General features: G+C 39.7%; 1 protein-coding gene across 1 annotated transcript; it reads right to left on the minus strand.

Moving 5' to 3' along the window:
- Positions 1–8,734: 8,734 nt before the first annotated feature.
- On the minus strand, positions 8,735–60,595 carry LOC113982525 (follicle-stimulating hormone receptor; the record flags this gene model as incomplete). Its single annotated transcript, XM_039378702.1, has 10 exons — positions 8,735–8,762; positions 8,921–9,605; positions 15,608–15,793; positions 20,606–20,680; positions 20,796–20,864; positions 24,591–24,668; positions 27,122–27,193; positions 34,781–34,855; positions 35,244–35,318; positions 60,524–60,595. Coding segments are annotated over 10 exons (1,390 nt in total), but the record flags the coding sequence as incomplete, so codon positions are not given.
- Between the last annotated feature and the right edge of the window lie 8,026 nt (positions 60,596–68,621).

A 68,621-nucleotide genomic window follows, 5' to 3' on the forward strand; every position in this document is an offset into this window, starting at 1 on the left:
GACTAGCAAGTGATTCTTCCCCTGTACTCAGCGCTGGTGAGGCCGCACTTGGAGTACTGTGTCCAGTTCTGGGCCCCTCAGTTCAGGAAGGACTTTGAGGTGCTGGAGCAGGTCCAGAGAAGAGCAACAAGGCTGGTGAAGGGACTTGAACACAAGTCCTATGAGTAGAGGCTGAGGGAGCTGGGGTTGTTCAGCCTGGAGAAGAGGAGGCTCAGGGGAGACCTCATCACTCTCTACAACTCCCTGAAAGGAGGTTGTAACCAGGTGGAGGTTGGTCTCTTCTCCCAGGCAACCAGCAGTAGGACAAGAGGGCATAGTTTTAAGCTGTGCCAGGGGAGGTTTAGGTTGAATATTAGGAAAACATTTTTTACAAAGAGAGTAATCAGACATTGGAATGGGCTGGCCAGGGAAGTAGTGGATTCACCGTCCCTGGAGATTTTTAAGATGAGACTGGATGTGGCACTTAGTGCCATGGTCTAGTAACCATGGCAGTGTTGGATCAAGGGTTGGATTGATGATCTCGGAGGTTTTTTCCGACCTGGTCGATTCTGTGATTCTGCGATCTCCCTCCCTCCCTCCCTCCCTCCTTCCCTCAACTGTAATTCTCCTCACTCTGCTAGAAGTGAGTGTTTCTTCAGGTTTACCCTTCAGAAGCCTTTTTAGGTTTTTGGGAGGGGGAGAAAACCATGAGGGTAAGAAGAGCACTGCTGAGGACCAGCCTTTGTGTCAGCAAGTATTAATTAAAATAGGGTAGATGATCATCTTGTCTCATACAAAACCAAAACCTCTTCCCTCAGTTCCCTTTAGTTTTCCAAGACTAAAGGGTTGCTAAAACATCAAGCCTTCAAAGGAGTTCTCCCCATGAATGTCCATTAATCCTGGACACCTAATTCCTAACACCTATAGTTCTCTGCTTGCATTGTTCACTCTTGTCTACATGCAGCTGTTAACCTGAGCTTTGCAGGAGTGGGGAAAGCATGGAGATTGCATTATGCAAACAGCCTCAGCTCGCTCGAAGCCTCAGGCATCACCATCTGTGTCTGATAGGCAAGAGGACATCAGACACCACTGGAACTGTTTCTCACCTTTTGAAAAAAGGGACACAGGGTCTTTAATTAGGAAAAAAAGTAACCAGAAGCCACTTGGGCTACAACTCACATGGGACCTTTGCAGAAAGAAAACAAATGTATTTGCTGATGAATTATTCTGAGAGAGGAAACAAACAAAAGGATTCCTGGATAGTTATTTTCCAGAAATTAGGTCAGACCTAATTAGTTGCATAATTAATCGCCTGATTACCCAGCTAGTTAACTCTTAGTGATCTTTTTTGGCTCATGAATCAAATGCATGCATGCATTGTTTACAGGAGAGGTGCCACGGTGCTTTACAAACTGCAACTCCAACGTCCTGAGTTCTGGGGCAGCTTAGCCCTGGTGGTGCTGCCCCCTAATGCCGTGTGATACATGCAGGTTTACCTATAGCAACAAGGAGAGATGCCAAATTACAATTACATATATTGTGATTTGGCTGCCCTTCAACTGCTCTTTGAGGTCTTTGGGTGATGACAAGGCTGTTGTGAATGCAGGTCACCTGTTTCCTCCCTGATTTCTTATGACTTCACAGGTGGCCCTCCTCACGGAGGAAAGCAGATCTCTTAAAACAGGACTAGCACCTATAGTCAGGGCAGTCAAACTGGGAGGTCTCTTTGAGAGTCTGAGAATGATGGCACTTGTCTACACAGGTGCACAAGGGACATTGGAATCGAGACCAAAGGCACCATCAAGCCTGTGCCTCCGTTAATGGTATATTGTAGGACAGACGCTGAAGCTGAGAAATAGTAAGGATGGTGTTAAATGTGTGGAAAAATATTCTGAGTGTTACCATGAGGTAAACAACACCTCCAAGTGAAAAAATAGAATACTGATGCCTTGAAAGCTTTTTCAGTGACTAATGAGTTGTGACTTTGGTGTAAAAAGATGCCACCATCCATGAAAGGAAGGGAAACTGATACTAAAAGTGGTGATTGTGGACAGCAATGGCTGTTGAAGGAAGGAAGGAAGAACAAATAGTCTAGGAGAAAGGTAATGATGGGTAGCAGGAGAAACTGAAGTTGCTGGAAAAAAACCCCAAATCTTAGTTAATTTAACATGGTTGAAAACACTTTGCCGTGCCTATGCCTCTCCTAGAAAAAAAGGCTAATTCAACTCAATTTTTCACCTAGTCCAGGCAACTTGGCTCTGCTGAGAAACAGTATTTCAGCACAGGTACAGCATTGAGGAAAACCTCTGTTTCTGGTGCCCTTGTTAAACTTGGTATTTGCGCAACCTACTGCCATATAGACCTATGCAGAGACCCCAAGGCAGAGTGAATCCTGTATAAGTGCAGACTGTAGTGCAGAAATGAAAAAAAGAGAATGGCTTTGGGCTTTTCCTCGACATGGGTTCTGACAGTCCTTGGAGCATGTTGGGATCCTTTAAAAACTGCTCTAATCTGGCTGTGCTTTTCTAGCTTTTGATGGGTCCACTTTATTGAGACTGATTCCTCCCTCCTCCTTCCCCAGTTTCTCCCGCTGTACTTTGGGATGCCTTATGCCACCATGACAAGGCTAAAATGCAGATGACAATGTGGGAAAGGAAAACTGTATATATGCTATGTAAAAATAAGATTCCCTCCCCCCCCAATAAAATCCAGGGAATGTGTAGAGTCAGGGAGAGGGATCTATTTTCATCATCCTGATTTATGGAAGTCAGCTGGCTCAAACAGTGACTATTTCAAAGCAGAATGTCTTAAGCTTGGGAAAGGGCCAGTTATCCTTGCCACAGTCACTCAAACAACCAAAAATGGGAGAGGGAAACTGGAAGGCAGCATAAGAATACATGTGCACGCTGGTACAGAGAGCTATGAGCAGGCTTCTGATCTTCCAACTGCTGATTTCTGAAGAAATATTTCTAAGGGGTGTGGATTCTGTTCCTACATGATTGTAGGTAAAACAGAGCACACTTCTAAGCACAGACAGCATAAAACATCATTTTGAAAAGGACCAAGATGGGGTGAAGTTGAGGCAACGAAAAGTGAAGAGTACAGATGTTCAAGAGATACATGCCTATCTTTTCTATCAAGAAAAGAAGAAACTGGGATTATCTAAAGCTAATCAGGCATTTGTAGCTCACAAGCAATACAAATAATTGCAATGCAAAGGTGACTGGTGATGGTCCAGTGTGGTGCCTAGATGGTCCCTAAAGGAGCTGTTATCCTTTTTTTCAGAGACAGTGTATACATGCTGTTTTTTATCAATCTTTTGCTTTTTTCCTAGCACAATTCTTCAACAATGAAATGAAATATCCTGACTTGAACTTCCTTTAAACTTTATCTCTCCATTGGATTTTCCCATGCAAATTTCTATTAGTTCTTGGGAACAATACTGCAGCCAAAACATCCCCTTTAATGCAAAATTTTAGCACTGGATGTTCAGATAACTCAACAGAAATGTCCATATTACTCAATCTTGCCCTGCAGTCTTCAACCTACTCATAAATACAGTGCTCTGTGCTCTGCTCTCATTGTGAATTTGCTAATTTTCCCTGTTCTTTTATTGATGGGGGTACAACTTGATACAAATGTCCAGATTGGGATAACAAAGACCCAGGTAACACATGGCAAAGTCTGTATAAGACAGAAAAAAGAAAATACAATATTTTAGTTACAACAAGGTTAAGGGAAGCATACATCTGATGAGTTGGGCCTGGAAACATATTTTTGTCTCACACAGCATCATTTCTCTTGGAAAACCAGTGCTTTATGAAAGATTTTCAATGGACTTGGGAAAGTGGGGGGCAAAGGGCTCCTCTGCAGCTTCTTAATGCTTGAAATCCATTCCTGAGTACTTTCATCCCTAATTAAAGGTCACCCACTGGTTCGAGAACAACTGTTAATGAAGAGTTTAATTATCCAGATGACAGCTATAAAATCCTACTCCTGTGCTTGAATATTTTAAAGCAACAAGGCCCACATTTTCAAATATGTGCTTGTAACCAAGTACTTAGACAAAAAAACACTCACTGAAGAAGAGTGTGTATGAGCCATTCACATTTGCATACACAATGGGAGATTGCATATGCCCACATTAAAGATGCAAATCTGTGAGGAGGTTTGTATGTGCTTACTTGACCGTTTGAACCAGACCCACCTTTCTTTTCTGTTCTTTCATTCAGGGAGGGGGAGGGATGTTTAAATTATTCCTTGAGGATAAATCATTTCACGTTATTAACTCTTCTTAACAACAAAGCTGCATAAATTAAATGTAAGATTATCTGCTGTGTTCTCGGTGGAATGATTAGGAGGGAATCTACAGGAAAGAAATGTGGTCAAATGATTTGAAAACTTGCTAAATGGGATGCAAATCTCATCTTGCATTCTTAACAAGCTCAAATGTAGACCTGCCTTCTAATGAGCAAACTCTGCTTGGCATATCTGTGCAACCCCCAGAGCAAAGTTATAAAGAAAATGGATCATGGTTCATTTTCTCTACTGAGTCAGGTTTTTGCTTTTATTGACGCCTTTGACCAGCTGCTTCTATTACGTTTACCCATGGTGACAATTTCTGTGATGCTGCCCTTAGTCTGCCAAGCTGAAATGGTCCCATTTCTCATTTCCCATCACAAGATGAGTGTTTCTCAGGGAGGTCAGGTTTGGGTTCCCCACAAGGTACATGCCTGAAAGAATGATGCTTCTATCAAACAGATGAAGAAGTTGCTTATCATGTTCTCACTGCCAGCACAGTCTCTTTGTATCACTGGTGGTGGCACCATAGGGGCAAAGAGAGTCATAATTCTTTAACTGGGCATTTTTGGGGGCTTGGTGAAGTCTAAAATGCAATGGATGGCCACATAAGGGCAGTGAAGAAAACCAGAAGGTATTACAATATTGTCTACTGTCAAGTGGTCTTTGGAGCAAACTAGCAATGGGCTCCAAAACAAAACAACTCCAAGGTTTTTTCTGTGAGTTGGAGTTAGGCTTTGACTCAGTTTTCTTGTTACCTGTGGCCTCTCTCTCCTACATGTGTGCACACATAGACACATGCTTATGTGTTGAAGCAGAATACTCCACAAAATAGAATTTCAAGCCCTGGGTGTAAAAAGGAGGGGAAAAAAATTAGAATGTATCACATAACAAGAACCATCTATATATATTGAAAAGGAGGAAAATACCTTTCTGAGCTCTATCAACGGATAATATCTTATTTCATAAGAAATATGAATTAATAGAAGAGATTTGTTAAAAAAAACCAAAACAGGTCAGTCTTAGTATGTTATTTGTTGAAGAGGTTTCAAACATACCTTTCTGTGCTTTGTTAACTCTCCAGGACTCTACAGGAGGGTTTTCTGTGCAGAGTCTCTCATCAGCTGAGCTTCATCTGTAGGTCACAGTGACCTGATTATGGAGGCTGTGCTGCAAAAATGGAGCTCTCCAGATAAGCAGTAACATTTATTGCATACTTTGTCAGCATATCTCTGGCCATACAGTTGTTCTCAAGGCACTTTGTTGTGATATCGGTTTTATTAAAATGGATTTCAAAAAGGGAAATGTAAAACAGTTTAAAGATTACAACAAAAACATGTTGCTCAGTGCTGAGAAAATCCACACCAGACACCAGCAGGCTTTTTGTACATTGCAAATGTATCTTGAATTTTTTTATTATACTGCTTTCTTCAAACAAAAAACACCGTTTAAAAAATTGCTACAAGCAGACCAATGTCCCATACAGGGACATCGACACAGGTCACACAATGTGTCTCAAAATCTGGAAAATTAAGAATACTAAAATCCAAAGAAAAGTTAAAGCCAAGGGGTTCTAGGGACTAGAAGAAGGAGGTTTTTGTCTTGGCAACTGCACGGTTAGTCTCCCAGCTTTGGAGGTGCTGCCACAGCCTGAGTTGCCACCAGAGCTCCTGAGCAGTGTGGGCAGGATGACATGTCCTCTTGCCTGGGACAAGGCAAGGTGTTCAATTATGTAGGTTCTACTTGCTCTTCAAGTATCAAATCTAGCTTCCTCTGGAGGAAGAGCTGTGGGCTAAGGTGGCTTCATCGCTTTGGTGCTGATCTGACTCTGTACACAAGATACAGTCCTGCAAGGTCTCTTTTTAGGGATGCTAATTTGTAAAGCATATTTAACTGCATCCTAATTCTGCAAATGTCTGGGCAATGGGTTTGCATGAAGTAGATCGGATGTATCAAGCCCATGTGCCTGACAAGACTGCTTACAAAACTGGCTTCTAGACTATGATGCCTGTGCTTTCCTGAACTGCCAGGTCTCATCCTTGGCAAATGGACAGCGCCCAGGCAAAAAAGCGTGATGTGATGCACTACAAGAATTTTCCCTTTTTATCAACAAAAATGGGGTAGTATTTGTCAAATAACACCCCTCATTTTTGGCCCAAGAATAGAATCAGGAGCCTTTTTTTAAATGTAACTGTATGTTACATTTAAATGTAACAGAGTATCTGTCATTTTGGAACATCATCATTCAGTCATTTCCATCAGAATGGGTTTTAATGGCTGCACACCATTACACTATATATGATATAAAGTATTTGTGAAAAAAATCATTCCTTTGAATAATCATAAGATCTTCCCAGAGATGAACTGTCTTTCCTGCTCTTCTCTTTCGTTCTTCCTTCCCCTGGATCTTGGATGGAGTGTTACTTGTGTAATCCCAAAACAACCCCCAAAACACACTCTTTTTGATCTCCCCTGCTTTATGCACTAGGGAGCTGACAGTTCCTTCCCCGGCTAGGACTGAATGAATAATCGCCTCCTGTAGTTATTCACATCAGGTTCAGATGCTGATATGTGAAGCTGATGATGGGAGATTATGGATAGAAGCATCGAGATTTGCTACTGAAATTTTATGACTTGTAGGTAGGAAATATTTAAAGCACATCACATTTAACCATGAAGACTCCAAAGATTTATAACCTCATGGGGCAGAACTGTGAACTGTTTGCGAGGGGGAAATGAAGCCCAGAATCCTCTCTTGGTGTTTTCTTTATGCCCACATATCCACACATATCCACACAATCAGCATGAGAAAATCCTACCCATTCCTAAATCTTTGATGCAGTTTGGAATGATTAACCCTCAAAAGGTTTGATATGTAAATCATGTGAAAAGTCTGTACATTCATTGAGATCTCAGTAAAAAATCGTCTAAAATCAGGAAATCTGGATGAACAGTTTTTTTTCTTTTTTTTTTTGTTAATTCAACATACACATCTTATGGTTTATTTCAGATCTTCCAATCTGGACCATCATCTAATAATGTGCACACAAAGCTGTTCTTTTTTTTCCTGAAGGGAAGGGGAAATCCTACAAATATTTTACAAAAAATTAGGATTTCCCATAAACTTTTATACTTTTATTCAGGGTTTCAAAAGCCATACCTAGGTCCACTGTCCTTTACACAGGCCAGGCAGGTTAATGCACTAATATCATTGTATTGTAAACCTGCCTCTTGTATCATCTTACGGCAGCCTATTGGCCCATCTTGCCATATCCAAGGGGCCCAGACACACAAAAGTGAATTCAACCCAACTCTATGAGAACTACTTGAGAGAACATCCTCCTTATTATAAGGGGTTTCTCCTGCCTTTGTTCTTGCGCTTTCTTACCGTGAAAACAAACTCCAAACCAAACCAACTTCTAGAGACAAACTTAGATGAAATATGTTTCTCTGAGCCTGCTGATCTACATCAACACAAAACCCACCCAAAGTGACACTTCTGTGCAGAGTAAGGCAGGTCCATGCAGTGTGGAACAGAAAACATCAGCATAGCTGGAGATGTCTTCCACCCTTCTGCAGTGGTCAACAGAAATGGAAACACAGGATATTCTCGTTCCTAGTAAGTCTCTGCTCAAGGAGGGCTTAAGTAGGCCTTCTGTCTCCTGCAAGCCCAGGAAGTACAATTAATGAAAAAACCCTAATTATTTGTCATTATTATAACACAGTTCACATGAAAAGAAATCATTTCTACATATTTTTTTCTTTCAATTATATATAAACACTACTTAATTCTCAATAAGCAGCTAATATCTTCCTAGAATGAAGGGAATCTCTGTCTACATGGTGGGAGATACTGGTTTATGATCAAATTTCTTTCTTAAGGTAATTCTATGAGAAGACTTTGGCATTTTGGTCTTCAAGAGCTGATGAAGATGATGTGCCATCTCTGATGGTTGTTCATTGAACAAAAATAGCAAATGGAATTAATTTTTTCTTTCCTCATAAAACATAAATTTACATGCTATGCTGAAGTCATTATTCAAATGCACTGTTGGAAGTGATTATCACACTGCCTCAGACACAAATCCATGCAAGTGTTTCAGTTCAAGTGATTCAGAGGAACCAATGAATAAATAGGGCCATCACTGTTTTTTGACGCAGCAGGGCAATGACCATTTCTTGTGTGGAAATTAGGAGCAGATGAGGAGGTCTCTGTTCTGTAAATCTGGGCTTGCATTTCACAGCAACCAAACTTGCTCAACAGAATGAAGAAATCCCTGCGGAAAGTCTTGGTGAAAATGGCGTAGAGGAAAGGGTTAGCACAGGAGTTGATGGGGTAAAACAAAACCAGAAGGATCTTGGATTTGGACACTGTGATGAGAGGAACCTTGAGTGAGGCTGATATTGCAAAAAAGGATATGGGTGCCATGCAGAGGAAGTCTGTGAAGATGAGTATGGCCATGCGTTTGGCAATCTTGGTGTCACTGTTGGAAGAGATCACATTGGGGTTCCTCACAGTGGAGTAGATGCAGATGTAGCACACGCATATAATCACAAATGCGAGCACATTCAACACTAAAAGACATACAACATAAGCCTGAGAAAATGGTGTTTCTATATCCATGGGCAAACAGATACTGACCTTCATGTAGCTGCTGACTCCAAATATGGGAAGAAGTGCTACTGTGAAAGCAAACAGCCAGCCAAAAACCATTATAATCACAGCGTGACGCAATCGAACCTTGCGGTGCAGCTGCATGGCATAGGTGATGGTGTGCCACCTCTCCAGGGTGATCACAGTCAGTGTGTAGACAGAGAGTTCACTCGCAAACACAGTGAAAAATCCTGCAGTATTGCATCCTGCCCCAGTTTGCCAGTCTATGGCGTAGTTGTAATACTGGCTTTTGGTCTGGATATCCACAGATGCAATAAACAACAGATAGATGCCTATGCACAGGTCTGCAAATGCAAGATTGCACATCAGGAAGCGAGGTACAGTGAGCTTGTATTGGCTGCTTATTAAAATAATGAGAACAACAATGTTCCCAGTGACAGCTAAAATGCTGATAAACCATATCAGGACTCTTAGAATGTTGTATCCCATGATATCTTCACATGGATTGAAAGCATCAGGTTTTGGTGAGCAAGCTACGTTAACTACTTCGTTGCATAAACCGTAGTCAAAGTCATGCTCTGCTGGATCAAATCCTATGCCATAGCTTGAAATATAATCTTCAGATGCAGATTGTATCTGTAGCTTTTCGCCAGGCTGCTCCTTAAGGTCTTTCTTGGCCTGAGACATGATACATATCGGATGTAATTCGGTGCTGAAATTGTAAAAAGAGTGGAGTTGGAAGCTAAGAGACACAGTGTGAGGCATACAACACAAAATCATCCAGTTTCCATTAACAGCTCAGTTTTTCTGTTTAGCTGATTGTATAGATTACCTGGAGCTTGAAATCAATAGTCTGGCTGGTCCTTATTTATAAAATATTACAAGAACAGGTAAGTGATTTGGAAACATCATAAAATGTAAGGGAAACAAAAGCCTAATGTTTGCCTAACACCCACCTGGATAACAGCCTCTCTAAGAAGCCTCCCTTATTTGAACTGAATTTCTCACATAGCCTGTCATTGATAAGCTGATTTGTGCGTGGGGGAAATACATGATGATGAATAGCAATGTAAGACTGAGTTTTGAAGAATTAGTCAATTCATCTGTGTTCATAAGGACTCTGTTGAACCACAATAATGCTATGATCCCTTAATATTATTCTCAAATTCCCTTTTTCCTAGAGGTTTTGACCATCACTGTGGTATAGTTCTGTAACTCCATCAGGGCATAGAACACCTCCAGTTTGTGCTGTTTATTTCTAAGTATCTCATAACATTACTGGCCAGTAACATAAATAAATAACACAAATAAGCTCATGTAGGCTTCCAGATAATACCTAGAAGCCAGATGCCAACATGAACACAAGATATGGTAGACCATTTTGTTAAAAACTGTTCTTCAAAGAAAATGGATTAGAAAACAAGCGAAGCAAACCCAAGCCAAGCCACGTCAAACCAAATCAAACCAACATTTTAATGGAAGAAGTAGTTGCTTTTGTTTCTGCCAGAAAGTATTTTTAAACACTCCAAGAATTTTTAGCAGCACAGGTAAATAAAGGAAAAGAGTTTCAAGGAAAAAAAAAAAGCCTTTGAAGGTTAAACTAGTATTTTTGATAGTTTTGTGTTTGGTTTTATTTCATAGAGTATTAGCTCTATGCCCTTCTCCATCCCTAGACAAACAAAAGAAAAAATATTTTGGCTGAGATGATAGAAAGATGACTAGGTCCATCAAGTTAAGAAATATCAAGATATATTCCTGTAGAGACATGAAATGAAGGGTCAGACTTTACAACAGCTTCTTCTAGGCTTTGAAGTTTGCTGTCCCATAAACTTGCATTTAATAACTATGGATTTTATAATCCATAGTTTTGGATGCAGACCTAATCCGAGTTAGGAAATAAAGCAGGGGAAAATGTGTTGCAAAACCAACACAGTTCAGCTCTGCCTACATTCAGCTACAACCCAGACTGCAATTTAGGTGTAAAATTTCTAGGACAGGACCCCAGCTTATCTTCCACCCTGACTTTCAGTACAGTCAAGACAAGAACTTTCTAGACAAGTTAGGTTGAAAATTTTGAACAACTGGTAGTGGCTTAAAAGGGAGAATTCTTCTTTGTAACCTAATTTTACCCTTTGACTTTGTGCACTCACTATATCTTCCAAAAATTGAGTTTAAAAGGTCTGCAAGAAAGGAAAACTAATGAAGGCCCAGCACCAGAAGGTGAGAGACATTTCCTATGAGGTTCTGAACATCCTCTACCATTATCAATATTTTTTATCTTGCCTGTCAACTGAGGCAGAAAACTGATTTTCCGTGAGGTCAAATATGCACTATGAAGGTCACAATAGCAATAACAAGGCATTACATTTTGCTCCCCTGTGTTCTACTCGCATAAGGATGAGTGAGGGGTCCACTGTATTGATCAATATATCAACAGTTCTCTAGCTGAAAGGGAATATAGGCTTCCAAGGAGCAATAACGGGACAGAAAGTCCCTCATTTTTAGTGCAACACTCACCCAGGGGTACTGCAATTGGTGGTTCTTCGTAAATGAACTGAATGAAATGTTTGTATCCAATAATTTCTCAGCATTAGTTAAAAGTAAACCTTTTCCCAAATTATGAAGGCACTGCCTGGACCTAAGTCTATTCCCTGGCAAGACTGCTATGTAAGGCCAATTAAATATTTCTAATTATTACAATTTATTAATTCTTGAATTATTTTACAGCCAGTGGTCCCACGTAGAACCAGGGTCCCATGGAGTTAGCTGCTGTGTTGGCTCCGAGGAGGGTGACGAGGCTGGTTATCTGTACTGTGAGCAGGTAAGAGGGGCAGCTGCGAAATCCCATGCCAAGGAAGAGGCATCCTCCGATACTGACTCCTTACCATATCTTTGCCCTGTGATGTTTACTCCTTGGGCTGTGCAGTGCATTCAGAGCAACAAGTTAAAACCTTGTTTGCCAAGGGATGGGTGGGTCCTTGCCTCCTTTTGAGGCTGTGGGTATTCTAATACACTCCACTTATTCACTCTGTAAAACTCTGTTACTGTTTAGCATTATTTTGCTCAAGTAAACTAGAAAATTAAACTAGAGAAAGGACAACTTAGAGAATAAAATTGAAATTGACAGAGTGCTCTGACAAAAATAAACAAAAATTACTACCTTTGTACAAGTTGTTATTTTATGCGCTTTGTCTGGAACTGGTGACAGCAGGATTTTGTGTGCTGAGAAACATGCTCAGCAGAACAAATAGTCTTAACCTAGGTTCTGTATTAAGCCCTATCTCAAACCAATCATTCTCACCAAAAGGTGACATCAGGTGAGTTGTGAGCAACTGATAGTATGTTCTCATGAGACAAGGCCCAAACATGACTCCTGATTCTGCCACATTTTTTGAAAAAGTAGGATTTCAAGTGACAGGTCTTCTGAAGAATAACGATCAAGTGTAAGGACAGAGTCATATCAATGTCATTCTTTTTGGTAGAAGGTGATCTTTATGTCAAAGAAAGCCAAAAGCTTACTGAAGTTCATAATGGTATATGTCAAGTTGAGAGTTTTAACATCCAACCTCTGCCCTATCCACACTTCAAGGATATTATTTTCCAGTCACAGAAAAATGTGAGGGAGTTCAACACACTGTACCAGACTTAAGAATGCAGCTTACCTTCTGTTAGGCCAGCATCACAACATTCAAGTGTGATCAATTCACAGATCAATATTTAGCATATAGTCCTTACGAGAATGGGAAAAACATCAAAATTATCTTAAAATTTGTGTCTCAGACTGGCAGAGCTTGATTCGACCTTCTCCAAAATTTGGAAAGCACCGTCGCTGTAACAGGTTTAAGCTTCCCATTATCACGACAGCACCTGTTCTCTGGCACAGACAGATTTGGGAGAGGTGACCAACCAGGATTTGCTATGGCAATTTATTTTTTCTAAGAGTTTGAGTGCTGCAAAAGTGTCAAAGAGGGAAAATCTAACATAAACTGGCAACCGGAAAGGGGCCACACATCCCTGTTTTAATTTCTTCCCAGAGTTCCCATGTGAACAGCAGCTGCTGCTGTGATCCTTAGAAATGCACTTCTGGGGGTGATAAGGCATCCTTTTTATACTCCCTGGACTACCTGGAAGTACTCTGAGAGCCAGATAGTCACAGAATAATGATTGTCTCCTGTGAAGGTGCATGACAAGTCAGGACACATCATGGTTCCCACCACCACAAGTGATGTGCAGCACTGAACCAAGTACAGCTCTTGCCAAAAAAATATTACCTGTTGTGTGATCAAGCACTATACAAACTATTAATAACTTTTAAACAGCCTGAGCAGCCTTCAATGCACTCACAACTTGTGCCAGCTGTCAAGAAAATTGCTTTGAAATGAAAGCTGGTGTAGCTACTCTATGTGTGACTCATCTCTTTTGAAGTGTATTGTAATATCTTCAGTATTCAAACTGAACACATGTATCCATTTTCTCTCTTTAAGGTGGAGAAAGGATGGTAGTTTCCCACCAATTTCAGTACAAGACACATGACTGTATGAAAGAAATTACCATTTTTAATTATGTTAAAAAGCAGCTAACAGAAAAATTCTAGTAAATTTCTATTTATACTTAATATTTAGTAAAAAACACACCTGGTAACTATTAAAGACATATATAAATACATTCAATTTTGTTCTGTTGACCAGGGTTGTACAGTTCACGGCCACATTCATTCAAGTAGTCCTATATCATGTGTCATAAACAAGAGCATCTCCAACTTACATATTATTTCTCCCCATTGCATCACATCTGATATTATAGGAGACTGAAGTTGTGACCAAACTTCTCCAGAAGCAGCCCCACCACTGCGTGGTACTCCAGCCCAGCTTGTTAACCATCCTTACCTGGATTGTGTGAGCTCTGCACAGGTTTGTTGGCATTTCTTTGCAAAATTACGCTTACCCGAGCTGTGGAAAGCGCAATGTTTTATGTTCTCCTTGGTTTCTTGCCTGCCAGGGCAAAGGCCTCCAAAAGAGGGGCTATACAGGGCGAAAAGTGAGTGTTGTGGTCTTCAACTCCCTGGGATGAGTGTGTGACAAGGAAGTTATTTTAAAGCCCAAGTGAGGGGACTAGATACTGGCAGCTTACCACACGATCAGGACTGTTTCCTCCTGTAGCCTTCTTTCAATAGCAACTCTTACTCTGTTTTTTAAAAGTCCAGTTGCCTAATTTAAGGAGGGGATTCTGTGATTTGGGTCCTGTTTAGGCCCAAGCAGCCCAGAAGCCAAGTACCTTCAAAAATATGAATCGTAGTGACATCAACGTTCCTTTGCAGATTCAGGATTAAAAATGCTTTCATTGGACTCATTGGAATACACCACTTTGTCATCAGGGCTGGAAGGACTGGACTCATTCCCACATATAAGTTACCGAGCACTGTGTCTGCATAAGACTGCACAAGTATGTGAAAACATCTCCTGCTGATAAATTGTTCTAGTGAACAGTTTAGCATTTTGGAACAAAAATGGACAATGGGAGATGGATTCTGTCAGATACTTCCCTTATCCCCGCAGTCTCCGGCATCGCACTTGCATTCTTTACGCAGATAGTTTTACAAACACATGTAGGTGATATTTATTAGCTATCAGCACAAGCAAACTCAGTTATCTTCCATTGTTTGGTGACAATACAATGCTAAAAGTAAAATAAATGGCTATTTTAAGTGTTAAAATAGAAGCTACTAACAGTTTATGCTTTTTCTGCATGGTTTTACTGTTCTTTGAAGTTTTATGCAACTTCTGAAGATGATGTCTTGATTTATAACAATGGTTCATGACTTTTTTTTTCTGCCATGGCAAAGTTCAAGTCTTTCAGGACATCCAGTAAAGGAAGAACTTCAAACAATAACAGGGGTTTCCATAGGTATCAGCTCCTCATGTTTTCCAGTGGCACGAATTCAGGAGGCTCATTAACTACTTGAAGCGTACGTTTCAAGACTGCCTGAGCAGGTGAAAATACTCAAAAAGAGTCATTGATACCTGAAGTCTCACTGCAACTCACTAATGGAAAATTAAGATAAGCATGGAGAATTACAACTGGAGTCTAAAAAAACACCATACCCTCCCACAGTCCCTCTGTTGATTTGGGTAAAATGGATCTGCTCTAGGTTAACCATTTCAGAAGTCACGTCCAAAAACATTGTCGATGTCAACTCAACAGATAAGGTATCTCTGATGCTTGGCTTGACAGTGTTCCAATATCAGTGAGGCTTTCTGAGAGAACAGTATTTTGCATCACTCAGTGGTCCTGTTACCCTCCTGAATCGATGGGCAAGTATTGACCAGCTTCTCTGCAAACACGGCTTTCTCTCCAGCTACCTCCTGAAAAGTTATCAAACTTTTTCTGTTTAATGTTTTCAGCATGGCTCCAGGCTGATCCAGGACAGCAGATCCAGTGAAACATGGACCTACAATAGGTGGGGACAGAGCTGCAGCTGGGGAAAATACCGATGGTAAGCTAACACAGCTATTAGAATTTAACAATTCCCTGTAATGTGGAGGCAGTACACTGTGTAGCATGCAAAAACCTGTATGTATTGTGTATTTATTTATTTCTATCCATTTACTTACCTGCTCTAAAGAGACCTTTTCTATCCAGACTTTGAAGAAATTTATTTAATTTACTATCAAATGCTGAAAAGCGCCAAGAAGAAAAACAGATTAAATCACTTACTTTTGTCTTTTCCAGTTTGTAAATGCACAGCAATGGCTAGGATATGTGAAGTTTGCTTCAATCAAAGATCTAAATTTGCTTAGATCAGGAAGCTTTTTTAAATTGTATGTAGATCTTGCTCTTAGCTTCTTAATGTGTTCTAATCCATGACTTGGCAGGAAACTGATTTTCGTGCTTGAAATATCCCTTTAAGAAAACAGATAAAAATCTTGGTAAAAAGCAAATTTACTTCTGCTCAACAACAGATATGTGTTTTAGACTGTCCTACTCATTCTCAGAGTAGTGGTTGGAAACAGATCACCTGGAAATCTACACTAAAAAGAGGATCCGGTGAAAAATTAGGTGTTCCTCCAGCAAACTGAACTAATATGCATTGCAAACAACAATCAAACGATGTTAGTCTGTGAGAAATAAAGAAAAAAGTCCCATAATGTTCTGGGTAAGAATTAACAGGGACATAAACCGTTAGCGCCATATGATACTGGGTTTAGTAAATACCCAGTAAATGCAACAATCATCCCAAAATACTCTTACAGGATAAAAAAGGCTGATGAAATCGCAGTAGAAGTTTGCTGTGTGATCATCACATCATGGGAAGGCTGTTGTGGAAAAAGCAATAAACACAAAGAAAGAAGCTCACATGGGGGTACAGATGTGAGGACAGGTTGGGTATATCAGGTTTTGTGCTCATTAGAAAGAAAAGGAGATAAAAGACAGACAGGGGTGACATTGTTCAGACTGTTAGGAACAAAAAAACCAAACCAACAAAACATTACCAGAGGTTTAAAAAACAAACACAGCACAGACTGAAGCAAAGAATGGGACGAGATTACAGGAGGCTAGGAGAGGTGTATTTATGTGGAAGGCAATTACTATGTTGGACAGGCTATCAGAGGCAGCGATGAAACCAGCACTCATGAATGTATTAAAGAGACCATTAGAGGGGCTTTTAAAAGGAAACACATTCTGCAAACACTAAATCTTGACTTGTGCCATGCAGGGAAGAAGGACCAAGTGTGCTCCATCTCCTGGCTGAGATATTTGGGAATCCTTCCCCATAGCTTCAGGGTATAACAGCTGGGGCAAAACGTCTCCAGCTTTCCCTCACTGGGGCACAAACTGTGTCCCTTGGATCATGACAGCATGAGAACACACTTCTTTCTCTTAAAAGGTAAAAATGAACTGCACAAAATCACCCTGTCCTCCTCCCTTAGTCCTTTGTGCTCTTATGGGCTGAGACTGATCCAGGCTACAGTGTTTGCTGAGGCTGCTCTGCTCTTAATTCTCCAAGAAAAGACAGAATTTTTCCTTAATTGGGGAATTAAACTGACAATATTTGTAGTTTTCTCCATGTCCCCTTGAAGATATGGTTTTCAATTCATCTGTAACAGTATGATGTCAGGACAATATGTTATTTGATCTCTATTACCCAACAGCACAAATTGTTTTTATTATCATTTTAATACAGTAGAGTGGTGTCTTGTGAGGGGGAGACCAGGTTTTAGCAGCATGTAACAAAGTTTAGGCAGTTGCTATGTACCATACACACATTTGCATCTCTGTTCTCTGGTTTAAGAAACAAAATTAATGCCAGGGAAGGGCTCTGTTTGAACTCCAGCCAAACCTAACAAATTCACAGGCAGCTGATAAAGTGGTTTGTAAAATTGGTGTTGGGTAAAGATGATGTGTTCATGCTGTGCCTACATCCAGGCTCTAAAGGAATGTACCACCTTCAACAACTGGACCATGAACTGTGATAGCAGAGGAGCAAACACAGACTCCCCTTCACTGCCTTGACCTAGGGCCATAATTTCTACTGGAAGGGAAAATAGACCAGTGTATTCAAAAATACCATGAACTTCTGCAGGGCAGAATGAGAGAAGCCACACTTCTCACAGAGAGGGTTCTGAGGTCCTGGGTCTGTTTCTTACAGGAGCTGAAAACAGCAACCAATGAGAAATTTTAGGCTATCCATTTCTGACTTGGACACTTGAAGAGGTAATTAGGTTGCAATGAGCAGTCTCGATTTTCACATGGGCTGACTATTGCCCTTAATGCACTGCCTAATGAAAACTGTCACCCAGAGTATATGCTCACAAGCCAGCAACAAAACAGCAGTTTTCTGCCTAAATCCACAAACAGCATCACTCATGGCATCATTAAGAGCATGTGAAACTTCATAATTCTGAAAAAGAACATGGAAAATATTTTCTGTGGCTTGTTAGCTAAAAATCATTACCAAATCCAAACTGTTATTACAATGAGTGGAAATAATGAGCAAATATGAATAGGAATACCACTTGGACTTAAAAATAGCAAAAAGGTTACTGTGTCTCTCATAATCTTTAAATAATTTCATAAATATTAGATTTTTTTCCCACAAAAAAATTTTATTCTTATTTTAAAAAATTTTCTTTTTATGTTAATTATTGCACATAAATAGAATTGAGTTAGGGAATTTGATTTGCAAACTCCTGCAGGGTTTTTTTGGTATGTCTGTGAGGGACAGTTATCAATAGACCACTGGCATGCCCCCAAACAGCAAACATAGACGTTGTGAGGGTGGTTTAGTAACTTACTCCACTGAGTTACCACACACAGACCTCAGTGTAGAAGTTCTTTGGGATGTTGCTCTCTAGTTAGAGGCTTGATAAGTTAAATAATCATGATGAACAAGATCATAAACTGGCAATAGGAAATCAAACCACAAGGCATCACCGATTGGAATATGTGTTCCTGTATTATTTCTGCTTGGCTGCTAGTCATCAGCCTTGACAGCAGCTGGTGCAGGAACAGGAAAATGAATCTGACTTCTCTTCCAATCACTTCCCTTTCCCACTGGGAGTCTTTGTTGGATTAGCAAAAATACTGACCAGCTGATGAGGTTTGAAAGGCACATACAGAAATGGTGGGAAATAGCTGCTGGAGCAGAAAGCAGAGGGCGGTAAAGCGGTTGGTGAGAATTTTCTCCGTGTATCTAAACTGATCTCTGGCTGCGCTTCAGGGACTCAGCTGTTGAGCTGGGGATCTACTGGAACTCTCCAGTAGCCCCCATAGGTGGGTTTCCCATAGGACATAGTCAGAGAACTAAGGACACCAGCAAAAGCTGGTGTAAGCCACTACAGGTCTGAGAGCAGCAGAAAACAATTAAATGAAACAATATGGCTGAAAACTGAAGCTATGAAACTCCAGGCTGGAAATACAGTGTATTTCTGTATAGAAGCAATATGTATAGGTGTGGGATTTATTAGCTGCTGGATTTACTTGCCTACTGTCAGCATCGAAATCTTTTAATTCAAAACTTGATGTCTATCCAAAAGAGATATTCTAATTCAGCTAAGAGCAGTAAGTCTGAGAGAGGAATTGATTTGTGAAACTCTGTAGTCTGTACAAGGGCTAAGATTGGTGCTTTCTGGTTATTTGTGTTCCTTTCACATTATTTTAATACGCTGAATTATAAAATAGAAGTTGAAACTAATTGACTGTAGAACACTGGTTTAAGAAGGTCAAGAGTTAAACCTCCTGATGTTCATTCTAATAAAACACTGCAGTCTGCAACATGGATTTGATTGCAGCAAAACTATTTCTCCCAGCAAAGATATGATTATGGGTCAATCATTCCACAAGTGAAAGTGCATCCCTGGTGTACACTACGTTGATGGATGAGCAAGAAGGCTCTTCTTTCATGATCTCATCCAGGATAAAAAAGTAATTTCCCATCCATGGAATAGTGGATGTATTGGTAATGGAACAGAAAACTTTTTATGCAAATAACTCAGTGTTAGAAATTGAACTATCAAATGAATCTCAACCACAGGCAAATCAATTTGATAAACATCCAGAATATGACTGTATCAGTTATAGCTTGCAAAGAAAATCCAGTTACTTTTTGCTACAGGAAACAATGATTTTCCTAAGAAACATCTCTGACATTACTGATGAAGAGATGCTCCACTGGCAGTCTTTTCCAAGGAATGAAGACGCTTTTAGGAAGTGAGGGAAGTGAAACAGAATGCAGTAACCCATACCATAGCTCTTTATATCATAGGTGCACTGGCCATCACAATGTGGAAACAAAATGCCTTCAGAAGAGCTCTGGACTGAACTCAGGGTTAATCGGACATTTTTCTCCTTCCATTTTAGATTTTTAACCACTCTAACATCTGTGTAAAATTTTGCAAGAGCTCCAATGACCCCTTTCACTCTTTCTGGGTGACTTTTAGTCCTCTCTGGATAAGCGGGATAGATGGGAAGTAAGAAATGTTCTGACAAATGGATGAGACAAAAAAAGAGCTCTGTTGCAGCTCTTACATGTTGTGGCTTGAGCTCAGGAAAACAAGCAGTTCTGCACAATCACAGGCATTTTCAGACCCCATGGCAAACCATGGTTTGAAATAATGGTTACTGAGATTCCTGAGCATCCTTCTGCTGAATTCTCTACTGCTGAGATCTCAATTTCCATTTCATCACCCACCAAAGAGATCCTGTTGTAACTGTGTGGGATGTGTCTCATACCTATCTCTACAGGAGATGGGACATCCCAGTAGAGATGCCCTAACACCGTAGGATAGGAATTTTTCTTTAGAATTAAGCTTCACAGATACAGGGGCAGATCTTCAGTGGCAAGTAATCCAGATTTAAGCGCTGAGAACCACTCACCTATTCTTCATTTTGCTCAAACAAAAAACCAAAAGCATTTTTCTCTGGAAAAATAACCAAAAGCAAAAGTACTACTCTCTTACACAGTTTAATCATCCATGGAGTGGAATCTTAATCTAAATCTCTCACTTGAAATACTTCAAAAACTTGAGGACAAAGTGAAAATAAGGATCTAGACTGATTTTTTTTTTTTTTTTTTTAGTATATTCAGAACTACATGTCTGGTTTTGAAGCTCAAGGTTTGTGAGATGTTGAAATCCATACTCGCATTCGTATGTTCTTCTCTGATCTTTTCTAGGTAGTCAGTAATGAGAAAAGTATTGTCCAAATATTACTTACAAAACAACAGGTCCATTGGCTCCCTGGAAGACCTCATTTGGCAATTTTTCTAGGTTGTGATTATCACTTAGATTTCTGAAAAACACAATATTTATTCTGAAACAATCTGAGATAAAAAAAAATAAATCTTGCAGCAGTTAGTATCTTCTAATTATCACTTTTCAGAATAGTAAACAACAGAAATAGTTACAGCTCATCCAGATATGTTCCGTTAAATGCATGATTCTCAATTTCCCGAATTCCATTTTTATTTAGCCATCTGCAATAGAGAAAAGAGAACTGTGTTCTTATTCATGCTTCATGACTAAAATGTATGTAATTCAAAGCAGTGAAAGGAATCTCAAGCAAATAAAATTGTTAAATGGATATTAAAATGGTGAAATGTCTATGAATACTAGCTGGTAAGATCCCAATATTTGGACAAAGACTTAGGGGAGCACAGACACAAATAGGGCAGATGAGTGCTACCATCAGAGATGACAGCTAAAGTAAGTTTCTGAAGTAAGGACAGAGCTGGTGAAGATGCTGGCACTGCTCATGGCTCCACTGGGAAGGCTACAGAGGAGCTGGTGTGGCTGTTCCAGGTTAATCCCAAGAGGGGTGAGACCAGGATCTTTCCTGTTGGCGCTGTCAGTGCCGCTTAGTTTTACTGTTTAGCAAGACACTTCTGAAACTCTGAGCCATGGCTTAATCTTTGCCAGCTATTAGAGAAAAAAGACTGCTGTTTGCCATGGTCTCATATGCTCGGCCAGGCAGGTGGAGGAGGGAGACTGACTGTACTGAGCCAGGCAGGAGGGCAGAAGAGGGGTGGCAGTGGTGCCAAACTGCTGTGGAAAGTGGGTGATTCCTGATGTGTCTGCTTCCTTGACAAATTGCACTCCCTACCTGCTCTGTTGCCCCAGTCCTACCTCCCCAGGCTTCTTCTCCCAGAAGGAGACACAGGTAATGAAATTGGGAATTGATGCTCCTGGGGCTTTCTGCCAAGTTTTCACTCCAGTGCATTACCTAATTAACGTTTAACTTCCTTCCCTCTGTCCCTTCACGGTCCTAAAAATTTACATTTGGGTCAGTTATATTTATCATCTTTATGGTGCAATCTTTCATCTCACTTTAAACGTCACTTTGCAGCTCACGCCCTCTCCAACAGGCAATGACAGGTCTGATTGATGGCAGAAATGGCCTGATTTAATTAAACTGTCAGCAAACTTGGACATTTTTTTCCTAACTCACTTTGAAAGTTGAGCATGCAAGTGACCCACTTATCTAAGGTCTGAGGTGGTGAACTAAGGTCAGCATGAAAATCAGTTAAGGGTCTGGCCGAAAGGATTACTCTTTTGACCATGACAGGCAGATGTACACAGCTCTGTGTCTATAATGTCTGTCAGGTCGGATCAGGAGAACCGTCACCGTCCCCTTCACTTGCAAGCACTATTAGACATGAGTGAGCAGGCACAGAGGAGAGACGTGTCCCTGCTTACAGCATTTAAACATTTATTATATTAAATTGATCCTATCCATTTGTAGCTGCCAGGCTGATATATATGTTTTTAATCACAGTATTAGCACTTAGCTGCATTCTCTTACTGAACATGATGCTAATGCAATGAGATACTAAGGTCGTAAAAAAGAGTCACTGTTGCCATACAGGGTGGACTATACACTCCTGTCACCTGTCTAATAGCACTGGAATAGTAAAAAGGGCAAAAAAAAATTTACCTAAATCCCAAGACCTCATTATAGTACTTATAGACAAGTTTTTCTTGAGACAAATTCTCTCCTCACTTCAACCAGCATTCTTACTGACTCCAGTAAATCTTATACTAGCAACAGGTGACAATGGAGGAAAAGATCCAGAGCTTGGATATAGGGGCCTTTACTTACCATTTCACGGCTATAGCAGGTTTTTAAAACATGCTTTAAAATTCTCCCAGTTCAGGAGGTCACTGCCCCTGAGGTACCATTTACACACTATTTCAGGGCAGGAAAGACCTATCCTAGAGCCTACGCAGACCTGGTAACAAGGCGAATTTCTTCCATAAATTTCTAGCACTTTATTATCATATGTATCCTCAGTTCCCATCTGTGCTGATCCCATGCATAGCATAAGTTCAGATGCAATCTGAATTACTGGCTTAAATAAGTTCAGAGCCCGCCACAGCTAAACCTGTTAAAATTGTTTCTCTGTAGAATCTGGGGGTTCAATGGATTCTGGGTAGTTTTAATCATCTTGACATGTCAGGTTTCACTAAATGATGCTTAACCAAAAGTTCCTGTTGCGTTGCTGTGACTTCAGTTTTGAATAGAAAATCAGCAAATATGGGTCTAAAATGAGCTAAGTTCACCACAGCACAAGGAAAACCTAATCAGGGACTCTCAAAGGGCACATGCAGGGCCTCTGTCCCAGAGCAGAACCACAGCAAAGTCAGGACATCACCTGACCGGGGTAGTGGTGGCCAGGTCTGCTTGCACAGCTCTTGTTGCTCTTGCACACACTGGTGGGTGCTGGGAGCCCATGGCAATGGGGCTGTTGAGGAGGCAGGGCAAAGCAGCTGGAAGTGGACATGATACATCACCAGGCCAATTTTGCTAACAAACCAGCAGCCTTAAGTCCTCAGAAAGGACTATCCTTCAATACCCAGTCAGTAATTCTATCATAGTATCATAGAATAGTTTGGATCGGAAGGGACCTTAAAGATCACGTAGTTCCAAACTCCCTACTGTGGACAGGGACACCTTCTACTAGACCAGGTTACTCAAAGTCCCATCCAACCAGGCCTTGAACACTTCCAGAGATGGGGCACACACAACTTTTTTGGGCAACCTGTTCCAGTGCCTCACCACCCTCACAGTAAAGAATTTCTTCCTGATATAGGCAATGAGACATTCTGGGGAGAAAAGAGAAGTCAATTCCATCTGCTCAAGTGGCAAAGAGAGGTCAAAGCACAGCAAAAATCTGGCATATGTATCTCATCCCTTAGTGGTATTATGGAAATACACAGTACTTGTTGGGCAGTGCTCTGAAAATACAAAGTCCCACCTGAGTAGCTAATATTATCATTACAGGAGAGAAGATGAACCAGTGCACTTGCAATGTCATTACTTGAATATATATTTGGGAAACCTTTGTGTGTATAGGTCTGTATGTCTGTATTTAAAACTTCAGAACTTGAAGCAGACAGAGGTTGTGCATAACTGATGGGGGAAAAGGAGAGATAAAGCTAAGTGACCTGCTACTGGCCTTTCTTCAATTATTGATGGTCTGACCTTGCTCCCACCAAAATCAACGTGAGCCCAATCAGTCAATTCAAATCTTGTTTGTCTGCTTCAGTATGTGAGGTAAACCACACACGCAGAGGGGGAAATTTTTCCAGTCTGACCACTGCGTAGGTGAAATGAAGGCAGCTTGTTAGCAAGGAAACAGTATGTTTTGATATACAGACAGAAAGGATCAAAGAAGCCAGCTAGTTCATTAAAATACATGACTGTTCAAGTCAAATGTAGTCATCTAACCATGCAGCTTGAAACTGCATTATGAACCAGCCTGTATCAATGCATTAACATTGCATACAAATATACCATATTTTCACAACATCTACATATGTTTTGTCCAAGTAATAAATGTCTTTGAATGGTATGTCTGACTGTAAATATTTATGAGTCATGCCATCCTCTTGAACACAATTTGTATCACATGGACTGTTGCTGTAGATGTTTAACCTTGGCATCAGTAATTACTAAATTTGCTCTCTGTTGTGCTTTTAAAATAAAGAGTAGGACTAGAACACAACAAAAAAAACCCCAAAACATTAATTTTTTCACGTCAGGAAAACAGAATACAGAGATCTCAGGGGCAGGGGAGAAATCTAAAACATCAAATTGAATTTGGAAGTGTATGAAATAGTGCTCAACTCCTGGTTTTGTTGACCCTGCTCTGGAAAAGAAATGAGGTAACAAGGAGAATAATGAATTTTCTATGTCTACTCACAGAATCACGCTTTCAGAACTCAGGCCCATGAATGAGTTTCTTTCAATTACTCGTATATTGATATTGTCTTGAATATCTCTGAAAAATAAAATACATTAGAAACTACACCTTTTTGTACTTCTGTGAGCCTTTCAATACAATATGCTGTTTCAAACAAAGTATTTTCCCTTATATTCAATCTGAGGAAGTACTATAGGCTGAGGGTAATGATGTAAGTTTTCAAGACTTTTTTTTTTTTTGCAGAGCACAAATCTTCCTGATAAAAAAGGATGGAACAAAACCTTTCCAACACCCCCATACTTTCCTCCCAAATAGACTGAAGTCATTAAAATGCATAAAAGTGCAGGTCTATAACCCTGAGGTGGATGAAATAGTTCCTCCAGCAAACATACTATCCAGAAAATGCAATCTGAGGGGCTGTGAGGCCACCCCTTCTCACAGCCTCCCAGCCAGAAGAAGGAAAACCATTAGCCTTTTTGGCCTGACTCAGCAGGGCACCTACCAGCCCATGAATCATTCCCCTGCTGATGTCAACAGGGTTGCTTATAAGCTTTGTATATGCTTAAGAACTTAAGACACAGAGCCCTGCCAGTGCAGTTGGTTGAACTGACAAGTAGGAATTTCCGTCTTTCGTCAGTTGTGGCTGATACGAAAAAAGGAACGTTCTGTTGCTGGCTCAAAATAGGCCTCAAAGAAGTTAAATAGTGTTACTCATAATTTAGACTGGGGATATGGCTGTTTCCATGCTGTTTCTGTTGGAAAGCACAGAACGAAATTAATTGTCTGCAAAGCTTGAAATTAAGCGTGGTTCCAAAATTATCTCATGCAGCCACAACTCTTTATTAAGTGACACTTACAGAGAGGCTTCATTCTGCAAACTGAGGTCAGCAGAGGCAGGAATAAGGAGGGAGCAAGGTACCCATACAAGAAAACTGTATCACTCTGCTAAGGATCTGCACGAGCCCTTTATAAATATCAATGCCCCATCCAAACCTATTGTTGGGACTTAAATATTGGCACAACTGAAGCCAATGGTAATTTTCTTATTGACTCCAATGGGACCAGGGTTTGAACCAAGGCCTAGTTTGGGACTCAAATGGTATCAAGGTCTTCTTATTCTTACAGGAAAGTGAGGAGTTTCACCTGAAAAACCCCACCAAATAACTCCTGCTCTGCAGGACACAGTAATTCCACTCTAGTTAAGACTAGGGATACCAAAGGATACAGGTGGAAGGCTCTGATGCATTTGCTTGATGGTTTTGAGGAGCGAAGTTCTCAGAATTACCTATATCAAGTGTATTACAGAAATAGATTTCTTGTCTTATATGTAATATAATGGCCAGTCTTCGCAAGCGAAGATTTGGGAAAGGTCATTAACCCTTCCAGCCTGCGCAGTGGATTTTTAGGTGAGACACAGCGTGCGCTGAACTGAGCCCACCCTTTAGTCCTGAGGTTCATCTGCCGGGGCCGAGCAAAGCTTGGACAGTGGCAGTGAGGTCCCCAGGATGTAGGTTTGTTTAGAGTGACCTTCTCTTAGGTGGATTGCCTTCCACGGCTGACGAGCTCCACCTGCCCAGGGGGCCGGGAATCGAACCCGGGTCGCAGCAGTGAGAGTCAGACACTCTAACCACTAGACCACCAGAGGCCCCATATGTATGTATACTATATTCAGACATCTCTCTTTATGTTTTATATGCATTTTTATTTATATTAATGGCTACAACTAAGACAATTGTAGGATTAATGTGTCTGAAGATGCAGAACTTTGCATGTGAATTAACAATAAATCTTGTCCAAAAGAATGCTTTGAATTATACTAAGAACTGATTGAAAAATGTATGTCAAAATTTTTTTTGGTGAAAAAAAAAATCAGTCTTTTTCTGATACACATTTTTTTAACAGAATAAAAGGTGCTTTAACAGAAAAATAGCTTGTTTTCACACAGAGTTTTACACAAATATTTTTGTTCCCTGTTGGCTCTTGAATTTTGTATAGAAAAAAATTTTCATCCTCTGGACAGTTTTACTGAAAGGGGAGAAAAAGGCATGGTAAAGATAATTCCCTGAGTTTAGAGTTTTTTCCTTTTTTTCTTTTTTTTCTTTCTTCTGTGATGTGGTCACCTTTCATGGAACATGGCTCTGAGATCAGTGACTCTTCCCATGCTGGCCAGAAAACTGTCACCAGGTGGCAATAAATTTCCACTGCCACCATCCTGATTTGGTTTACAACTTGTGAAAGAGTAGTAAAAGGCTGTTACTGTCCCCTGGGCCATCCAGAACATGCTCATAGTGTAGTTTAAGGAAGAGTGATCTGTAAAGTGCAAGTTACAAGGCTTTGTAGAAGTGAGACCTAGAGAGAACTGAGACCCTTGGAGCCACATTATCATCAATGCCTGCAAAATTACAGCCCAAAACGATACCGTGAAGCCAATAAATGAACGCAAGGGGAATCACGTCTTGAAAGGCTTTGTTGGAGCAGAAGAACTTTCAAAGGGAGCTTTTGAAAACTAAAAAGCAAACGTTCAAACTTACAGCAAAACTTTCTGGAAAGACTGAACCTTATGGACAGCAGGTAAAAACCGAAGGCCAGTATTTGATATTAACCTAAGGGGGAGAGAACAGACGAAGATTATTTGCTCTGCCACAGGAAAAAACTGATAACTTAAAAAGACGAAAGAACACTCGACTTTTAAAATGGCAGCCACAAAAGACAGAGGTTAGCCAAAAAGTTGGGTTTGCCAATAGGAAACTTCACACTGTAATTTAAAAAGGTTTTTCTCCAAACTGCAAGCTGAATTCTGCCCCACTGAAGTAAAAAGAGAAACCCTACCTTAGATAATTACACAGTCCCTCCTGATGACCTCAGGAAACTTTCCATATTAATTTCCCAACTGTATTCTAAGAAATCAACTGCACTGACACAGGATAATTATTTTCATAGTAGCTGTTTTAAGACAAAAGTATCAACTCAATTACCACAATTTTAACCTTCTACTCTAATAGAGGATACATTAGTTCCATGGGAAATGCCATTAATTCATGAAATTAGGAAAGAATTATGTCACTTTATTCCCCAGCACCTCTGACAGTGAGGAACCAAACACATGGCAACATTTCAGCAGTTTGTGCAAGTGGAAATGGACCTGAGACTCTGTTCTTGACTACCTCCACCCTCCCACTGCACTGAGCATCACGACCTCTGCATTGCAATTCCTGTCAGTGAAACACCATCCCAGAAATGCTGACTTTGAAGGATAACCCTCTGCCCACAGACAGTGAGGACACATGGTCACAGGTATTCACAGAGCTGTACCATGTCTAATTTAAGCAAATTTTGTTATCCAGAGCAGTAACAAGGGCAGGACCAACATGATATTGCCATGCAGCAGGAGATGACTGGTGACTGCTGATGGCTGGAAGGAGGGCTGAGTTCAGGAGGGAGGAGCTGGACCAGGCTGGACTCTGACCATCTGGGAGTTTTTCACAGACACCAAACAGTCTCATGTTTACTCCACTAAACAAAGAAAAAAATTGGATTCTTGAAAGTTTAATTATATCTTTGTGGTTTTAATATATGAGATGGTAGAGAAGGTGACCTTCCACTGAGAATATTGGTTCTTTAAGGAATATATTGATAGTATATAGAAGGTATTTTTTATCCTGGCACTTAAAAAAAATATTTTTTCATTAATAGATTTGACTGTTTTTTTTTTTTTTTTTTTTTTTTTTTTTTTTCAGAATCGTTCCTGAAATAGTTGAATTGTAACAGAAAGGACTGGCTGAGACTGGAAAAATGTAACATCATTCATCTGATGGTTTTTATGAACCTAGATTATTTCAGGAGAGTTGCAGTCTTTCAGGTTTCATAATCTGAACTGAAACTGAACGCCTGCATGTGACAACCAAATCCTACATTTGGGAACTCAGGATGACACATAGGTCCATAAAATAGTCATTCACTGGCATAAGTACTGCTCCGAGCTCCCTGAGATGGTATCTGGGTATCTTCAGATGCTGAAAAGCCAACTTTGATCTGTCTCATCTTATAACAGAAAGCAATACTTTACATGCAGGGAAAAATTAAAGTAGTATAGTGAATATTCAAGAAGCCAATTTGGGAAAGTTGCTGAAATGTCATGACTATTTCGTCTCAGGAGTCAGGATGGTCTGACATTGCATTAGCTTAAAAATAACAGCTGTCATATGTGACCAAGAAAGCTCTACAAAAATGCCTTTGAAAAACTATTACATACAGTTAAATAGAAAGCATGATTAATGAAGCAGGTGCATTACACAAGGCCCTTATTACTTAAAGCACTTCTGCACTTACACTTTATAAAAGGAGTTCACAAAAAAAAAATAGAAGCAATAGAAGAAGAATCTCTAACTCCTCCTTACAGTACTTTAAAATACATTCTTTAAATTACTGGAGATATACAAGATTTTAGTTGAAAGCTGCCTTTAATTTTAAATGAGTCATACATTAAAAATTGATGCAATTCTTTTAAAAGGCCCTTTTAAATACAAATCACGGCATGCATTTCCTTTAGTAGGTAAATGAAGAAGGAAACTGCCATCAAGTAGTGTGTGGCTATTGCAGGACAGAGGAAAAGACATCAGAAGCTTTCCCAAGAAAATGTCAGTCCTCATGGTGCAGCAATGAAAGGTGACAGTATTCTAACATATGCTATTCAAACACTGCTCCCAATGGCAACTTCCTCCCAGCATATCAAAATTCTAAATTGGTTAGCAGGGCTTTCACCATACATGTGTGAAAAAAATATCCTCAATGCCTTGGGTTAGTTCTGATCTTTCCAGTATTTCCAAAGTGTTCAGGGCTCAATTTTCACTGGTGTCAACTGAGCAGCATGAGATGAAGAAGAAAGCATCTTTGTCAAATCATTACATATTGAAGTAAATCTACAGGTGGCACAAGGCACTTGATTGCACAGAAGTGCGGAATGGTGATTAGGAGCAGGAGAGGATGTTCTTTTAATTAAATGCAGTGGAAGAACTAAAAAAATATTTAGCTAGACTGCAGCCTAGATCTTCCCTGTCTTTTTTTTCAACCAGCAAATCTCCAGAGGCCTTTAAGTGGATAATCTTTTTAGAATGCAGATAATACAATTTACTGAATATCTTTCCTGCAGGACAGCTTTGTCAATATATTTACCATATAATGTATACCTCCTTAGTAGCCTCACTTTAAACAAGTGTCCTCTTTAATCTGTGTTACAACTGAGTCCCCCCTTGCCATGCATAAACAGCTTTGTAAGAACCTATTTTTTTTCAGGCGGCTGATGGCTGCTTTCCAAAGCATTAATTGTCTTTCTGAAAAGGCTTACCGGAGTCAGCACTTAAGAAAACACAGCACCACGATCAGCAGAGGAAAAAAAACTTTCCGAAACTAATTCCTGGAAGATTCTGGCTGCTTATCTCCAGATATAGCAACACGTCTGCTCTTTTTTATGCCAAATTGTAGGAGCTGTTCTGACAAATCTGGGAACACAGTTTACCTCATCAATTTACTGTGGGTATTTGCTAAATTGCAAACTCAAGGTAGGCAGAGATAAATACAACATCACTCAGGAAGCATTATTTTTGTGTCTCTTAATCACACTGCTTACTTCATGCTGCATATGAGCCTGATTCCAGCAAGACATTCCTCTGACTCTCTTACCCCAGGGTCCTTAAATCTGCAACATCCACTTCTGGTGGAAGGTCTTTAACCATGAAGCTGCCATGCAAAAGGGAGGAATGGAGCTTCATTTCTCTTTATTGAAGAGTCAACTCCATGCAAAGGATCAGTAATTATGTGGACTTTGTTGCATCTGCAGCAAGCACAGGTTTGGGTTTAGGATGCGTGTCAGATACACGTGTCATATCCTCCATGAAATAAGACCAGGCAGGTACAAGCAGCTGCAAGACTTTGGAGGGTTCTGCAAAAGGGCTCTGCTCCTTTTGCAGACAAAACACATGCCTTGGCGACCTACATTTCCTCTCCACCCCAACAACTCAGCTGTATGGTCTCAAAATTCACCTGAAAGGAGTGTTGCATTTAAGTCTTTCTATTGTAAACTGAGATTGCTTAATACAGAATGTCAACGTCTCTCTAAAAAAGAACCAAAGGACACAGATTACATATGAGAACTAATTTTGGAAAGAAAATGGGTTTGAAAAGCCATCACTACATTATTAAACAGACAATACTACAGGTCTCCTTAATGAGAGCCAGATAAATAATCTTGTACCAATGAAAAGGTCAGTAAGTTACCATTTTGAAGCAGTCTGTCCCTCTGGCATATACCCTAGAAGACCAATTAGCAATTCTCTTCACTCCTTCTAAAAGACTGGTGAGAAAGTTAAAGTTGTGTGTTTCTAGAAGGTTTAGGCTATTCAGCATGGCATTTTTTCAGTATTTTTCTCTCCTTAGTGTTTTTGCCATACTAGTAATGATGAGGTGCAGGAGACAAAGGGAGTGGGGTGAGCAGGAAATGTATTTGTACCCAAGGTGACAGAGATAAAAACATATTAATGTTCAACAGCTGGTGGCTGTAACAAGCCCATGAAGCTGATGAGAAGATGCCAATGCTATCCTGAGCTTCTTGCCTGTCCATAAATAAGGCCTAGTGGCTATACAATTATTTTAGAAGAAGCACAGAGAAAGCCTTGCAAGCAACACAAGGAACTGATGGGCTGTGGTACTTGGGCTCAGTCTTGGTACTAAGACTGATTAGTTTTAGTCTCTGTGTTTTTATATGAAAACTGTCAGTAAATATACACTTTTCTGGAAGATTTTTCCCAGTTGTGTTTTGACAGTTCTCTCACAGTCGCAGCACTGTGTAAGGAATCAGACCATGTGTCTTGTACCCTGCCAGACTGCCATCACAGCTGGGCACTTCAGAAGAATCACAATGATCCAACAATGGGCAGGTATTCAAGTCTTTGTGCTTTGTCATGCTGGTTGCAACTGGGTCTGACTATACCTCCTTACGTGGTCAGACAGAATCTCCTAATCTGTTTTGTGACAAGATATTGATGAAACCATGTCCTACTCCTAACTTCCAGCAATTAATGTGAAAATTAGGCTGTAACATACAAGGGTTTACAAGTTTTCTTTCATGGCCTTAAAATTTTTATCATTTCTGCTGTTGATGGCTTTTCTATCCACGTAGATGCTTAACTCGTTTCTGAATTATTTTAAATTATAGTCCCACACGTTTACAATCTTTTACTTCTGTATTGTATAAAAAACCCCAGCCAACCACCACAAAAAAACCCAACTCAAACCAAAACAAAAACTAACTGAACTGAAAAATCATCAATCCATTTACTCCCTCAGCATCTTGCCTTATATTTTCACTAACTGACCCTTCCTTGCATGTCATAGGAAGGTGACCACAAGGACTGAGTTACCTTTACCAGATGCTGTTTTACATCAAGGTTTCTACTTTGTCATTAAATTAACTATCCTATTCTTTCAAACAGTAAAGCTTTCTGCCTTTTCAGTTTCTAAAAGGGCAAGCACTAGTGAGTGAAACCAGGGGATGGAGAAAATGGCAGTCTTTCCTACAGAAATGTGCCAAGAGAGAACATGAAGGTGTAGCTGTAGAAAGAGAGAGTGATCTGAGCATGATGTAACTCGGCATCACACCTGGGCCCACCGCTACCTAGAAGGCTCCAAAAGGGACTTTGTGTCCTGCTCCTGGTCCCTGTGGTGAGAAATGATGTAGCTCCACCAAAGCCAGCAGTGTTGCACTGATTTGTATGCCCAGAACAGCTTCCACAAATTAGCACAACACCTACATTCATCTGCTCAGAAGCTCTGGGCCATGAAGCCTGCACCTTTTGTACTGTTTATAGTCATACAAGACTGGGGGGTTTTGCCTCCTAAAAGGTAGGTACAGCAGGAATGCAGCATAAATACATTAGTGGAGTAAACACCAAAGATGAATTTTCTGAGTATAAATTAGAGAAAAGCTTTGGCATGAGAATGAATGTGAATTAAGTGGTCATGTATAAAATTAAAGGAAATGTTTAAGTCACCAAATCATTGAGTTTCTGGAAAAGCCTCTTCCAGAAAAAAGAAGAAAGCAGGGAACAGTGAAGAGCATCAAGAATGTCAATAAATAGCACTTAATTATTGGGATATATGAAGTGGATCCAGGACAAAATAGAATACAGTAGTGTGGAGAGTCTCTTCCAGCCCTGTATGCCCACAAGAGAAAAAAGCTTAAAACCTACTCAAAATACATTTCCCTCTGATAACAGCTAGCAAGTAAAGCTAGATAAAGAGGAGAGGGGAACGATCAGGTAGACAAGCAATCTTCTGTATTTTTAATCTGTTGCTTCTGTAGGTCATATTATTGCTGCTGCAGCTGAATTTTTATACAGGTAGAATCTCTGAATATTTGAGTCAACGTGTATGGGAGTGTGGAATAACAAATGTTCAAAAGAGGCAACATCCACTAAAGTCAACATAAAAACTTTCACTACTTCAGGTATTTAAAGAGGGAATTTACCTTCTCCTCACAAGCTATGATTTCTGTGTCCCACTTTTAAACAATCACTGGAATTAGTGTGTTCATTAGTGCATTCACATTTTTTCTTCTTCAATTTTGTATGAGAGAAATGTATTCTCATTCTTTCTACTCATCTGTACATCCAACAACTGTACTACCCATAGCAGCTTGCTCTGGGCATTTTACACGGGATAAACAAATGCTGTGGTTTCGTTCATAGGGAGGCAGAGCTACTCAAAGACAGTGGTCAGTGCTAAATGACTCAGGTTTGAAATGAGATGAAATAGGCATATGATTTCTCCTCATGAAAATGCAAACTTAAAGCTTTATTTCCCTACTGTCAAGAGAAAAATCTGTGTTTCAGTTATGCACATAGAAAAGTTAATCAAGGTGCCTGATGAATTTGGTAAAACAGAAATCAGTCAAAATTCTGGGGAGAGCAACAATCCTAGTACAACTCTAATCACATATTCCGGTTCAATGAGGGTTTAAACTATAATGGTTCGTGTAGTGCTAAATACACCTTATCTCCCAAAGTCCAAATCTTAAATCTCAAATCTTATAGTACAAATTCAAAGCAATGCCTCTTGGCATTTTTGAGCCCAGAACCCGTCAGATACTAGTGATTTTCAAAGACTTTATATACTCATTAACTTACTGGGAGCTATGCTTATTAGACCACTGACCTGATTTCATACTTCTAAGCAGACAATTAAACACTTATTTTTATGTACTGAAATGTAGAAGTCATGACCAGGCTTCTTAGATGAGTAAGGAAAATAAAGCTTCTTGTATGAGTGAAGTTTCTTGTGTGAGTCAGGAAAATATGAAGGGGTGTACGTGGTCAGGTGGACAGCCATACAAAAGTTAAGTTGATATCCTGCTGGGTGCATATGCCTTTGGTCACCAAACAGCACCACTTAAGCTGTTTAAGCTATGACCATTAAAAACCATTACTACTAAATAGAGTTCATTGGACTTCACTGGGGTTTCAATGCAGAGGAGAGATTATTAGTCATGTTAAAAACATGCACCAAAAGCTGTGAAAATATATTTGAATAACAGTTTATTTTAAGGATGCATTCAATTAGCACTGAATTTTGATGGCAACCCCATGGAAGCAGATGTGGCAACCACAGTTGTGCAAATGACTCAGTGAGGCTGGTTGATGAAATAAAGCTATACTATACATCAATATGTTTGTATTTTAGGGATTTAATCATCTCACATCAAGCATTAATGAAAACCGCTGCTACAGCACTTCCTTTGTTAAAGAAATAGGAATTTGAATGCTTAAGACCATGTGTATGACACATAACAGAAGGCAGTAATACGGCAAAGACAGATGAGAGATATTTTTTGTCCCAAAGCTCTCGGGAGGAATTTCAACTTTAATCTGTTTCTGTAGACATAAAATGGTCCAGCTTCTCTTCTCATCACTCAGTTCCAACCTGTTGCTTAGAAAGGCTCGAGGAATTTGTATATGGGACTACTCCTTGGAACCTATTCGGCTTTTCTGAGGACTGCAGACATGAAAATGTGGGTTGACAATATGCAACTAGTAGCAAGGAAAGAGCATTATCCCGTCTTATCACCGAAAGTGCTCAGCGCAGAAACACGTGTGTCATTCAAAGTGACCATAGTACTTGCAAGGAGCAAAAGATCTTACAAATATCTGAGGCTTGGAAGGTGTTGGAAGGCGTCTGCATCAATGTACACAAGGTTGTTGGCTTTCTCAATTCTTCTGCAAAGAGGAAATGAAACATCAGAGAAAATATATCAATATATTGTTGTTAAAATTGTGTTTGTCCTGTGATGTAGTGGAATTATATGCCGAGATTTTCTTTTTGACAGCAGAAGATCTGCATGATTTCAAAGAGCAGCCTACCACAGCCTGGCAGACCCCACCACCTTTTGATACTGGCAGTGATCTGAAGATAAGTTTTAGGTTGACCAGGTAAAAAAAAAGGACAGTTCAATAAGAAGATGGAAAAGACAAAGGTGGATTTCAAATGCTCCTATATCGCTATGAATTCTTCTGTGCTTACCTGAACCAAACTGCAAAACCTTTGATATACCTATAATGAATCTTTATAATTGTCTCCTGTGCATTTAGATTGCTCATTACTTACATTTCATGTAGTTTGGGAAGGTTGGAAAACGCATTTGCTTCTATGACCTCCAAGGCATCATTCTGTGAGATCTCTCTGAAAAATAATTTAGAAGTCAAGATATTTCAAACCATGGTGAAGCAGAGAATAGACAAGTGAAAAATTCAATAGGAATTTATTTTTTAAACCCAAGCTAGATATCAGATAACAAAACAGACCCCAGAAACACTGCTGAGTACTACCATGTCAAAAAACAATGCTCAGGAATGGACATTGTCTGATACTGAAGTTTGTATCTGTAGTGGCAGCCCTGCACCTCCTGCTGCCACCATTCCCTGTGCATTAGAAATCAGGCCCCATCCACCATGGGCCTCTGGATCTCTGAAATTACAAAATACTAATAGAAATTTAAGAAAACCTTTCAACTCAGTGAAGAAAATAGGGGATGAAGGTGACTGAAATAAAGACAGCTAAAAAGTTCCCAAGAAATATGACACAACTTCAGGAATAGGACACTGCTGTCTAGACCCAATATGAAGTACAGAGATTAAATCTAAGCCACCAGCAGATGTGCCCTTATTAACAGGAGCTGGAGACCACAGATATGAAGAATTCTTTCACACCTTGGAGAAAAAACTATTTGATCTCATCTGTACAGAGTTAATGCCCACTTACAGTCGCAGAACTGCAGAATATAAATGGCCAGTTTACTGTTATCAACGCACTAGAATGCATCTCCTGCTAGTCCAGAGTACACATTTCTTTGCTTCCTTAATCTGCAGGATGGCAAAGAGAGGTCTCAGGCTCTGATGTAATTTAGAGCTCAGGAGCTCTCCTGGTGAACTGGGCATTACTGCAGTGCAACCTGTCCCAGTTACATCCCTTATGCTGGCACTGACCAGGAAGGTCAAGGTAAAGACAGCTATGCCAGAAGATTCCTCACTGCTGTTTTTTTGGAAATGGTGAAAAAATGCTATCTTCCCAGGCTGAGGTCAGCTGCAGGAAGTAAAATTTGTAATACAGATGTAATTTAGTGGTGGTGTGATGGTCTCCTGGATTTTAATGGCAAGGTAACTGTGCACATCTTTGGAATGAAACCTTGGATAAATAGTACGATTGCAAACTGGACGACACTTGTTCCTGGATATCTTGTTCTTTTGAAATGATAATGGTTGCAAATAGATTCAAATAGGCCTGAGGTAAAACAATAGACTGTAATGTCAAGTGCACGGTCAAAAAATAATCACAAAAATTATTATGAGGATATAAAAAGTATTCTACTCCCTTCTAAGTAACAACTGAACCATACCTGACAAATTGCTGGCCCATTTAAGACAAACAAAAACCTTGTAAAAGAAGATAAGTTTTTCATCTGATCTGTTCCATTTTAAAACATCTCAGTGGTTTAATATTTCGGTTTAATAATTTTTTTTTAGTTTAATAAGAAACTTTCCCTCCCGTTTCCTCAAGGTTTTTTGAAGGAAGAAATCCATCTCTCTTCTGCTCCAGGAACTCCAAAATGACTGGAGAATAAAATAATAAAAGTACATGAGGTCTGATAATAGGTGCTTGGTACGGTGCAATGAGACCTGAATTTGTTTAGCAGTGCTGAAACACCTGATCACATGTGAATATGTTCCTCTTTATTATTTAATTTTCAGCAGCAACAAAATGCTTCAACCGAGACAGGGATTGCTTCACACCATGCGAGGTACACAGCCATTGCAAGGGATATCTCAAAGACTTTTTATTATCTTCCTGTTTTCTTTAAAAATAATGCATTATAAAATATTTGTAGAAATATCTAGAAGAATAGAATAGAAGCATTCATCCCCTACTATGTATTGATATGACAGTACACAATTCAGTCTAGAAGATGTAACAACATGGCAGGTGTCTCACACTTTTAAGAATTGTTTGGTTTTGCTTGTGCTCTTTTTGGGTGGTCAGCAGTATGTTTGCCATTCCCCACAATCCAAAAAATCAGTTGTCTTGAAAAAAAAGAAAACCATCAGAAAAAGTAGAACATTTAATGCTAACAAATTCATTTAGCCAGAAGAGATTTCACTCCACTAAGCAGTTCAGGGAAAAATGTTGCAGATTTGTTGGCCTTATACAGGGAAAAAAAGGTTATTAAGAAACCATAATACAGCAGTGACCTCACCCAGCAGATAGTGCTGTTGAGGGTAATAATTTTTTATGATCCAATCTGCTATCTAACTTTGGAACAACTTGGATGACATATCTCTTTTAATGGACTGCTTAAAAATGAATGTTTCTGCATCAGGAGAGTGTGTCGGCTTCCTAAGAGTTGGACAGGTTATTGGCTTTGTTTCTGTTCAAGAAATGGAAGATACAGATCTGATTAAGGTAGGGCACAAGCAGGCCATGACACTTTGGAAGGCTTGGAGAATGCATGGTTAAGGAAAAGAATGAAAAGAGTTAGGAAGATAGGAACCCCTAAACTATTTTTGAAGGATAAGGTTTTTTAAATATTAAGTTTTTTATAGATTAGATTTAAACAGAATTAAATAGCACTCCCATGTGGGGGCTGTTTCAGAGATTTGGTAAATGACTTGGCTTTCATTCATTCACAGTTACAAGGTGAGAGTTTGGGTTTTTTCAACAGGTAATGAAAATACATCCATTTACAATGACTTTTTTTGTCTTCCACCTCAAGCAAATCACTGCTGCAGCTGCTGAGGTTATGAGGATCTCAAGATCAGTAAAAGGAACAAAAGGGAAACTTGTCAATGGCAGAAGGCAGTGACTCTTCTGGTGTTGGCCTTCATTCTTTGTGTTCAGGGAATTGCAGGGATGAAGGAAAAGGACAAGACTCTCTGACCCCTGCAATGAACTGTGCACCCTCTTCTACACTCTTCCTAGGAAATCCTGTTGGTGATGACCTTACTCATCATCTTTCTTTGCAGATGAATCCCAGTTTACAGCAGTAAAGTGTTGTTTTCTGACAGAAGGCCGTTGCTATTCTTGTCCTTTCAGCTGCACATATATCTGCCAAGGCTGTCATTCAGGTGAGAAGGATAAATAAAATAAAACCATTCTGTTTAGGAGATCAGTCACACACTGTGGACAATAGGTAACACTAATCTGGGTTTTGGTTGCACAATTTGCATGAACAATTTATTCATACCTGGCAAAAAATGCCCATCTTCTCATGGAAAACCCAAAGAACACCACCTTAGATACAGGTATCTATGGCACTAGGAGTACAAACCACTGCTGCTCACATCAAACAGCCAACTCAGCAGACTCAGATCCTCTGCAGAGGAGAGCAAATAATACCTGTGGCAGCAGCTACAAAGAGAAAAAAAGGGATTGCTGCCTAGTGTTTGAGCAAGTGATTTGTCTTACAGTATAAATACACACAAACAGATGATTGCTCATAATGTATGTCTTATTATATGCCATCAAGAGAGAAGATAGGACTGTTATTATGTTGTTTGTTTGTAATGAATGATACTATTAGCTCTACTGCTAGCTATCGCAGGAAATCCAGCCGGCAATTTGAGCAGCATTTCTGATACAGGCAAGCCTTTGAATGGATGGTATGCAAAACAATCAGGGGCAATTTCTCAAAAAAACCCAAATCTCCAAACCACCCAGTGGTTGCAAAGTGCTTAGGCGTCTGCCTGAGCTTAGTTTTCACTGCATCCACAGTCATATTGATATCAACAGTGATCCTTGAAAGCATAAATTGTTTACTCAAACACAGCCTAAAAGAGAAAAAAGTAATTAGTAAAAACATTTTACAAAGGCACAAAGGACGATTGTTTTTATTTTTCTGCAAAGAGGATGTAGGGCTAAGATGTGATATCACACAGACTAAGGGATCTCCCCTAGCTCACCACTAAAGTAGCAAACTGGAATCATTGTTACCCATTCACCAGCAACTGACTGCAGTGTAGCATTTCCGTGTGAAAGCCAGAGCCTCTGACAGCAGGGAGAGAGATGGAAAATTGTTTAACCTTCCTGCAAATCTGCCATAAGGCTGGGCTGGGCATGCATTTTCATGACATCTCGACAGAGATGTGTGACACATAGGAAGTACTCTTCTTCAAACCAGCTGCACTCAGAGCATGACCCATAAAAATCAAGTTACGTTGAAATGGTCTTTTAAACAATCCTGTTAGTGAGGAACTTATAGTTCATGGCAGTTTCTTTGTAGTCCACTAAAGACAAAGTCTCTTAGACTAATCAAAGTCTTACAGCAAAAGTAAGACTGTATTAAACTCACAAACTAATGGTCTTGGAGCCAGGTGTTCTTATATTTCAAAGTAAGGAAAGAATAAAAGGCGGGAAATTTATGTCTTTTATGATAAGAATTCATTTCAGGATCAGAGCAGACCATACAGACAAAGTCATTTTTTTCCCTTCTAGGAAACATGTCTATTTTAAAAAATGTGTGTATCTATGTGTGTGTATGTACACATACAGAAGGTTAACATAGATGAGTAAGTGGTAACTTGTGTCAAAAGTGACATGGTACATGATGTGAAGGAGGGATATCCTCTCTCCAGCCACAAGGCCCTACTCTGTAGTGCTGGAAGTGACCCACTCTCTATAAACTTCTGTAATCTTCCTCACACTCCCTTCCAGAGCAGGTACATACATGGGCTAAATAGCCGACCTGTTCACCTTATATTTCCTGTGATACATTATAATTGTGTCTTTTGGCCTTTTCACCTCACCCTTTGAGGCAGTTTCTTGTGGCATAACTATCCTGTGGATTCCTGTGAACACTTTTTTTCACTCTGTAGGTACCTGCAATCAGCAGTGATACTGGAGGTATCAGATACTGACTCCTAGAGCAGGCAGCCTCCCTGCTCTCTGCACTTTTACAAATCAACAGCATTGTGTTCATTTAAGGGAAAAAGGAAGAAAAAAAAAAAAGCCAACAATGCTTATTTTTTTCCCCCTTTCAATAAATATAAATACTCTATAGAGGTATTTACCAGGTCAGTTTTACTCAGTGGTTTGACTGATGCCACAATTTATGTCAAGCTTAAGAAGTAAATAGCAGTAGTGTGGTGTCGCCCAGGCAATCCTGCCCAGCATTCACTGAGTGAGCCCCCATGGGACCAGCCTGCAATGTGTCTGAACTGCAGAATTAAACACCTGGCTACCTTTGTCTCCATGTCATGGATAGAGTAGCTCGTATTTCTTTCAGTCTGATCAGAACCAAGCTGGTCTGAAATCTCCTTTCGAAAACTTCCCTCTAAAGTGACAGCAAAATGCTACTGCATTGATTTAAAAAGGTTACGAAAGAAAAGCTATTTTTCTTAAAAGTATTAGAGACTTTTGACCTTTCAAAAATAGATGGTTGACACTCTCTCCTGTCACCTTCCTTGTGAACATGAAAAACTTGTCTCCCTACCATGATTTATTGAACAGCAGGGAGTTGCTGGGTAATATCTCTTAGCAGATATTGATGCTTCAAAAATGAATTCAAGCATTGACTCTTCTCATGATCTCTTTACTTCGCTGAAGGTACACACACGCCTCATTAAATAAGTGGGATACCTATTTAACCAACTAAGCTTTACTAGCGACTTCCAATTCGACCAAAACAGTGTATACATCGGTCTTTGAAGGAGATTATCAGGAGGTGCCAATGCTGTGTCTTCCTCTCTTCTCCAAAGGGCATGAAACCATATTCTCCAGTAAATCAGTGCAGGCATGGGAAAAAATAAAATGCAAATTTCCGCACAGCAGACTGAAGCAAAAAGGGTTTTATTTCTATCGGTGTTTTAGCACCATGCCAGCAATCCAGATGAAAGTCTGTTGAGAGTTTGGTTGCATCAAATTAATTGTCCATGTAACAGTTTTAAATTGGTCTCTCTAATCTGAAAAAGCACATGATTAGTCTGCAGAATTGGAACTGATAACGACCGGATCCAACAGAAGAAGCCGCGTCGTTGCAGGAATTGATTTTATAATCAGTACAGTTTGGGGAGATAGATATCTCCTCATACTCCAATACTCCAGCACTATGGGGGTGTATTATACCAGTTTTAGTTTATTGCCAGCAAGGCTGAAAATGCATGAAGCTTTGCAGGGTCAAATGAGCAAGGGTCTTTGGAGGAAACATTAGCTTTCCACAGAAAAGCTGGCAGCCCAGAGGGATGGGGCTTAGAACTACATGCTCTCCTAAAACTGTGTGCTCTCCAGCCACTAGGAGAGATGTATTTGCTGCACCCTGCTTCTGGTATCACTAAATTTTATCTTTGACTATGAAAGCTTGTCTCCAAAATAAAAACACCCACTCTGGCAATGACAGAGTCATTTTTTCAGTCTTTTTCTCAGACATGATGGGCTTGAGACCACACTGGCAGACAAGGATGGCTGTCCAGCTGAGGAAGGAACATCCTTGTTCAGAGATGCTGACACAAGCTTCATGCCCAAATCGTAATTCCTTCTATGGAAATGGGCTAGCAGCATTTATTGCCACTTATCTTTTATTATTTCTCTCTTGGCTTTGATAGCCAGCTAATGATGAATAGTTCATTAAGATGACCTGGGCAGATGAGGAGACTACATTTAAGATAATCATTCATGAGAACAGCTGAACAAGGAAGTGAGGAAAATAATTTCTGGGGAAAATCAATAGGCAGACTGTCTTGGACTGGGAGAACCTGTGGCTTCCAGGACCCAAAGTCTAGTGACAGCCTTTCCAAACAGATCATCTTGAAGATGTTTTCAGATACTTCAACAGACAGTTTTGAAATGCTTTAAGAAAGCACACATTCACAAGAAGCCTCTGGAGGACAGTTCATTACTAAATCCAATGTATTACAGAAACAGAAAGATACAGAATAGCAAGTACCTCAGATAGGCACAATTAAACATTTTAGCTAAAAGGGACAATTCTAAAAAATCCCTCTTGCTCCTCAATTCTGGCATTAAAAATCCTCCCGGGCCTATGAGAGAACACTGAGTGTTATTCACCAGAGCAAATAATGTAGTATATACACCCACTGTATATACATACAGTGAAAATTTTTCAGTGAAAATAAATCTCCATGACTTGACCCATCATGAGAAAAATATTAGCCTTGCCTAATGTTAAACCCAATTATGAGTATAGACATCATCCTACAGCTGCTAACACCATGCACTACATCTTTCAAATGTCCTCCTGAAAGGATTTAGGTTTCTCTTATTCAGTGTTACAGTCTCCCCATGAAATACATTTTTCCAGAACAGATATTTCCTTCTCTCCTCTTTTCTATTTGCATTCGTGCTTGTCTTCCATAAAAACTACTTGCTATATTTGTGGTTTGTGTCTAACTGAGGCCTGGACCCTACAAACTCTATTCCTTGAGCTTTGGCACCAGGCTCAGCCAAGATGCTACTGCATAAATATCTGCATGATTGTGACCCTCAGACATAACCTACCCAGCAAAAGGATATTCTTTAACTCTTCAAAAGTTAAATCCAAACCTCTGCCTTCTAACAGATTACCAGAGAAAACACCATCAAATCTGCTAAGTCAAAAGATTTACAAAACAAGTGTGCCGTGAGGGTTATTCATCTGATTATGATGCTATCATGAGCAGCAAAAATTAGCATTAACACCAAATCTTCAGGTTCTATATTAGAGGAGGCAGAGATGACATATTATACAAACACGGGAATTACATACAATCCCTAACTCTTTTGTCAAGTGGCTGATGGCAGCCAAGAGGAGCCTGATTCAATACATTTAGATTCTTATTTTACAAATAACTGAACAGCTGTCCACTATGAAACCTTGGAAAATCATATGCTTCCACCTGAGTTTCTCTGGCAGAAATAACCCGCCTTCATCAGCAAACACTGCAAGACTGTACACAATAAGACCGTACAAGATAAGAAAGTCTTAAAAGGGGGAACATGTCATAAAACTTGGGCCAAAATTCAATATAATATCATATTTCTATGCTTGTGTGTGTGTACGCACAATATTCCAATAAAAGCAATAAAAATAATAAAACACATGGCCGCACGATGGTGCTTACTCACTAAAATCAGCCAAGAGCAGCCTTTCTGCACATCTAACCTCATTTATGAAGAGGTTGCTCATGTGTGTCATGAAGAGTTGCTGCCAAATCTATGCTGTGTAACCCAAGCTAGTAGACGTGCCAGACAAGGAAAGGTTTTCTGTTACTATCTGCTGATGTGAGGCTTTAACAAAAAAGTCCTCAGACTGGACTCAGCCCTTTGATGGGGAGCTCTAAGTACTGATTCCTCCTGAGAAGTCTCCGTAGGAATGAGGCAAAACCCTTGAGAACCCAAAGGCAATTCTTGACCATTTGGGAACAATTTCTTTCTCCTGTGTATGAGTACTTTTATCTACCTGGGAGCCCTTTTCCTCCACTCTGTCCTGGGTCATATCTAAGTGGGGGCACAGAAAGAAGTTTGAGCTAGAGATGATGCAAAAAGCCTTGTGGAATTAGGTCTCTCTTCTTCATCAAGGGAAAAGTAAGAGGAATCTCCCTCCTTAGCCATAGCACTAAAAAAGGAGGTTGAACAAGAAACGTGGTTTGAATAAAAAGTTATGTTTCCCTTAAAAGTCACTGTGTCTATTGCTTTGCTGAAATGTATTGCATATACTTATGATATTTTTTCTGTCTGCTTTCCTGTATTGATGTAAACAAAATGGAACTTACAGTGTTTCCATAGCACGCAAGCCTGGCAAAACCTTTTTGTGTTTACAGTAAAACCCTCTGAGGAAATACTACTCATGAGGGGAAAAAGTTCCTGCAGAGATCCCAAACCTCAAAAATTACCATTTGGAAAATTCATGTTGATGAAATATGCTTAAAAAATAAATAAAGAGAATTAAAGCCATCATTTCTGATTACTATCATTGTTTTAGTTGAGACTGAAGGAGATTTCAGACTCTGCAGCAGAAGGAATGGATCCATTGGTTTTAACAGAGTGGATCTGGATTTGCATTGACATTCTACATTTTAGAGGAGTGCATATTTTCCTGTAATTTTAAATAAGTGTTGTCTCCAGAAAACACACAGCTCATTACACAAAAGGACACAGAAGCACACAAACTCAAAGGCAATCCTGTGGGAGCAAATTAGCTCTCAGATTTAAAAGATTTTTTTTGCATGTTTAATACTGAATTAAAACCAAAAGGCAAATGCAATATTCTTTTTCCATCAGACTGAAAACAAAACATGTATTTTTGAATTATTTTAACAGGAAAATGAAGAAACAAATATATCATGGAACAGGATTAGAGTTCCCTCTGAAAGATGTTCTGTCTTGAAGTTACGCAAATTTGGACCAGATCCCTGGGCAGGAGTCCATTTTTCTTGCATGCAGAAAGGTACAGCAACCAGCAGTACCAGCACACATCACATTCTTCTACACAAAGGTAACAGGGTTTCTTTATATTCTGTCAGTTCCTAGATGGCTTTGTAGTATGGCTCTGGTTAAGAGATTCCCCACCTGAATCCCTTGTGCCCCATGCCTTTGGTGAGGACAGATTATTTAGTAGGTAAGTACAAGGGCTTTTAATTTTTGTCTTTTCCCTAAATTACTAAATTAGGGGCTAAATTACTGGAATCATGTAGTGGATACTTCAAAACGGCAGGACTTGTTTCTATAGTTGCACCTATTTAACGTCAGGACTACACAAAGCCTCAAATCAGATGCTTTGTTGGATTTAGTTGATCCTAATGAGTTCAAACATACTTTATCTTTTGGTTGATTTTTGTATGTTTTTGTTGTTGTTGTTGTTGGTTTGGTTTGGTTTTGTGTGGTTTTGTTTTGATTTTGTCTTTGCTGTTGTTGTTTTGTTTCTTTTTCTTTTAAGTGGTACGCACTTCTAATCAATTTTATAACTTATTTTCAGTTAAATGAATTAATCTCTGTAAGCATACAGGTCCCAAGAAGCCAGACAGAGAATATTTATTTATGAGACCTGTTAAAAGAGATTAATGCTACACAGTGACTCCATTTCTGCTCACTTTTTTCTCTATGTGCTGCTAAAGTCAATTTAAGGACATTCATCCACTGAAGACCGAGAGGGGGAGAGAAACTCCCCTGGAGTTCAGGATATGACCTGAACTCAGTACACTCCTACCTCCTATCTAGACCTGTGACTCTCCTAGATACATTTTGCCTCATCAGTCAAACTGTCCAGAAGGGTAGCAATAGGATGCATGCTCTCATATCCTTCTCCTCCTTAAAGACGTGCAGATGGAGACCTGTTAGGAGAGCTCAGATTTGTCTGTGACATGACTAGTTAGTAAGAAGGAGGAGGAAGGCCCTCATTAAACAAGGAAGAATGCACTTGATTTTCTTTTGGCTCACATTTAGTAAAAAATAAGGTAAAAAGACTATTAGATGTGACTGGCAAAATCTTCCATTTATCCACAGACGAAGCACAGCACAGTCAAAGCAATCAAACCTTCCCCCAGTGCCCCACAAAGGGCCATGGACACCCACTGAGACCCCAGCTCTGCTGCAGAGCCATTTCAAAGTCTGGCCAAAAGAGGCTGGTGCTGCTGAAAACCAGCTGCAGCAGCCCTAGCTTGCAGTGAATCACCATCTCCTGAGGGCATAGGCTGAGATCACCCTCTCATGGTATGCAAGCCATCAGCCTACCCATGTGAAAATAAAGCGTTCATCACACACATGCGGACTGGATATGAACAAATGACCCAGAAATCTGGGGGGTTCCAAGTCCTATTACCCTCTGCTTGAGTCATTCGCCTGTTGCGCAAAACTTGTTGTGACATATTTTGCGTGGGCTGTGGGGTGGGAGGTTGAGAACAACCCAAAGCCTACTTTGTCATTTAGTCTTAAAATTATACATAACTCCTTCAACAGACAAATAAAAGAACAAAATGACTACGAAAGAGGAAAATGTGATAGCAAGGGAAAATCTTCCTTGCTGCATATTGTATCTTCATTTGAATTCCAGCATAGATCTGAATGAATTATATTTTTTAATTTAACTATGCTAATAGTCACCATGTACTAGTGGTTTTAGCAGTATTTTCTCTTTATATGTGTGACTCAAGAATTACCATAGCAACTTGCTTCCCAATTAGCCTTCAGTTACTAACAATCAATATGATTAGACAAGGTCAGAACTGGAGTAAGCTGTATAGATTTTTAAAAAGGCTACTGAGAGTGAGTAAGGGCAGGTAGAGGAGGAGCGGGCTCCTGGATGATCTTCCCCAAAGAATGGTGATCTTCCCTGAAGAATGGTCATTTTTCTGCTATTACTCACTCTCCTTTGAACGAAAGGAGTCATGGCAAACCAGAGTTTTGCCAGTTACTCGACTGCAGAAAGCTTTTAGCCTGCCAACAGATTCACAAAATATGGAGAACAGAAACATCCTTAGAACTGCAGATAAAAAGATACCTTACTGTCACATTGCTGGGATAGATGTTGACTGCACAGCACCAAAATCAAGAACAAATATGTCATAGATTTTTATCAACATAGCTACATCTGACAGCAATCTTCCTGTATGGCAAAGATCGCTGAAGCCTGGAGTAAGTTGACACTGTCCAGTTCACATGAATATGCTCCCTGGGAGCTAAGCCTATGCAGTGCTTGGCTGAGATCCTATTAGGAAGCCCTCCCTCTAGAGACCTGAGTGATTTCCCATTGCTGACACAATTCCCCCTTCATTTTTACAGCCTATTTCAGTCGTTAACATGTTATCTGTTACCCTGAAAGCACAGTGCCTGGCAGCACAGTAGGATGAAAACATAATGTGCTATTCAGAGGTACTCTGGGTCCTGGGAATACAAAACAGGATCCTTGATACTGACAGATGAAGGCTCATGAAAAGCCACTTTACTTGTTGGTGTGTTTAAGTCTGCTACCAAGAAACACAGGCAAAACCATGCTTATTTTAAAATAAACAGTGCGTAGTGTCAATTATGCCCAGGCACACGGCTGTCGCAGATGAACTGTGATCCATTTGCTTTCCTCTCTAGAAATTCATTGCCACTTGTCTCTCTGCTCTGTTCCTCTCTGGAGGTTACTCCTCTGCTGTAAATGTGCCTTCAGCCTCAGCTCATGCCAGCTCATAGCACTGGGTCCCCGAGCAGAGGGTTGAGCTCAGGGAACGGAGGAGCCAAGACATGGCACACAGTGAAAATGTAGTGACAAGATGGTCTGGGTAGTACAATGTGTGCCGTACAATGGCACTTCAAGCCATGAGTTTTGAGGCAATATGTCTTGACCTTCCTCTGCATAGAATGCCCAAAAGAAAAATGAAAGTGTTTTAACCTCAAAAAAGGCAGCTTTTATTAGAATATCAACTAGGATAATTAACTTTAAAGCAGAAAAACCTTATCGGATATTGGAAGAGAGCTGAGAAGAATTTATATCCTCCTCTAACGTTACATCCAGTGCCTTTGGAGGTTTGGAGTTCATAGAATCACAGATTAATTTGGGTTGTAAGGAACCTTTAAAGGTCATCTAGTCCAACTTCCCTGAGGGACACCTTCAACTAGACCAGGTTACTCAGAGCCTCATCCAACCTAACTTTGAATGTTCCCAGGAGTGGGGCATCCACCAGTTGTCTGGGCAACATGTTCCAGTGGTTCAGCACCCTAATAGCAAAAAGCTTCTTCTTGATGTGTAATCTCAATCAACCCTCTTTTAGTTTAAAACCATTACCCCTTGTTCTATTGTGACAGACCCTGCTAAAACATTTTCCCCCATCTTTTTTATAGTCTCCCTTTAAGTACTGAATGGCCAAGTTCCTCAGGGGCTCCTTTCTAGCGGCATTAAGCTCTGCCCAAACATCTTTCAAACCCTGTTCATTACCCCTGGGGCTGCTCCCTGCTCTCCAGTGCAGTCCTTGGGTGGCACATGCCCATCTCTGGCCTGTATACCTCCTGCCACTTGCAGGACCTCAAAGCTGTTCCCCTCCAAACATGCTCATTAGCCCACAGAGGAAATACCCATCATCCCTTCCTCCTGCCAGCTGTCCTAAAGAGCCTTATCTAGTTGGAAACAGAAGTAATAAATAAGCACGCCCTTTTCACTGTATTGTGATCAGCCTTTCTCACAGCACAGATGGGAAAAGCTAAAATCTTAAAAATCCAGCACAAGAAGACTTGGAAAATAAAGATGAAAGACATATCAACATAAAATCTCATTCGAAATAAAAGATAAGTTTGACAAAAGGATTGGACGGGTCTAATGACCAACTTCATAATTACAGATAAAGATGTAAATCCTTGTGTTCTTGGCCAGACAAGCAAGACAGAAGTAAACACTCCTTCCAAGTAAAAAAAACTAGTTTAATTCTATTCTCATGTGAAATTCCTCATTACTCCTTTCAGTGAAGAAACTTCACAGCACAAGATAACATAGAGAAACCACTCCTGGAGTTTGCGCGCTTCTTCTCCTCAGAGGAGAAAGCATCCTATGAGGTGGACAAAACATATGTGGATGAACTGTTCCATAATTGTTCCAGAAACGTTCTCTTGAATGTCCTCCTTCAGTAAGTGACATCAGCAGCTCTCAAAGATGAGGTTCTGACCTGGAAAGTCAAAAGCCTACCCCTGTCCCCAAATCCTAGTTTTCTGATAACTACACTGGAAAATGCACAGACACCAATAGTTTTTCAGCTTTCTCCATTTCTCTCACAATCATTTGTTATTTCCATCTGTGATGTTGGCTCCCCAAGCATTCAAAATATTTTCTGGCTTAGTATCTGTCTACCATCCTAAATCCTAGCAAATTAAATCTTTTCCAGATTGCTTTATGTATATATATATACACATATGCATGTATTCAAGTATATAAGTATATATATTCTACCATATGGGAAGTAGTTTAGTCACAAAAGGTACACTACTCTTACTTATTTTTAAAGAATCAAACACATATATGGAAGCCTTCATTAAAACCAGGTTCCTGCTCTAGAAATCAAACCAAATATCCACAGTGTTCTGAGAGCAAATTGTTCTTGGCTCGGTCGCAAAACAAACAATGGGCACAATGAATCTCTGGTTTTACACCTGGGATGAATTAGGGCCAGCAGTGCCTTTGATAGAAAAATCAAAATGCAGCACACTAATAACGATAAAATGCTCAGTTGCCTCTCCACTTAGCAAAGCAGCCATCAAACTAATGATTAAATCCACATCAATCATTTGGCATAATAGAAATAAAGGTCATGCAATATAATGTTGTCAGAAAATCAACATCTCCTGCTTGGAAAATAAATGTCTTGACTTCATCTCAACATTTTTTTCCATAAATGCTGAGGGTTATATCAGCATTTGTATAACAGGAAACCCTCCTTCATTGCAAGATGCCAATTCCACTAATATTATTTCTAAAATAAACAGAAAAGCTGGATAAAATTAATATGCGAAGGTGTTTCTGAAATCCTCCTGAAACTGAATTACCATTTCCTATCTGGTGCTGGACTTCTTTCTAACAAACAACATTAGTACTGGCAACAATAAACATTGAAGAAAATCCCATTTAGAGAAAATTGGGCACAATTTCAAGGAAGTCATACCTTTTGCACTCACTCACTGATACAGTTACAATACACTCAATAAGATTAATAGAAAAAAATCCTTTAAAAACCTTTTTTCTCATGAAAAAAACCTTTTTTTCTAATTCATACTTTTTTTTTTTTTAAGAGCCACATTTTTAAAGGAAACCTAGAAGCTGGATGTACCTGGAAGGAGATGGCATTACAACATCTCTTGGGATATGCTGTCACCTGAATTCCCACAGACTCCTACCAGCACAGCACCATGATGCATCAGGAGCCATGGACCCTCATCAGCCTGTCTGTCAGGTGAAGATGAAGGTGCCATAACAACCAGGTGAGGTGCAACCTCTTTTAAATTCATGTGTTTTCTCTCAGAATTACTTTTTTGTTTGATTTGGCACAAGAATGTAGGTTTGGTTGGGGTTTGTTTGTTTTGTTAGTTTTTTTTTTTTTAATAGAAAGAAACCTTTATACAATTATCCTTTTACAACTCTTTAAAAAATGTTTGTCGACTTTAACACTGCTTACTTTAATTTTGTTTTAAGCTTAATTTTGTATTTACACTTGTCTCAAGTCAGTACATTTTAATTCTGAATTCTATCCAGAAACTGGGGTATTAATATGTAACTAACACACAAAATTGACTCTTGTTTTAAAAAACAAATTATTTAGGGATATTAGAATGAATATACTGATTTTATAAAGAAAAATATAATTATTTAAATCAGGAACAAATTCTGACACATCGTATGAGAGGACCCATCTTTTGTCATGTATGATCAATGAATTATATCTAGCAAATATGTATTTTTATATTTACAAAGTCGCTTAGATGGTAATTTACTCTACCTTGAAAGTACAAGAATCTCTTAAGAAAATACAACTTGAAACTTCCTTTACTTCAAAATAGAGTGAAGCTCCTGGAAGGAAGAGATGGAAACTGAACACATTTTGGAGGAAAATTTTTGACTCTACCATCATCCATCTTTCCCTCTTGAAACAAAAAAACCACTCAAAAGCACCTGAGATGAATCTCAAAAAGCTGGCCAGTGAGCAGACATACCAGCCTCGTCAGTATGCATCAAGCATTTCCATGAGAGAAAAGAAGAAAGATTATAGTATTAATTCTGCACCACGGGATGACCATCAATTCTGAGGCTCCTTGGTAGGTTTGCCAGTCGCAGTAATCAGCTTCATGCCTCTAATGCAAGGACCTAGACTGAGGCTGCCTTGCAAAATTTAATGATTCAGAGGAAGCAAATTTCTCCCTGTGATGCCAAACCTGCAGCCCGTCTGGCCCAGCGTCTTGCTCTAGAAGCAGCAAAGGACACTCAGAACACAGTGTAAATGCAGGGCAAGCCTACTGAGAAATAATCTTACTAACTGAGGGAAAAATCTTAATAATTCACAGCATTTTCATTTGCAGAGGTTTTTTGTTTTTTTTCTTTGACACTGGACTGAGACTTTTTCTTAAGAACTGTGCATTTCACCCTCAAATCTCATTTTGAACAAATGTGGCTACTGCAGAGCCTACATTTAGATATGCAAGTCTTAATTTAGCATGCACTTAGTTTTATCTGTTTTGTTTGCATGGAGGAAGGCGGAAGAACATCGGATCAAAGTTTCTCCCTAAAGAAGAGTGGGAACTCACACAAGCATTTGCCAATATTTCATCTTTTATGAATTCAGGTAATCTGAACAGTGTGTCGCTGGGGAGAGGCATTAAAGCATTTAGTATACATTCAGACAAGTGGATTCCTCTTTTTTTTCTCTCTCTCTGTCTAGACATCTGTAAAACAGGGACTAGAAATGAGGTGCAAGATGATTCTCCCATTAAATACTTCAGTCTTTAACACTGGCTTCACATCAATGCAGTTTACAAATAAATATTCTGCTAACCGTTCATTACCACAAAGCTCATTCTTGTTCAAAAAAAGGAAGTAATAACAAAATGTATTTATTTTTTTTCTGTTCTAAATTTATTATATCAAAGACAGCAAGCATCAAGATACTAAACCACACAGAAAGAATTATGGAATACTTCCTTTCTTGTACTCTAGTGTGTTTCAATTAAAATATGCAAATATTAGCATGATTTTCTGGGACTTTTCGAATAGAAAATTTAGAAAGTGTTGATATGGACACTATTAATTGATTTTACATTCCCTAGCTTCTTCTTCTAAGGGTTTTTACTTTATTTGTAATTTTGTTCCACCAAGTATTAGCAAAAGATTGAGATTAGATCATGCTTTCCCCGAAATATAGCAAAGCTCTTTGACATCAGCAGTGAGCTGCTGACATGGATAATAAATTCCTACTTCACTTTTTTGTAATTGTGCAAGGGATGACAACAATAACTGCAAGTGCAAGGCCTCTTCCACAGATAAGCTTTGACAGGGAATAGTGGAATGCCAGGTGATGGTGCAGCAAAATGTTTATAGATTATAATAAAAACACCTGGTCTTCATTAATTGTTTATTATGTTTAGAACCCAAGGCATAGCTTCTACTTCCATGAAATAATTTGAATTGAGAACACCAGGCTTCCTATGTATTCATACCAAACACAAAAATTTGCTATCCATGGGATGATATTTGCAAAGGCTGCAGGAGGGTCATCTGAAGCAATGGCACTCCCTGGAGAAGAAAAGGTACTGCAGCCACTTACAGCCACACAGACAGACAGTGGCACAAGGCACAGCTCTGCCCAGCTCCTCCACCAATGAGGTGTTACAGAACCCTTGAAAGAAGCTTGCACAGCTGTTCACCTTTCAAATCCCATTTGAGGAAACCCATTTCAAAGGGCAGAGTGTTGCGATGGGCAAGTGAAGATTGACACCCTGGATGCTGCTGGGCTATGAAACGTGTATGGCACATCCAGCAGAGGATAAGCTTTCTTACACTTCGCTGCTGAATCAGAGGCCTGAAGTGCAAGTAGTCCCTCCACTATAGAACAACCCTGCTTCAAAACCACTGATCACCAGTAAGCAGCTGGGATGGGGGCACCTGGGACTTGCAAGTCCACCCGCAGGAGTCAGGGAGCCTCCTATGATTCCTCCCTGCCTGACCAGCAGCCTGCCTGCTGACTCTACAGGACTAGACCAGGCATACAGCTGGGAAAGCACCACATATAACAGTGGCCCCATTAAAACATTTATTCTTTGGGATGACAGTCTGAATTTTGAATTTCTTTGCCTATGTTGGTTACTCATCTTAACATTTTTGAACAGTAGTCCTCTGTTCCTTGAGAGAAAATGCATATTTAGACTAATTTAAATGCATTAACTGGCATACTCATTTTCATGACCTGTCCTTAAGGTGCAGAATGTTTCACATAACTTCCTCAAATGTAAATTGGAATTTAATACCCGTAGGGTTGCACCTTGGGAATATACCCTGCACTATTTATTACTGAAGTATGATTGTTACTTTATTCAGTATGTACTCTGGTACGCAGAATGCACTGTGTCCCCCTTTCACCTTAGGGATGTAAATAAATATTTTTGTAAATATGCACTACTTAACTTCTGTATCACAGCAGATCCTGAAAATCCATATTTTGCTGCTTGTAAAATAATAAATAGCAGATTTATCCAAATGATGCAACAAAAGATAGAAAGAAACTCCTGCCTAGAACCAATTTCCAAATGTCTTGGTTACGCTGAATCCTCACAATTTTCTCAAAATAGCTTTAATGATCTTATTTAAACACAGCCTTTGCATACCAAATGAGGCAGCACACAATATACTGTGCAAGAAAAACTGGAGAAGCTGCAAAATGCTGAACAGCTTTCTTGGGAGCAGAAGACACAGACTGCTCGTCCTTAGGTGATCACGTGATTCCTGCCTCCCCCCCTTCCCTCCCCTCACTTGGGCTGACAAGTGTTACAGAATCACATGCTGGAGCTTACTGAAGCTCTTTTCAGGAGCACATGGGATGGGTTAGCCATTTGTTTGCCCAGGAAGCTTTAGTGGCTACCGCTGAAGTAGGTCTGGATAGTGAATCCATCAATCCACCAGGTTTTTAAAACTTGCTAAATAAGGTGAAGACTTCCAGTATGCCAAATTCTCCAGATGAGACTTTCATAGTCAAGCCAAGAACTCTGCTCCTTCATCAGTTGCAGGAAAAGAGATACCCCTTGATTCAAAATACTCTCTTCTGTTCTCTACTGTCCTCAAGTACCTCACCCGAGTTTGGCTGAAACATAAAAGATAACACAGTATGATCTAATTAAGTCAAAGGAAAGTGTGACTTGCCTTTTTTCCTATGGGGCAAACAGGAGATATTTTAGCATCATACATTGTGTTGGTTGTTGTAGATGAAATAAGCTGGTGCTCATGTATCTAGGTCACAGACCAGCAGCATTTGTTCTTATGAACAATCACTGGATCAACAGTCTCAGCAGAAAAACAAAACAAAACAAAATAAAACAGAAAAGCTTGAATGCACTAAGTGATGAAGTAAATACATGATTAAGAGCTGCTTTTTTCTACAAATTCATAGGGAAGCAGAAGATAGTTGGTGCATATATTCTTGCTGTCTTCCATAGACAGAAAAGTTCAGGTTCCAGGACTATCAACTTTTGTAGATTCCCTCAACCCTGAAAGTTTTAGCTTTCCAGGATTTCCAGAGGTCGTTAAGGATTTAGCTCATCAAGCTCTGTTATCCATAGCATCGTTTGTGTTCTTAAACTGTGCCTTTGCCAAAATCCGTTAAAGAAATGTCCTTCTCCTATTACTCCAAAAAACAAAACAGGGCCAACAATGGTGTTTTTTTTCTCTGTGATATTTTCTAGTTCAAGAAGGATTTCATCCTCATAGCTGAATTTCCTTAGGCTGCACACTGGTTGGATTTGAAAGCAAATGATGAACCAAAGCATTATGTTTTATCTTAAACCCTTCAAAAAGAACAAATAACTGATGATGAATTTTCAAGTGGATTGTGCCTCAGGATACAGACATGAGGCCTCTTTGGCTTGCACAGGGTAATGCAATCAGACCAAATTTCCTATAAATATGATGCCCGAATCAGGCCTTGTTAGATCAACATTCACAAGTCTACTTTGCTACCTCGTAGTAACAGGAGGAAACAACACAAGAAAAAGTGAGACTTAATATTGCTTCAGACAGTCTCCAAATTAAGGACTTTCAGTGCAGGTTGAAGATGACATAGCTGCTGCAGAGCATGTCAAATTGATTTTGCCAGGTATGTGCCTGCATGGCACTGCTTTTTAATTTAGTAACTGGAATGTTAATTAGTTCCGGGAGTGTAAACAGGTTGGTTAAGCAGGAGTCCAGACAAACTGCCACACGCCAGTTGTCTAAGACTTAGGAGTAGGCTAAACATGTACCAAGAATAACTAATCTGCTTTCCTGAACACCTATTTGCTAAATTAACATGAAGCCAGTGTTGTGCAGAAGTCAGAGAGCTGCTAGCAACAAGATGGTAACACTGTTCCACAGACTTGTGTGTCCCTGAAATAGTTTTCTATATGAAAATTCAAGTTGCATGTTTAGTAAGAGAAATCTCTGTTAATTAGAGCCTGAGAGTTTATTTCATAAATTTAAACATTTTATCTAAGAAGACAAGAAGATCTTTCTCCTAGAACATACTTGGGGAAAGTTGTTGCACCATATGACAGTCTACAGAATGGACATTTCCTGTTTTTTTCAGTAACTGAAATAATTTAGATGGGTGAGGAGATAATGGCAAGCCAGAGGGAGTTCAAAAGGGCTCTCATTTCTTAAAAAAATTAAAAAATGACAAAAGTATTCCAATGACAATATTGCCAAAATAAAAAAAAAATAATTACAAATCAGATGAAACACAAAAGATTTTGTCTTGGTAACTAAAATTAGAGCTGCACAAGGGAGAGCAGATCAAGTGCTCCATGCCATCATTTCCCAGTCACACTATTTTTTCCGTGATGAGTCATACTCCCTAGTGTCCATTCTGGAAAGTCCTTGGAGAGTCCAAATGGCAAACAAGGGAGATCTTACCTGAGTACTCTGACTGAAGCCTAACTGAAAGTATTTGATATTTTCCAGCAAAATACATCTATTCAAAGCTCTCAGCAGTTTGGGTGTTTGAGAAGATACTAAAATGCATAGAGAAAGCAGGAAAATATTATTGAATTATTTTTTATTAAAAACCAGAAATTTTTGGTGCATGTGTTCAAAAGCCTTCATTCACTTTGAAGGTAAATACAACAGAGTTAGGATTCCTATGAAGAACTCATCTCTAATTTAACTTGGAATCATAGAATAGAATCATGGAATCATTTAGGTTGGAGAAGACAGATATTTCACAGATATTTCACAGAGTATTCTGAGTTGGAAGGTACCCTCCAAGACCATTGAGTCCAACCTTTGACCAAACACCATAGTGTCAACTAAACCAAAGCACTAAAAGCCATGCCCAAAGCACTAAGTGCCACCTCCCTGGGCAGTCCATTCCAATGTTTAATCACCCTTTCTGTGAAGAAATTCCTCATGATGTCCAACCTTAACCTACACTGATGCAGCTTGAAGCCATTTTCTCTCATCCTGTCACCAGTTGCCTGGGAGAAGAGGTTGAACCCCACCTTACTAGGGCCTCCTTTCAGGTAGTTACAGAGAATGATAAGGTTTCCCTTGAGCCTCCTCTTCTCCAGGCTAAACAACCCTGACTCCCTCAGCCCCTCCTCATAAGACCTACTCTCTAGACCCTCACCCAGCTCTGTTGGCCATCTCAGGACTCGCTCCAGCACCTCAATATTTTCCTGTAGTGAGGGGCCCAGAACTGGACACAGCACTGGAGATGTGGCCTCGCCAGTGCCGAGTACAAGGGGACAATCACTTCCCTAGTCCTGCTGGCCACACTATTGCTTATACAAGCCAGGATGAGATTGGCCTTCTGGACCACACTGCTGGCTCACATTCAGCCAGCTATAAAACAGCACCCCCAGGTCTTTTTCTGTCGGGCAGCTTTCCAGCCACTCTGTCCCCCAGCCTGTCACATTCCATGGGGTTGTTGTGACCCAAGTGCAGGACTTGGCACTTCAGCAAGTGTGGAATCTCATACTGCTGGTCTCGGCCCATCTATCCAGCCTGCCCAGATCCTCCTGCAGAGCCTTTCTACCCTCCAGCAGATCAGCACTCCCACCCAACTTGGTTCTGTCCGCAAATTTAATGAGGGTACACTCGATCCCCTCATCAATAAAGTTGTTGAACAGGACTGGCCCCAATGCTGATCCCTGGGGGACACCCCTAGTGACCAGCCACCCTCTGGTACCATTCACCTCCACTCTCTGGGCCCAGTCATCAGCCAGTCCTTAACCCAGCAAAGAGTGCAGCTCTCCAAGCCATGGGATGCCAGTTTTCCAGGAGAATGCTGTGGGAGACAGTATTAAAGATTTTACTGAAGTCTAGGAAAACTATATCCACAGCCTTTCCTACCAGGCTGGTCACTTGGTCATAAAAAAAGATTAGGTTGGTCAAGTAGTACCTGCCTTTCCTAAACCCATCCTGAGTGGGTGTGATGCTCTGGTTGTCCTGTATGTGCTGTGTGATTGCACTTAAGATAATCTGTTCCATAACCTTCCTGGGCTCCAAGGTCAGGCTGACAGGTCTGTAGTTCCTTGGATCCTCCTTCTGACTCTTCTTGTTGATGGGTCTCGCACTGGTCAACTTTCAGTCACCCGGGACCTCCCTGGTTAACCAGGGCTGAGGATAAATGATGGAGAATGGCTTTTCAAGCTCTTCCACCAGCTCCCTCAGCACCCTCAGGTGAATACCATCTGTCCTCATTGACTTGTGAGTGGCTCAGCAGGTCACTAATGACTCCTTCCTGGATTTCAGGGAGTTTATTTTGTTCCCCATCCCTTTCTACTACCTCAGGGCTGGTTACCCTGAGCATAACCTGTCTTTCAGTTAAAGACTGAGGCAAAGAAGGCATTAAGTATGTCAGTGTTTTCCTCATCCTTGGTGACAATGTTCCCATCCTGCATCCAATAAAGGATGGAGATTTTCCTTGGCCCTACTTTTGTTGTTAATGTATTTATAAAAATACTTTTTATTGTCTTTCACAGCAGTAGCCAGATTGAGTTCTACCTGAGCTTTCACCTTTCTGATTTTCTTTCTACATGCCCTAACAACATCTTTGTATTCTTCCTGAGTTGCCTGCCCCTTCTTTCAGAGGTCACAAACTCTGTTTTTTCCCTGGGTTCCTGTGAAAGCTCCCTGTTCAGCCAGGCAGGTCTTCTTCCCTGATGGCTTGTCTTTTGGCCCACAGAGGTGGTCTGCTCCTGTGCCTTTAAGATTTCCTTCTAAAAGTATGTCCAGCCTTCCAGGACCCCTTTGCTATTAAGGATTGCTTCCTGAGGGACTTTCTGAACCAGTGTCCTAAACAGGCCAAATTCTACCTTCCCAAAGTCCAAGGCAGTGGTTTTGTTCACCTCCTTCCGTGCTTCACCGAAAATTGAAAACTCTATAATTTCATGGTCACTATGCCCAGGACAGCCTCTGACTACCACATTCCAACTTGTAATCAACCAGCTCATCCCCGAAAAATGATTTCAAAGACAACCATTTCCCTCCAAATTCTGGGCTTTAAAACCTACCCTGTTCTCAGAAACACACTTAGGAATGATTTATTAGCAAAAAAAATTGTGTGTACAGATATGTTGGACTGCACAAGATACTGGTTTTTCTTCATTAATGTTTCTTCAGTAATGCATTCATGAAATATTGTCACTTCATTTTTATTCTATTTAGTTCTAGGTGAGCACATACATATACTACGTTGAAGTATCTAATTTGTGTACATCAGGCTATCTACATTTTACCATATGGAGGTACCACAATATTAATATCTGTTTTCCTTAAATAGGCTACAGTTTGCTTAATCTTTCTTTCTGTGCATGATCTTGCAAGAGTAAAAAGGCTTTCATACAAAGGCTGCGTTTTTATATGCAAATCTATTATTTGATTACCCACTTTTTTGTCCCTACATTATCATGAATATTTCTGATGAATGTTTTATGGGTTAGGTTTAGGATTTGCGAGCTATTTCAAATTTATCTGTTTGCCATATCATCTGCAAATACTGCATCTTTGTTGATGTTGATTGGTCTCATTTACATATTTATCACAATTTTATTTTCAAGGATGTTTTGCTATAAACTGTCTGTCCCCATTTCTCCTCCATGTACTACTAGTAGGTGGATGTATTTTCAAATTGAGCCCATTACCATATATAATTTTTTTGGTTAACAATAAATCACCACTTAGAGACAATCTATTCACTGCCTTCATACCTATCTGACATATGGTTTCTGAGTAATTAAAGATAACAGAAACAGCTCACAATGCACTTTGCAACTCAATTCATACACCAGAGAGCTCAATGATTTTCCATAAGGACTAGGCTAAAAGGAACTCCACAAGACTGGGGAGAAACAAGAGCCAACAAAACTGGCAACACAGAGGTGATCTTAGCCCTAACTAGGACTTTTATCAAGAAAAATTACCTTTTACAGTGGTGCTTGCTGGGTTTATGAGAGGCTGGATCCATAAGTGGGAAGATTTTTAGTTTGTACATGCTGAGAGAAGACTCCTGAACCTAGAGTGATACTCTGAAATGGATCTCCTATTTCAGAAAAGGCCAGATGCCATCTGAGCTTTACCACTTGCTACTGATAGCAGCTCTTCAATCCTTGCATGTTCACTGTTTGTTCATCCTCTGTCCATTCATCCATCCATCCATCCTTCTCCAAGTTCAAAATCCTTTCACTTTCTTGGCCATACCTTCTGGTGTGTTCACTTTCTTGGTAAATTCCTTACTTATACAAGAGTACGAGGGAAAAGGGTAGAAAAGGTGTAGAGAACTGTCCTTTTGACCTTTGCCATTATACACACAGCACTGAAAAGGACACTGAATTTTATGTGCCCCACTCCCACCCAGACTCCTCTTGGGTGAACAGCCTGTTTGTGATCCTCTCCTCTCACAGTGCAAGTATGGCTCTGTTTCTAAGCAAAATGTTATTTGCCCATATATGAAATAATTCAGGAAAATCATAAATGCCCAAGAATAGTTCAGGTTGGACAGTGATGGTTATAATTTCTGGTGCTAGCACTACATAACCCATAGATTTTCTGTTGTTAAAGAACAGCTGGAAAAAACATATTAATAAGGGTAATAATAATAAAAAATAAGGTAATAATCCTTCTAGTGGTAGAGCTGCAACACATCCACAGTAGCTTACTAATGAATATACGATATATCTGGCTCATCAGAGACGCTCATAATTGTATCTCCAAGATTATCACTAAAATTCACAGAAATTAGGTGCTTACACCCTTTGTGTGCTAAAATTTTTGGATCTATCACCCATAAGAAATTTCTCTCACACATCTTGCCAGCTGACTCTGAACATGCACAAAACAATCTTATTTATTCATTAGTGAAAAAGGAATTGGCTGACCTGTTCTTAACAGGAGTGCTTTCCTCCCTAATCTTTCCACTGTTTCATTCCAAAACTCTCAAAATAATCAGTTTCCTGTGAACTTCTGTTATGGTACTGTATTTATTAACTGCAATGACACTCCATGTTCAGCCAGTCCTTTGACTGAAGACTGCCCATTTGCTGATATGAAAATGTATTTATGACAACATTGTTCTGAAACATGTGGTGTTAATAGAAAAAGTTTCTATTTTTTTTTTAAACCCAAAGATGAAATATATGAAGCTCAGAGGTAGAGAGCTGCAACCAGAAACTGCTGCTTGGAGTAAAATAGTTGTTGACATAATACGTACATTTTCTCTAGGTCAAGAAGTCCTGCAAAAGCTCCTTTTGGAACGACTCTCATCTTGGTGAGGACAAATCTCCTGAAAATAGAGAAAATGGGGTGATTATTCTCTATTCACAGCACAGGACTGCACAGTAGCCTTGGTAGCACAGGAGAGGCCTTTATCACTGGTACAAGGATAGTCTCTGGGCTGAAAGCTTTGGCATCTAAATACAGCTGTAACATTCAAAGCATTTGTGGGACTCCAGCTGCCCTGACCAAAATTACAGCATTGCATTGGATGACCACTGGGGCTCCTCAGGGGAAAAAGCATCCATCAGTAGTTGCCACTTCCCTGTTTGTTTCAGCGAGAAATCCAGACCTGCAGCTCCTCTGTGTGCTGGGAGTGAACAGTGCCTTTCTCATCTCGAGTGCTCTTTTGAGTGATGCTCAAGCATAGGATGAAGGCTCCCTGTAGACCCAGATGGAGGTGAGTTGCCTACAAGACTATAAGGTGGTACATCCACGCTCATGCAGGATGAACCTTAACCTGCTGCACAGATAATTTAAGAAGTCAGCTACTATCTCCCATCAGTGCAACTTTATTAACTTTATTGCTTCTCACAGTCTCTCTTCTAATTAGTTGATAATGTGCACCAAAATTGGGACTTTGGAGTACACAACTCGATCATAAATGCTCCAGGACTACATTTTTATCATTTTTAAAGGTCACATAACATGCTTGATGAAGAAAAATCATTTAAAATATCATATAAGCCTTTTTGTTAAATTGGAGTTATCTCCTTTAATGACAGTAAACAAAGAGGACTAGAAAACTTCTGATGGCACTTAACAAATGAAAGGTAGGGATTCTACTACTCTAGGAAGAAATAAGGTGTTATGTGGGTAATTGTCTTCTTTCACACATTTAATCATTCATAGGTAGTGAGAACAAACAATTGTATATATTAACATGACCTGCTCATTGCAAGACATCATATAACACTGGTTGCATTGACTGACAGTTGTTAAAAAATGTTTTTTTCTTAAAAAAAACAACAAACCTACCTTTGTTACATACATGAACACGTTACATACATACATACATACATACATACACACATTGCACTCTGTGATTCACCTTCTTAGTCTATTTTCCCACAGAAATGGAAATTATTTTTTTTCTGAATTACTATGGAAGTCTTTTTTTCAGTGAGCATATCTTCCAGATCACTCCAAATTGTTATTGACTCAGAACTGTTTTTGCATGGCTGTTTGGGATTGCCTTTCATCTCCTGTCTGTGCTGCCTCATTGTAAGGTCTCCAGGAGGACAGAAAGGGGAACTCAGCCTGGTACAGCCTGCTGTGCAGTCCTGCAAATTTTAACACAATGCTCAAAACAAGAGACTTTCTTACTGTTCACATAAAGTATTCATGCAATCCTCATCTATGTTTTATTTCAAATGATTAGCTTAGAATTTTCATGGGAGATTATCAAGTTTTAATCAAAGTTCTAGGGGAAAAAGTATTACTCTGACAGAGTACCAATGTGAAAGGTTCCCATTTTTTAATTGTAGGTCTTTAGTAGAATCTACCCCCTCATGAGTTAGCATTTACTTAAGCAGGACAAAGTCAATGCACAGCTCACCTAGCTCTAGAGATGTCACTGTGATTATACCAGGAGTGAACTTGGCCCCACATTTTTTTTAAACATTGAAATTTATGGTATTCTCAGTCCTGAAAGACGATGAAGTCAATTTGGTATTTCATTATTCTTGTACTATCATTAATGTAAATCAGAAAGAGCTTCAACATACTGTCACACAAGAATTACAGTATTGAGATCATTATGCAAATGTTAGAAGGATAAAAGAGCTTCCCAGAAAAGGCCTATCCTGGATTAGGCAATTTGTAAAACCCTACTGAAAACAGGGCTGGTGTAATGCATGCAAAGCTACGGCTGTGCTTTCTGAGCAGTGAGGCACAATGGATCCTTGCAGAACACCCAGCAGGCTTAGTGCTACAAAGCTGAACCATCAGGAAGCTCTTTAACTTTGATCTGCTTTGAAATCTTTCTCAAACTCTGCTTTGTAGAAATGCACGCCTAATTTCTGAGCCCTAGAAAGCAGGCTTTGTCTGAAAAGCCACCTATCATTTTTTTATGGCACTGTGCTAAAATGAATCCTCTCTCTGCATGCTTAGGTCATCAGGACATTTGCAATTTTTTAATTAAATACTGGCCTATGCCATCCTTCACCACAACAAGAAATTACATTCTGATACAGAAACTAATGGAAGGAAGGGAACCTCATTCATAGATGGGGTTACTTATATGAGAAAAGCCACATCTGCATAGAATTAAAAATCAGACCTTGAATTTCTTTGTTGAAGACCCTGATATCCTGCATTAATAAGGCGCCAGAATTCAGGAGCCACGTGTCTAATGCCTTGAGGCAGTTAAAGTAGAATTGAAATTTAATAGCTGAAATCTCACATTTCACTTAAAAAAATTAAGGTTAATTGTTTTTAAGCATCTCTGAGTAGGCTAATAAAGTCAGCGTTAATGGTATAACGAACATTGAAAATTAGAATCAGCTACTTGTTGAATTATCAACTATATAATGAATAGGAGTCTATTATAACTAGCCAAATGCTGTATTGTCAATAAATCTCACCAATTAGTCTCCAAGAATCAATCTGTACTTAACTTGAGATACTGACTGTTCAGTAGCAATTCTTTCTGAAGTACATGGAGAAAATAATTGAAAAGCCTTTCCTTGGTTTTGTTGCTGACACTATTTTAGGGTTAAAGAAATGAATACAGCCCACCTTTTTCAAGCATGTTTCATGTCACAACAAACAGTTAAAAAAAAGTTTCCTTTAAAAAACATGCATGTAAGAGAGATAAGCAGTATTTGGTCCTAAAAATTTATGTTAGCACTTAGACACCAGTAAGAAGAGCACTGAAAAGCTCTCAGTGAAAAGCTCTCTTCAGTGAATGGCGTGGAATTAAAAACCCAGAGCCAGGTGCCCAACATAAGGCATTAGAAAGGTTAGACTGAAGGTTGGGTGACCCAAAAATCCATATGCAAAGTTAGCTTCCAGGAAACATCAAATCTCATCTCCCAGGGCTTTCAGCACCAGCCTCATCACACACAAGGACCCCCACTCACATCAGGCTTTGCCATGAGGGAAGCATTGTTGTCCCTCAACGCAGCCCTGGCAGCTAAAGCAGAGACATGGAATGGGAGTCCCCTCTTCAAGTCTTCCCTTACACTGAGTGCTACAGCCATCTGAATTTCATGCCTCAGGAGGATGCTCAGTGGCCAAGGGACCTCTCCCTGTCCAGGCTCAAGCATCATGCAGCTAGGGCTAGACTTCTTCTGCCACTAAAGAAGACAAGGGGGAACTTACCACCCTCTCTAGAGGCCTTACAATTAGAGCTGGTTTCCCTCAGACAAATTATAAAATTGATAATTACACTTTTTAAGTCCAGAGTTTAGTGATGCTAATCTTACTTGGGCTACAGTAGGTCCCAGAAGTCCTAGAAAGGACTCCAGTGTAGGAGCCACCAAAAACTTAACAAACGCGAGAGCAGAAATCAGAGGAAAGGAAACAAGCCCCAGTTGGTCACACATCAGATGGTTATCCTACATTGTGTGAAGGCAATATACATAGCTGGAAATAGAAGAATGACAATATTAACTATTGTTATTTGCTATGTACAGAACTATAATACAGATGTAAATGTGGCCCGTTGCTCCTATACATGCCCTGATATCCAGGAGAGGTCTCTAAATCCTGACTTAAATATATCTGTTGAAAGTGATTCTTAGACAGTTTGTTGATAGATACTGTCTGCTCTAGTTGTACAATCACACTTATACTTTATATATTCCTCTGGACTGAACACGCAAAATTCCCACAGCTTTTTCTACTTTTAATTTTTAAGTGTTTTTTATGCCTGTTTATTATATAATTTTCATTTGTCTCATGAATGCATGTGAGTAAATTCCTCTATTATGAAGCTACTAAAAAAATGTTGCTACTTAAAGCTAGACCTTTCAGGACTAGGGCAGAACTATCTCCTACTGATTTGTTTATTTAAACAGAGACACATAAACCTGATTATTTAGAGCAGTGGGGTCTCAGTTAATATGAAGCCAGTAACACAGATAACATACACTTTATATCACTATGAAGAGCAAACAACACAAATACATCTTGTTTCTGTATGGTTGTGTCTAGTATAAGAGAAATATCATAGTGCCACTTAATCTCAAAGCCTATAGAGGACATGATGCAAAGAACAGAAATTAGCAGGTACTGCTAAAATGTTCCTGAATAACCCTCTAACATTTCCAGTTATGAAAAGATTTATTGATCTTTTCCTAAAATAGTCTTCTTCAGCTGAAGTAGTTGAGACAGGCAGAATATAAGACATGAAGGAAAAAAAAAAAACCCCTCCAGAAAAATTAATGTTCTCCTATCCAGCCCCACATGAATCCAGTGACAGAAAAGAAATTGACCTCATCATAAAAGGATGGAGAACTGGATGTCGTTATTCAAGTATCTGGTGCCCAAGGTATAGGTGATGAAAAAGACTTGGTAAATTAGAAGTTAAAAAAGTGGACCCATATAGGTTTCTGCTAAATGTCTCTGAAAAAAGGTGCATAGGAAACCTGTGAAGTGTGCACATTAAGCAAATCAATGTAAAGACACATTTGTGAGGTATTTGTGAGGTTAGCCATTTACGTGCAAAATTATGTATTTTACATATTCAGCAAATGAATTTTCAGACCCTGGTTCCACAAGTTTTTCTTGAACAATTATTAAGATGCTTTTTGGTAGAAATTTTGCATCAGAGCTTTCTCCTGCTCTGCTTTAGTGTTGCCTCCTCCCAGCCCCCTTCCTCGCCAGACGCCTCCCCACCACCACCGGCAATAATCTGGCACAACAAAGGAATGCACTGATTATCAGAAATTAGACTGCTTAAAAAAAATAAAATAATTTCTGCTTCATAAAGCCTGGCTGAATTTAGGTCTTTCAAAACACTCTTTAAAACTCATTTCTCAGATCTACTTAAGTCACACACAGTTAATCAGAAAAGTGTGTGCATTGTAGAATTATCTTCCCTGGCTCATGTAAATTGCAAATTCATGACGTTAAAATGAACTATATCAAGCAGATACTATAAACTTTATAACTTAAGGACCAAAGGAAAATAAAATAAAAAGATTCAGTGACCATAATACTAAATCACCAAATTTGGTTCCAAAGAAATAAATGTGATAGGATTTTGAAGAACATTTTACTTTAATCTCTGAGCTAATACACTGATGCTATCACCTTCTAATCCTCTGCAGCAATGTGTATTTTGTCACAAAAAGATTAACAATTAAATTTATCTTACTATCTGTAATTCTTTTTGTTGTTTCTTTGTTTTTGCTTCTTGCTTTGGAAATGGGCTGGAGGTTATAGCACAAGCAACAGATGAGTCTTTGCTTTACATCAGAAAAAGACAAAATGATGCTATGACCTATTTAATGTGCTCTTGATTAAATGCACAAATCAACACAAACCTGCACCCTGGTTTTTTTTTCTTCAGTTTTTGCTTGATTACTTAATGCAACAGTGAAGGACTGTTTTGCTTTTCATGCCATAATAGGAGACAAATAGATACTGCAGACCACATCCCAGATGGCGTAAATCAATTGAGCTGTGTCACCTTGGCCCTAAACTTTTGTCCTAATTCTCATTGGAATGAATCATGAGATTCCTTTGAGCTAAATGCGATTTAATTTAAATTTATGAAGAACATTTGTAAGCCTGCAGCTGACTGGAATGGGTTCACATTGCCATATGACTTCACTATGACTAGGGTCTGGTTCTAGCGAACATCTCACTGGGAAGGGGCATATGTAGATATACGCGAACATGAAAGTATTTTTCCTAATCAGTTGCCTAGGTGGAAAATCTCTGTAATCTATTAAGTAGTTTGTAGTTACTTTCAGTCATAGCTATGTTTTCCCTTTCCTAACAGCAGGAAGAGAGGAGTACAAAAGTTGTAAATCGGATACTAAAACATCAGGTTTCAAAAACCATCGAGCTAAATGCGAAAAGCTTGGTTTAATTTGCTTTTTGGCTTTAAAGTCTTTAGAGTGCATTCATATCACGCTGCAAAGCTATTTTCAACACTCACGAGGCTTTAATTTAAGAACAGAGAAAGATTTATATTAGTCACCTCAATTCCATGAGATACCAAAGTAGGGACTTTGTAAGGCTGACGGGATCATGAGGACTGGCACCGGCAGTGACAAAAAATGTCTCCCACCATCCTGCTGGCTTGTCTTTCCAGAGAGCAACGACATTATCTTAAGAGAAAACCAAAACCAAGCAGAATATTTTTTTAATAATGACTATCCATGTAAGTATAGATTCATTTCAAAAAGTGTACTCTGATAGCACAGGCACACTTCAATAATGGAGGAAGAGCTTTGCAATTCATTTGTTCAACTGAGATACGATCCAGTCTTAGAGGCCTTACGTCACACAGATGTAAATGGATTTATGAGAGAAAGACCATAATCCCGTGCTAACATGCACAATCTGGATTGAAGCATATGATCACTGCAGCCACTTAATGTGCTTAAGTCAGCTGCTCATCCCTTTCAAGTGCTTGCAAAAGGACAAGTTATCTTGACTGTGCAGCTGGTTTCTCCCTTTCGTGGGATGATAAAAGCTGGTAAAGGTGAGTATTCCAAGGAAAATATAGACAATATACATTTTATGGAGAAGACAGAAATGCCCTTCTGTCTTTCAGGTTGTGCTGGGAGTGACTAGGAGAGAGTGAATTTCCTTCACAGCAGCTTACAGGGTGCTGTGGTTTAGACCTTTAACCAAAACTGTACTGATAACACACTAATCTTCCAGCTTTTGCTGAACTGTGCACAGCACTGAGTCTGCCTTTGTTTCTCACTTTGCCCCTGCAATGAAGACTTTGGGGGGTAGGCTAAAGGCTGGGGGGACACATCTGGCATGTGACCCAAACTAAGCAGGGAGATATTCCATACCATATAAAATCATGCCACACCATATACCATCATGCTCAGCAACACAAGGGGAAACCATTCTTCTATATGACTGAAAAATGTAGGATTAATCTGGGAGGGCACATGTCCTCCTTTCAGGTATGCTACCTGGGAATCCCTTCAGGTCTGGGAGTGATATAAAGAGCATCTATGAGAAAGAAAATATTTTGGTTTCTGAGCTATTAAACAAAGTAATGTACAGACAAAGTAAATACAATTAGAAATGTGTTTATAAAGATGCTCATCTGCTTTACAGGTCTGAATCTAAAAGGCAATATGTGCAGCAGCTCATGAAGGGTCGCCCCTTAATCTTTACCAGTGGTCTCCCTTAGAAATCAATTTCCTTTTCTTTTTGAATTAGATCAAAAGGATAATGAATAGTACTGATGGCATTCGTATTCTAAATTTAGTGAACACTTGCCCAGCGTAATAATGCCTCCCAGCCACAAAAAGCTGAAGGGAAGCATTTCAACACCACCCAATGTCCTGTTGGCATTTCACTTGCAGAGTGCCCACAATATCATAATATGGATAACAAAATTCCTGTTTCCCGGTCAGAGCTGTGATGGTGCTCACATAGGCACACAGCAAATTAGCTGTGGGATTTGTTTTTCCCAGAGGACCTTGCTTAGGTCAGCTAATAAGTTGCACACAGTGCCCGTCAGCAGCTAACAGCTGATAAGGAGAGATAAGGAAGGACAGAAAATTGTTGTGAGGAAAAAAAAAACAAGCATCTGAAAGATTGTAAAATAGGTCAAGCAATGTGCTTGTAAAGCTTACTCTCCCTCCTCCCTTCCTTAGTTTTCCAAAACCACGGCATGTTTAGTCTCAGCACTGACACCCTTTTCATTTCTGGACAAAGCACGGGCTGTCCTCAGTAACACTCCTATATCCCCCCGTGATGCTGCAGATAGTTTCTTTCTGAGGTCACACGTGCAGGCAGTTAAAAATAAATCTCCAAGATGCTTTTAAATAGCTCTGCTTGGATAAGGTGGGATGAATCTAGAGATGGGGCATTAAAAAAAAAAAAAAAAA

The sequence above is a fragment of the Pipra filicauda genome, unplaced genomic scaffold (assembly GCF_003945595.2).
Source record: "Pipra filicauda isolate LSUMZ 115617 unplaced genomic scaffold, ASM394559v2 scaffold143_size2779998_pilon, whole genome shotgun sequence".
NCBI lineage: Eukaryota > Metazoa > Chordata > Aves > Passeriformes > Pipridae > Pipra > Pipra filicauda.